Source organism: Eurytemora carolleeae, unplaced genomic scaffold (assembly GCF_000591075.1).
Source record: "Eurytemora carolleeae unplaced genomic scaffold, Eaff_2.0 scaffold391, whole genome shotgun sequence".
Taxonomy (NCBI): Eukaryota; Metazoa; Arthropoda; class Copepoda; order Calanoida; family Temoridae; genus Eurytemora; species Eurytemora carolleeae.
This window is the reverse complement of record NW_019396370.1, coordinates 89899-160026: the sequence shown is the minus strand read 5'-3', so window position 1 is coordinate 160026 and position 70128 is coordinate 89899. Positions and strand designations below refer to the sequence as shown.

Below are 70128 nucleotides of genomic sequence, written 5' to 3'. Positions count from 1 at the left end.
GAGGTTAAAAAGAAAAGGTTTATGATGGCTGGTTGAATAGTACATAAAATGAGTGTAGGTAAAAGATGACTAGAGAGATCTTTTGATTTTTTTATAACTTTTCGACTTTTTTCAAAGGAATGTCGATAACAGTTTACATTTTAATGTTCACATTGTACAATTTATATCATACGGTTTACATTTTAAAAATATACATTTTTTGTTAAACTTTTCAGTTCACATTGTACAATTTACATTGTACATTTTGACAATTTACATGTTACAGTTAATATTCTCAGTAGCTTATATTGTGTCTGTACAGTACATATTCTACTTGTTTATATTGTTTAGTGTACAGTACATATTCTATTTGTTTATATTGTTTATTGTACGGTTCATATTCTACTTGTTTATATTTTTTACTGTACAGTTTATATTCTACTGTTTATATTGTTTACTGTACAGTTCATATTCTACTGTTTATATTGTTTACTGTACAGTTTATATTCTACTGTTTATATTTTTTACTGTACAGTTCATATTCTACTGTCTATATTGTTTGCTGTACAGTTCATATTCTACTTGTTTATATTTTTTACTGTACAGTTTATATTCTACTGTTTATATTGTTTACTGTACAGTTCATATTCTACTGTTTATATTGTTTACTGTACAGTTTATATTCTACTGTTTATATTTTTTACTGTACAGTTCATATTCTACTGTTTATATTGTTTACTGTACAGTTCATAATCTACTTGTTTATATTGTTTACTGTACAGTTCCCATTCTACTGGATTATATTGTTTACTGTACAGTGTCTAAAGTGTACAGTGGTATAGTATAAAAAATACATGATCAGCTGTTACAGATATTGAGTAAGTATAGAAACTCAAGTAATTGATTGTAATTATGTTATTGCATGAGTCAGGTTCTTGTAAAAGATTCTATCAGGTGATAAACCTACAGTGTGATTGGAAACCACTGGATACCATTGTATTTCACTGGAAACTATTGGATACCTTTGCATATAATTGGAAACCATTGAATACCATTGGACACCATTGTATAAAATTGGAAACCATTGAATACCATTGGATACTATTGTATATCTTTGGAAACCATTGACTACCATTGGATACCATTGGATATCATTGGATTCCACAGGATATCATCCGAAACCAGGAGATATGATTGGACGATTCCAGAATATATGAATGGAAGGTTTCTAAGAGATATTAACGGTAGGTTAACGGGAGATAAGAACAGTAGGTTTCCAGAAAATAGAAACTATAGGTTTTCTCAGGAGATACGAACGGCAAGTTTTCAGAAAATATTAACTATTGGTTTCCAGGAGAATTGAACGGTAATTTTCCAGAATACATGAACGGTAGGTTTCCAAGAGATATGAAAGGTAGGTTTCAAGGAGATATGAACGGTAGGTTTCCAGGAGATATGAACGGTAGGTTTCCAAGATGATAATGATATTAAGACTGAATGAAAGAGAAGATCTAGATAATTTCTTGTTCCTTCACTTCACAGCCTGGCGTGAGGTATTATTCAGAACAATCTAGAAAGAGAAAGGTATTTCTTTTACCAACCAATAGAAAGAATTTGTGGGTGTACTTATCTAGGGGGGAAATGGTTGAAGGGGGAGGCAGAGGGGGGGAGGGGAATTGAATCAACCAGAAGTAAGTAAGATGGTGGGAAGGAAGGGTTAGACAATAGAAGTAGAATGAAGACTAAGGTTTTGGGTCGGGTCGGGGAAGGGGTATAAAAGGTAAAATTATAAAAATGGATTCCATGCTTTAATTACAACATTAATCAGCTCACTTTGTAAAGAGCGGCTGGAGTGGCCGACCTAGTATTCATTTTAAAAAAAGATGGAAAAAATTAAGTTTGATGAAAAAAGTTAATATATTTCTGAAATGAAGGGTCCAAAACATGAAATTTATTGGCAAATTTAACATGTGTTTTCACACTTTGTAACATCCATTGTATTGAATATGAAATATTAAAGTGTTTAATAACTCTTTTTTTTTGGCATGTGTAAGCTATAAGATGAATTTGTGTTATAGGCAAAGTTTGTTCAAGTATACATTAAATATCAATGTTTATAAATTTAAAAAAAAAACATTATGGATCAGATAAAGGTTTCAAGGGTACCGTTGTGAATATGGCATTCCCATCTTTGCATGAAGGATCACTTGAAACATCGCTTACAGTCCCTTTAAGTACTTTAAAATCTCTTATTTTTTATTCTCTGTATAAGCGGTGGGTCCGACACCTAACTACTTTGTATAAGCGGTGGGTCCGACACCTAACTACTCTGTATAAGCGGTGGGTCCGACACCTAACTACTCTGTATAAGCGGTGGGTCCGACACCTAACTACTCTGTATAAGCGGTGGGTCCGACACCTAACTTAGATTCCTTTCTTTATAAATACGTTTGACTAATCACCGACATTTATCAAGCGGCGGTGAGAAAAGTGTCTGTCTCTCTTATTATCTATCTTTTATCTTTGTTTTAATCTAGGTTTTTATTTATATTTCTACTCTATACTTCAGCTCTTCAGCAAACAACACATTAGCATAAAATAGTAAGGTATTTACGTTGGTTTCTGGGTTAGTTACTTTTTATCTTATACATACTAATATATGATATAATTGTATTACAATTAATCTTGCTAGATTTTTATTCGTTAACCCAACATTAAACACAGAAGGAGACTTTCAGACAAAAATTAATGGATTTAGATTAAAAATAAATACATTTCTAGATCTATTTAATCCCGTTCTTTCTCTAAACTTAGTTCTTGCTTAAGTTTTTAGCTCATTATATATAGGTTATTGCATTCCTTGCAAGAGAGTCAAATCATCGATTCTGTCTCTGTGAGTGTAGAGTGTAGAGTGTAGGTAGATATACCAAACACTAGCAAATATTATCATTGATTAAACCCCATTCAATCATTTTCATTGATAAAACCACATTCAAACATTGTTATTGATTAAACCACATTCAAAAATTATCATTGATTAAACCACATTCAAACATTATCATTGATTTAACCACATTCAAACATTATCATTGATTAAACCACATTCAAAAATTATCATTGATTAAACCACATTCAAGCATTATCATTGATTAAGCCACATTCAAACATTGTCATTGATTAAACCCCTTTCAAACATTATCATTGATTATGCCCAATTTAACGGCATTAAAACATTATCATTATCAATACAATCATGGAAAGACCTAAATATAACCTTTCTGTGAAATATTTGTATTTATCATTTGCCAAATTAAAGGTAAAAAAAGCTAAAAGTTACATAAAGCAAAATATTTAAACAATGGATTTTTTAATTTATTGTGCTAAAAGAAGAAAAGATCTGGTTTAACATGTTCAACAGTTCGATATTTATAAAAGGGGCATTTTATAAAACCCTGTAAATAGATAGAATTGTAAACAACCCAGTAAAATGAAGAGAGATTAGTCATAAATAAAAAACCTGGAAAAAGCAGTTTAATGAGGAAATTAGGCAATTTAGCCTTTTTTTACTTTTTATATATAGCATAGTTTATATTGTGGAAAATTATTTATTTAGCTCATTACTTTTTTATCATCAGTCCAGCTGTTTTTAGTCAATTTTTTTGTATTCTATCTGTTTGGGTGTCTGTTCGTTAGTCTGTCAGTCTGTCAGCCTGTAAGTCTGTCAATTGTACAAATACATTCACTGTACCCAGCCCTAATTGTAAGTTTTCATTATCTAAAACGATCGTTTCGATATGAAAACGACGAAAAAAAAACTAAACAATTGTTTTTAAAACGATCATTTTTCAGAAAGTTCGTTTTTAGTAAGTTGTTGCTTCGTTAACGATTGTTAACAACATCCCTTTGTTAACGATAATTAACAACAACCCATTGTTAACGATTGTTAACAACGACCCTCCTTAACGATCGTTAACCATGACCCTTCAGTAATGATCGTTTTCACAAACGATCTTTATTCAGTTTCTAAAATTTCAAAACGAGTGGGTCGTTTTTAAAAACTATCTTTTTTTCAAAACGATCGTTTTTGAAAACGATCGAAAAACGAAACAAAAAACAATCATTTAACGATCGTTTTAAAATTGATTAAAAACCCTAATTGTAACAATATATACTCCTTGCCCAGCCCTAATTGTACCCATATATACTCTGTGCCAGCCCTAATTGTACCCGTATACACTCCATGCCCAGTCCTAATTGTTCCATATGTACTCCTTGCCCAGCCCTAATTTTACCCTTATATACTTCATACCCAGCCCTAATTTTACCCTTATATACTCCGTGCTCATTCCTAATTGTAACAATATATACTCTGTGCCCAGTCCTAAAATTGTAACCATATTTACTCCGTGTACAGTCCTAATTGTAACATTATATACTCTGTGCCCAGCCCTAAAATTGTAACCATATATACTCTCCGATAATTGAATTCGTCCAGGAGGAACGATAAATCAATTCATTCAATACACCGCCCTGTAATCTATGTATATTGTATATACATAGATATTCACAGTATATGGAGGGAGNATAAAATATATCTTCAGATAAAAAGTCTGATTTGATTTATATGATTAGATTTCTATAAGAATGAAATATAGTGAGTGTTTTTCTTTATTAGACAAACTTTCAATCTTATTTAAAACTCTGAAATAATAAGACGACATTAAGAATCAAGTTATAACTTTAATAAGTCCAAGGAGCAATGAGGCAATTGTTTAATTAGCGTTTAGTAACATTATTTGATTTGTAACAATATAAAATACACTTAAGTATTTCTATAATGTCTTCTTCCTTTACCATTGTTTTCAATTTATCACTGTAGGAAAAAATTGTTTTCCCTTTTATAATAAAATGATTTGCTGTCGTCTTGCATTTGATTAATTTTTTCCCTATTCTTAGCTTGGAAGAGAATCGGATTCATGAGGTTGGAACCATATTATCTATTAATAGTAGAATTTTATGAATGAGGTTGGAGCCATATTATCTAGTTTAAAAAGCATTGGGTGAGTAAGGTTGGAACCATATTATATAATATTAGTAGAATTGGATAGCTGAGGTTGGAACCATATTATCTAATATTTGTAGAATTGGATAAGTGAGGTTGGAACCATATTATCCAGTATAAGGAGTATATTGGATAGGTGAGGTTGGAACCATATTATCTAGTATAAGTAGAATTGGATAAGTGAGGTTGGAACCATATTATCTAATATTTGTAGAATTGTATAAATGAGGTTGGAACCATATTATCTAATAATTGTAGAATTGGATAAGTGAGGTTGGAACCATATTATCCAGTATAAGTAGAATTGGATAGGTGAGATTGGAACCATATTATCTAATATTTGTAGAATTGGATAAGTGAGGTTGGAACCATATTATCTAATATTTGTAGAATTGGATAAGTGAGGTTGGAACTCATAATGAATTTAAAAACAACCTTTGATTGTTTAGATACTAATCAACGAAACTGGAGTTCGGTTTGTGAGCTAGATGAAAGCTAGGACGGATAAACCCTGAGCTAGATGAAAACTAGGACGGATAAACCCTGAGCTAGATGAAAGCTAGGACGGATAAAACCTAAGCTAGATGAAAGCTAGGACGGATAAAACTTAAGCTAGATGAAAGCTAGGACGGATAAACCCTGAGCTAGATGAAAGCTAGGACGGATATACCCTGAGCTAGATGAAAGCTAGGACAAATACACCCTGAGCTAGATGAAAGCTAGGACAAATACACCCTGATCTAGATTAAAGCTAGAACGAATACACCCTGAGCTAGATGAAAGCTAGGACGGATATACCCTAAGCTAGATGAAAGCTAGGACGGATATACCCTGAGCTAGATTAAAGCTAGAACGAATACACCCTGAGCTAGATTAAAGCTAGGACGGATATACCCTGAGCTAGATTTAAATATAGGATGGATATATCCTGAGTTAGTATAAAGTTAGAATAGATATACACTGAACTAAATTAAAGCTAGAACGGATGTACACTGAGCTATATTGAAAGCTAGGACGGATATACCCTGAGCTAGTTCAAACTTAGGACATATATACAGTAAGCTATATTAAAGCTAGGACGGATACACATTGAGCTATATTAAAGCTAGGGCGGATATACCTTGAGCTAGAATATAAACTAGGACGGATATACTCTTTAGTAAGAATTAAAGTCAGGACGAGTATACCCTGAGCTAGATTTAAAGTTTAGACGGATATACTCTGAGCTAGATTTAAAGTTTAGACGGATATACCCTAAGCTAGATTTAAAGTTTAGACGGATATAGCCTGAGCTAGATTTAAAGTTCAGTTGGATATACCCTGAGCTAGATTTAAAGTTCAGTCGGATTTACCCTGAGCTAGATTTTAAGTTCAGTCGTATTTACCCTGAGCTAGAATTAAAACTAGGACGGATATACTCTGAGTTAGAATTAAAGTTCGGACGGATATACCTTGAGTAAGAGTTAAACCTAACCTAACCCTGAGCTAGAATTGAAGCTATGTCGGATATACCTTGAGCTAGATTTAAAGTTTAGAGGATATACCCTGAGCTAGATTTAAAGCTAGGACGGATGCATAGACCTGGATTTAAACCGAAGTAAAATGGTGGACAACTAATAAACTTAACCCAGCATGAGGCTTCCTCTTTAACCCTATTAGTACTAGTGATTCATTGATTAATGAATTAATGGCTCCATCGTTAATTATGAAAACTAAACTACGGTTTGGGAGATATAATTTTAGTTGTCCATAAGGGATAAGTATGATCTAAAATTAAAATATAAGTTAGAAAATATCTCGATATTATTTGTTATTTTAAAAATTGTATTTTTCCCATTTAAGTGTGAACAGAACATCCCTGTTGGTTCTTTGAGAGTGGGGGGATTGAGGGTGTTTTTCTATAGACAGGATTGTTTAGCAAAAAACAGGAAAATTTATTGCTCCCCTGGTAACTACTTGCAGAGTGCTAGTCCAGGAAATTGCAGTATAATTTCTAAAGAGATTATTATCACAAGTGGACACGCTATAAAGATAGGTTACTTTTAGACTGCCTCACTCACCCCTTTCTAGTCTTAATTTTAAAAATTTTATAAGAAATCTAAATATATTTAGTATAGAGAAAATATTTTATGTTTTGGCCTATCAGAAACCTTTCTTTGGGTTATGTGAGTTATTAAGGTAGAAATAGTTATTATTAAGGTAGAAATATTGGAACTGCATGTGTTTGAGTATGTTAAGGAATCAAATTTTAAAAGATTTGAATGTATACTTTCTAAAATATATTCTGTGTATACTTTAGAATTGCTATGGCACAATCTGGTAAGCTTGGCACAATCTGATAAACTTGGCACAATCTGTTTAACTTGGCACAATCTGGTAAACTCGGCACAATCTGTTAAACTTGGCAAAATCTGTTAAATTTGGCACAATCTGTTAAATTTGGCACAATCTGTTAAACTTGGCACAATCTGTTAAGCTTGGCACAATCTGTTAATCTTGGCACAATCTGTTAAACTTGGAACAATCTGTTAAACTTGGCACAATCTGTTAAACTTGGCACAATCTGTTAAACTTGGCACAATCGGTTAAACTTGGCACAATCTGTTAAACTTGGCACAATCTGCTAAACTTGGTTCAATCTGTTAAACTTAGCACAATCTGTTAAACTTGGCACAATCTGTTAAACTTGGCTCAATCTGTTAAACTTGGCACAATCTGTTAAACTTGGCACAATCTGTTAAACTTGGCACAATCTGTTAAACTACAGTACCATTAAAACCATTAACTGCTCACGGATGATGAACTTATACTTATTTATCTAAAAAAAACTGTTGAGCACATATTGTTCGCAAGCTGTTTTACATTTATTTATAATATTTACTTTTAGATGTTGCAAAAAAATAGATTATAACCTTTAAAAACCGCGTGGGACAACGAATATTTGGGATTTTTGAGGAATATGTATATTTAGGGTTTGTAGGAATTCTACTGATTTTAAGAGTCGGGAAACTCTAGCTATATTCCTTTTTCTTTAATGTTTAAAACACTCAGATTTAATTTTTATAACCAAGGGTTTAGAGGTTTAAAGGACATCGTTGCAAATCATGAATTTTCTTCTGTGTATGTAGGGTCGATGGAAATTGCGAAAACAGTCCCTTATCCATAACCAGTTTTTGGGGAGGGGGAGTTTGGCGCCCTCCCCACCCTTCTAGTTGTTTTGCCCTAGCACTCTCATTTTTGATACAAGCAGCAACGTGAAAGGATTTGAGTTTTTCCCACAAACTCTGATTTTTTAATCTCTATATCTTTGTAACCCAATGTCGTAGACCTTAGATATTTCAAACTATTAATACTTATAGTTAAAATAATCTAAGTTTGAAATATCAAAGGTTTGCACCTTCAGGTTGCAAAGATATTGGGATCAGAAGATATGAGTTTGTGGCAAAAACTCAATTCCTTTTTTTACTCTTAATAAATAGAAGTTTAAAGGATTTTTTTTGGTAAATTTGTTTTTTTATGCATAGGGTATAGGGTACAGGGCAGTAAAAAGTCCGGTCTGTGTAGAAGAATTCTAAATGGCCTACAATTTTTTTATGAATAAAGTTACCGATACAAAAACTATATTTTTAAAAAAAAATGGAAGAAGTAACTATAAAAGTTATCGATCTATTTTTTATTGATGAGCTGGCCTTGTAAAATTGGGCTATACCTATTCTCTAATGCCTTTTTCTAGGGGAGGGGGGCGTGGGAAGCCCCCTACCCCCAATCTATACATTGAGTCAGACCCCACTAGCCTTTATAGGGTTAAAGGATCACTGATTGCCCTCTTGAACATAACTCGTGTGCAGCGTGTCTAGATTAAACCTTACGTGGAGTAACGATATATGACCCCTTTGAAAAATCAGTAAAGAGTTAATTTCAGATACAGGGTTTTCAAGTTATAGGAAGTCAAGACAGTAAAAGAAAAGCTTTCTGAATTCCATGAAGTCGTCTCTGAAGTCTCATCCGATTTGGGTAACCCTGTATACACAAATATATTTATTTTGAAAATACATGTAAACTGTACAAATCAAAAACTGATAAAAATTCCTAATAGGACGAAACACTTTGTCTATGGATAATATAAATGTAAATATATATATAAAGACATATAGATATATATATAAAGATAACAGTCACTTGCTGGGGAAGGGACAAAAACTTGAAATAAAAAGGTTAACCCTATCCCCACTGCATGGGGGGTACTTGCCCCCTCCCCATTATTTTAAACTAAAAAAATCTAGACTATTTAAGTTTTTTCCTCTCCCCTCTTCCTCACCCTCCACTCCCTTTCGGCCTTCCTCCCCCCTCCCTTTCTTCCTTCCTCTCCCTTCCCTCTCCCCTCCCCCTCCCCTACCTCCCCCTCAACTTGGTCCTTATCTATCCGAAGTGGGCTCCAACTGCTATTGTGCTAAATTTCAGTCACTTTTTTGCTAAGTTTTTGCCAGGCACAAATTTCTGTGATTTATTTCAGCGAGTGTTTCAAAGGAATTTGCAAATTGGCATGATTTATTAGCTGCTTAATTTTGCGCACCCGCGAAATTGTTGGCCCCCCACCTCAGGGTTTTATAGAGCAAAAAGTGTGTATCTGTGTTCGGGAAAAAACGAGCGTTAAATCTTGATCCGAGATGAAAGGAAGATTTTGAATATTGTCCCATTATTATCAATTTCACGCTTCACACACAACATTAATTTTACAACTTGAGATATTGTTTTAACTCTTTATACAGACTTCATGTTGTTGTTGTAGCTCATCCATAATATGGAAATGGATTCATGGTTATTCGAATATTTGGATATATAGATTTATGGATTTATGGATATTTAAGGATATATGGATATATGAAAACACTTGAATTTTTGAGAACATTGATCTTTATATATATATGGCTATTGGAGCATGGATATGGATGGAAACATAAATATTTGGGAACATTGGATATATATGTATATATGGCTTTTAGAGCAAGGATATAGAGATATTTGGATATATGGAATTATGGTTATATGGATGGTAATACGGGTATATGTTTATATGGATATATGGTTATATGGATATATAGTTATATGGTTATATAGTTAAATGGTTATATGGATATAAGCTATTGGAGCATGGATATGTGGATATATTGTTATATTAATATGTGGTTATATGGATAAGTGGTTTTATGAATATACGGTAATATGGATATACGGTTATATGGTTGTATGGATATATTATAATATGGATATAAGGTTATATGGATATAAGGTTATATGGATATAAGGTTATATGGATATACGGTTATATGGATATATGGTTATATGGATACATATCTAAACATGCTTTATGGATCTGTATAATCTCTACTATATGAATCTGTATAATATCTCTAATCTATGGATCTGTATAATCTCTACTCTATGGATCTGTATAATCTCTACTCTATGGATCTGTATAGTCTCTACTCTATGGATCTGTATAATCTCTACTCTATGGATCTGTATAGTCTCTACTCTAAGGATCTGTATAATCTCTTCTTTATGGATTGTATATTATGTTCTCTACTCTAAGGATCTGTATAATCTCTACTCTATGGATCTGTATAGTCTCTATCTACTCTATGGATCTGTACAATCTCTCTACTCTATGGATCTGTATAATCTCTACTCTATGGATCTGTATAATCTCTATTCTTGGATCTGTATAGTCTCTACTCTATGGATCTGTATAATCTCTATTCTATGGATCTCTGTACAATCTCTACTCTATGAATCTGTATAATCTCTATACTCTTTGGATCTGTATAATATCAATTCTATGGATCTGTATAATCTCTTCTTTATGGATTGTATATTATATTCTCTACTCTATGGATCTTTATAATCTCTACTCTATTAATCTGTATGATCTATACTCAATGGATCTGTACAATCTCTATTCTATGGATCTGTATAATCTCTATTCTATGGATCTGTATAGTCTCTACTCTATGGATCTGTATAATCTCTACTCTATGGATCTGTATAATCTCTACTCTATGGATCTGTATAGTCTCTACTCTATGGATCTGTATAATCTCTATTCTATGGATCTCTGTACAATCTCTACTCTATTAATTTGTATAATCTATACTCTATGGATCTGTATAATCTCTATTCTATGGATCTGTACAATCTCTATTCTATGGATCTGTATAATCTCTATTCTATGGATCTGTATAATCTCTACTCTATGGATCTGTATAATCTCTACTCTATGGGTCTGTATAATTTCTATTCTATGGATCTGTATAATCTCTATTCTATGGATCAGTATAATCTCTATTCTATGGATTTGTATAATCTCTACTCTATGGATCTGTTTAATCTCTACTCTATGGGTCTGTATAATTTCTATTCTATGGATCTGTATAATCTCTATTCTATGGATCTATATAATCTCTACTCTATGAATCTGTATAATATCTCTACACTATGAATCTGTACTATCTCTATTCTATGGATCTGTATAATCTCTACTCTATGAATCTGTATAATCTCTACTCATGGATCTGTATAATCTCTATTCTATGGATCAGTATAATCTCTATTCTATGGATCTATATAATCTAATCTATGGATCTGTATAATCTCTGCTCTATGAATCTGTATAATCTCTATTCTATGGATCTGTATAATCTCTACTCTATGGATCTGTATAATCTCTATTCTATGGATCTGTATAATCTCTANACTGTAACATCTAATATATATATAATCAAAGGGTGTAAACCCATTCTTGTTGACTGTAGTAGACTGTAACATAATACATGTATAATCAAAGGGTGTAAACCCATTCTTGTTGACTGTAGTAGACTGTAACATCTAATACATGTATAATCAAAGAATGTAAACCCATTCTTGTTGAGTGTAGTAGACTGTAAAATATAATACATGAATAATCAAAGGATGTAAACCTATTCCATTGACTGTAGTAGACTGTAACATCTAATATGTAAAGGGTGTAAACCAATTCTTGTTTTTTAGTACCTTTGACATCTACCTACCAAAAGGTGTAAACTCATCATAGGCTCAGTTACTCTTCAATACAAGATTTCAAATCCAACGCGAAAGCAATTGAGTTTTTGCAACAAATTCAAATTTTAAAATCCCTATATCTTTGCAACCTGACGGTGTAAATCTTTTACATTTCAAACTTAGATTATTTGATCTCACAGAATTCATAGTTTTAAATATCTCAGGTCTACCACATTAGGTTGCTAAGATATAGGAACTGAAAAATCAGAGTTTGTGGCAATAACTCAATTCCAATTTCACTTGACGTTGAAGTCATTCCAATGGATTCGACCTTATTTCTCAGAATATTTTACACAGAGAACATGTTGACTTCTTAATTGCTTTAGATTATATCATTTCAATATTTATAAATTTATCTTTTTTTTTAGAACAAATACTGATAGAATAGTACTTTCTTTTTGAAGTTTCATTGGTTGTTAATTATGTTTTTTTCTTCATTTCTATTAAACTTAATTCCTTTTTTCAAATGTGTTAATCTGAGATAAAAGATTGATATTTTATTAGAACTAATTAATATTATATTATTTTAAACATCTTTAGTATCTATCTATCTATTTATCTGCCCTTAATAAGACATTTTTATATTTGTATTTTAATTTGCAAACTTTTTCAAACGTTTAAAACGTTTGTAAAATTATGTATGTCCAGTCATCATCTTTTGGGCCTTTATTTTGTTTACATACATCTCATGAATATCTTATCCTCGTGAATAGTCCTGTATAAATCATATTTCATTATTGGATCAAACAAAGTGTCTCATTACAAAATACATTTTCAAATAATTGTATAGTTTAAATATATATTAAACATCAACTATCTATTGATTGATGAATTTTATCATAATTTAACGACAGATGAAGCACTTTTTGTAACACTATTATCTTGGGTGCCAGTGCTATAACGTGTTGGAAAAGAATTTTTCTCTTTATCAAGAAGTTTCAACCTTTTTATGTTTTGTCCTTTTCGTGATTTGATAAGTTTAAAATAATAAAAAATGCATGGCTTATTCATTATTGAAGAATGTTTAACTTAAAAATTTAACGATAGCGAGGAAAGTATCAGGGCAAAAAAGAAACAAAGAATTTAAAAAATACAACTTTAACATTTATATATTTGAGTCTCAAGATTTAACCTATAATCGTCGTCGTATATATCAGTACAATGAAGACAATTTATATTTTTTGTTTTGTAGCAAGCTTTAAAACAACATGGATACTTCTAAACTTATAATTCGAAAAAAAGGAGGTTAACAATCAAAACTTCACTAAAAACGTCGTCTTCATTGTATTGATGTAAACACCGACCACTGTATGTATGAATTTTAAAGTAGAACTTAGAAATTTTAACAACTGTCATAAATCTCAACAACTGTGTTCTTGTAAAAATAAATCAACTTGTCTGTTAAAAAAAGAAAAAATTTAAATCCTGTTTTAACAATTTATTTAACAATTTACCCTACATACTAAATACACATAAACTTCCCTTCCCAATCAACCAATCAATTAATCAAACAATCTATCGTCTTCGTTCAAACTTCTGTAGGTTTCCAGGGCGGTGGTAATCAGACCAAGCAGATTGAAATCTGTGTTATCAAAAAATCCTAAAATATTTGATATTACTATAACAGTGATATCCAGAAAACTTAAAAATTGGAAGACGACTTTATAGTAATAGTAAAGTGAGTATTTGATGTTTTTACAAAACAAATAGTTTTACTAGTAATATATTAAATCAATAATGCAGTAAAATGGATCTGTTTACACTGCACAATTACTGTGTCCCCTGCTTATCTCAACTTGACTCAAGTTCAAATAGTTCAATAAGCATGGGACATGTATGGAACACAGTAATTGTGCAGTGTAAACAGATAAATTTTACTGCATTATTATTTACTTCGTCCAAAGAAAACTATCCGCATAAAAAACTTATTAAAATTAATACAGTTTTGGTTGAGTTGGGATCAAAATTAATTGAACTATATGTAGATTAAGTTTGACCGCATCTCTTCAGCTTGACCCAATGATCAAGAGAAGTGATTTAAATAAATCTATTTATATTTGATAAATCTGGTCATTGGATTTGAGCACTGCATGAACAGATAATTATGCCTGGATATAAATTGAGAATTTCTTAAGTTTCTTACCCTCCGATATTCATACTTTAGATTCCTTCACTCCGATATTCTACTTTAGCTTTGTATCCTCCGATAGTCTACTTTAGATTCCTTCACTCCGATATTCTACTTTAGATTCCTTCACTCCGATATTCTACTTTATAACTTTGTATCCTCTGATAGTCTACTTTAGATTCCTTCACTTCGGTATTCTACTTTAGATTCCTTCACTCCGATATTCTACTTTAGCTTTGTATCCTCCGATAGTCTACTTTAGATTCCTTCACTCCTATTCTACTTTAGATTCCTTCACTCCGATATTCTACTTTAGCTTTGTATCCTCCGATAGTCTACTTTAGTTTGATAATCTTTAACATTCTTTACTTTAGTTTCTTACCCTCCAATATTCTTCTTTAGGTTCTTACCCTCCAACATTCTTTTTTTCTTACCCTCCGATACTCTTCCTTAGCTTATTTTTCCTTTGTTTCTTACCCTTCCATATATCCTCCGATATTCTTCTTTTGCTCCTTACCCTCTGACTTTCTTCTTTTGGTTCTTACCCTCCAATATTCTTCTTTAGTTTCTTACCCTCCAATATTCTTCTTTAGTTTCTTATCCTCCAATATTCGTTGATGAATAAAATGACTGTGCTAACAAAATGCTTATTTTAAGATCTAGCAAATGCATGTCAAGTACTTAACAGACCTTGATGTAGCGCAAGGTTACACTCAGTACAAACAAAATGAAGAAATAATTACTAATTTATCAAATATTCATGATTTCGCAATCATCAATTAACATGTGTTTAGAATGCGTATATGGATTTCATGCACGCATTGTTTATTGTTAATGTTAAACCCCAGGGCTGTAACTTTCTTGTCGAAAATTGTAAATGCATTTCACGCAAGTTTTCAGGAATTTTTAATATTGTACTAAAAAGGAGAAATCTTGAACGCTCTTTAGACAAAAAGTATGAATACGAATCGTAGAAGAGCTAAGTACTAAGGAATTAATGAAGACGGTCTTAAAAAGACTGGAGACGTTATTCCAAGGTTGTTAAGTATTTTCCCAAAAGACATTTTCCCCTTACGCGACATCCTAAGTGACAATTTTCCAAGTGGAAACTTCCCAAATGTGCAATTTCCCAAGCGCTAACTTCTCAAAAGTTAGGTTAGGCCTTCTCAGGTACCGCAAACTGCAATGGGGGGGGGCCGAGCGCTGCGGCTAAGATGGACTAGGGGCTGCGCGAGCACTGCAGCTAGGACAGACTTTGGAAGTTGCCGCGTGGGAAATTGCGCATTTGGGAAGTTGCCACAGAGGTAAATACCATTGGGAAGGTGCCGTTTGGGAAATGTCTTTGGGAAAGCACCTAACATCAATTCAAGGGACGCTTTATTTATAGATAAGCATGTCTGATTCACATGACGGTACCCTGACTAACCTCTGTAATCCGAGTATGCATCGGTCTCATCTCCGTAGTAGCTTCCGTAGTAGTTTCCGTTTCTCCGGGTAGATGAGGTAAACAGCAAATATGCTCCTAGTCCTACAAATATATTCTGATCAACTTCTTTATAGGAATCAGGTGAACAGCAAATAGGCTCCTAGTCCTACAAATATATTCTGATCAACTTCTTTATAGGAATCAGGTGAACAGCAGATATGCTCCTAGTCCTACAAATATATTCTCATCAACTTCTTTATAGGAATAAGATGAACAGCAAATATGCTCCTAGTCCTACAAATATATTCTCAGCTACTTCTTTCTAGGAATCAGGTGAACAGCAAATATACTCCTAGTCCTACAAATATATTCTCATCAACTTCTTTCTAGGAATCAGATGAACAGCAAATATGCTCCTAGTCCTACAAATATATTCTCATCAACTTCTTTATAGGAATAAGATGAACAGCAAATATGCTCCTAGTCCTACAAATATATTCTCAGCTACTTCTTTCTAGGAATCAGGTGAACAGCAAATATACTCCTAGTCCTACAAATATATTCTCATCAACTTCTTTCTAGGAATCAGGTGAACAGCAGATATGCTCCTAGTCCTACAAATATATTCTCATCAACTTCTTTATAGGAATAAGATGAACAGCAAATATGCTCCTCCTACAAATATATTCTTATCAACATCTTTATAGGAATCAGATGAACAGCAAATATGCTCCTAGTCCTACAAATATATTCTCATCAACTTCTTTATAGGAATCAGATGAACAGCAAATATGCTCCTAGTCCTACAAATATATTCTCATCTATTTCTTTCTAGGAATCAGGTGAACAGCAAATATGCTCCTAGTCCTGCAAATATATTCTTATCAACTTCTTTCTAGGAATCAGATGAACAGCAAATATGCTCCTAGTCCTACAAATATATTCTTATCAACTTCTTTATAGGAATCAGATGAACAGCAAATATGCTCCTAGTCCTACAAATATATTCTTATCAACTTCTTTCTAGGAATCAGATGAACAGCAAATATGCTCCTAGTCTTACAAATATATTCTTATCAACTTCTTTATAGGAATCAGATGAACAGCAAATATGTTGAGTTTCATTAACTTAAGTGTTTTAATTTTGTAAATTTATTTCAATTCGATAATTATGATTGTTCTTAGTCGACTAAACTATCAACCAAGATATCCTAAAATTATTTGACAAGAACATTGATTTATTCAATGATAAAATCCTTCAAATAAATATTCCATTGATTGGTTAACATCAGACCTGAAAGATTTGTTTGAAATAGATCGCCATCAAAAGAAATTAAATTTTTTTTTAAATTTCACATATAGCCAATACATATATTTTTGCAATCTGATGGTGAAAATTGTACTATCCGAATTAGTAGAATTTCTAGTTTAAAATATCAAAGGTATACGACATTAGGTAGAAAAAATTAGGTAGAAAAAAATAGAAAGCTAGTTTGGGATTGTGGCGAGTAATCAGTTTTTTATAAATAAATAAAGGTTTTTAAATTACCTATGGCTGCTCCGACAATAACAATAATTCCGCCGTAGAGTAATAAGGTTCCGTTTACTTGAACTAAAGCTAAACAATGAATTTTAATAGATATTTTACAATGTATGGAAGATAAGAGCGAACATACAGTCTTGAATAATAAAAAATGTGTAATTTTTAAAAAGTTGCCTTTTAAAAAAATTCTTGATTTATACTTTGTGTTCAAAATTTTATAAGCGTACATTAGAAGAAATTTCATAATACTTATAGTATCGTAAACTACATATATCAATTTCATAATACTTATAGTATCGTAAACTACATATATCAATTTCATAATACTTATAGTATCGTAAACTACATATAAGTATCGTAAACTACATATATCAATTTCATAATACTTATAGTATCGTAAACTACATATATCAATTTTGATAATTCATTTACTAATTATTTTGTATGTACATTAAATAAAATTTGATAATACTAGGTATCATGTACTTACATGATTATTACCTATTGGGGTGTTCGTACATTAAATGAATTTTATAGATGAATAATAAACTGATATTGCTGGATTTTATGTACGTACATGAAGTATAGTTTTATGTACGTACATGAAGTATAGTTTTATGTACGTACATGAAGTATAGTTTTATGTACGTACATGAAGTATAGTTTGTGTAGAACACTCTAGGGTCTGATTCCATCTCCTTCAAGTCTAGATCTGTACACCGTACGCCAGCAATTAATGCTGACGCAAACAAGACTGCATATGTAGGTGCGTACATGGCTAATCAAATCTTGAAACTGATCCGGATATTTGCGTAAAATAAGAAATTGAAAGTTACGTGATTAGCGTACGCTCATGCCTTGGAAAAATCGACGCATGAAATATTTCTGGACGAAAATATCTAAAAAATTCAAAACCGAATTCTTTATTTGTGGATAACTGAACATCTACATTTTTTTTTACTTTTAACAATTTCGGCCGCCGAACTGAAATATTTAAAATTGTTAAAACAATTCTCGTGACATCTGGTGCAACGTGAATATTGTAGGAGCTAACATAAATCTAAACAATTCTGTACTTTTAAAATATTTGGTAATACATTTGCAATAAGAATAATGCATTACAGGGAGTGTTTGCGAAAATTAAAAGGGGGGTATAGGCTCACGTCGAAAAATTTAAAATTCGGTGATGGTGACGGACCAAACCTCTGTAGAGTATAAAAAAAGTTAGTTCCACATTTATTGAAAATATATTTCGGTCTGGGTTGACCCTCGTCAGTTCTAACGATATAATAACCATAAAAATCAGTAAAAAAAATTAAAATTTTTTTTGTAAAAAATCACAAGAAGATAAACAAACAAAAAAGATTATTAAAAATGAAAATTTGGGTTGTCAAATGGACATAAGGGAAACGAACTCAGACTATGAGATGGAAAAAAGATAATTTGCAAATATTCACTTGTTAGATAAATGTTTTAAGACAATTATTATTCCTACTTCCTATAAGCTTGTTTCTGTCACAAAGAATAAAAACGAACTGTTCAGAGGTCGAAATATTGTCGATGGTGATCGCTACTAAGTCATTCATATATTACAACCTATAATCATTGATCATTTTTCGACGCATTCGGATATAGTTGATATTTCATCATATTCTTTACTTGTTTCATTTACGATGTACTTGTACGATGTTGTCGCGAGGTGTCGTTGGAAGTCTAAATTCCACATGGAACTACAGAAGCATCGAGACAGAGACACTTAGCGGCCAAATAAACTTCATAGAAAGTATATTTTATACGAAACAAGTAAAAAATATTATGAAATATCAAGTTTATACCAGTGCGTCGAAAAATTATCGATGATAATAGCTGTTGTAATTAAGTTGATTTTTTTTTCACGATCCAAGTCGTTAATGTTGCCAATTTCTGAATTTGTATGGTCGGTATGAGTCGTTTTTAACAATTTTCTCCTTAAAGACGCAACAGATAGACGTAAGATTAGTAGCAAGCACCATCGATAATATGCCCCCTTTCCCTTTTTCGCGAACACTCCCTTTAAGTTAAGATATATCTTTAGAAAATGCTTGTAATCATTATTGTGCACACTGTACACTTCCAGTCATCATTACTATCACATATGTTAAGTTTATCAAATGTAATTGTACAGGGACTACTTTATATTTCAGTTTATTACTGTACAGGAACTACTGTATACTTCAGTTTATTACTGTACAGGAACTACTTTATATTTCAGTTTATTACTGTACAGGGACTACTTAATATTTCAGTTTATTACTGTACAGGAACTACTGTATACTTCAGTTTATTACTGTACAGGGATTACTATATATTTCAGTTTATTACTGTACAGGGACTGCTGTATATTTCAGTTTATTACTGTACAGGAACTACTTTATATTTCAGTTTAATACTGTACAGGGACTGCTGTATATTTCAGTTTATTACTGTACAGGAACTACTTTATATTTCAGTTTAATACTGTACAGGGACTACTGTATACTTCAGTTTATTACTGTAAAGGGATTACTATATATGTCAGTTTATTACTGTACAGGGACTACTATATATTTCAGTTTATTACTGTACAGGGACTACTATATATTTCAGTTTATTACTGTAAAGGGACAACTTTATATTTCAGTTTATTACTGTACAGAAACTACTTTATATTTCAGTTTATTACTGTACAGGGACTACAGTACATTTTAGTTTATTACTGTACAGGGACTACTATATATTTCAGTTTATTACTGTACAGGGACTATTATATATTTCAGTTTATTACTGTACAGGGACTACTATATATTTCAGTTTATTACTGTACAGGGACTACTGTATATTTCGTTATTACTGTATAAAGGGACTGCTTTAATTGTTCAGTTTATTACTGTACATGGACTACTGTATATTTCAGTTTATTACTGTATAAAGGGACTGCTTTAATTTTCAGTTAATTACTGTACAGGGACTACTTTATATTTCAGTTTATTACTGTATAAAGGGATTGCTTTAATTTTCAGTTAATTACTGTACAGGGACTTCTGTATATTTCAGTTTATTACTGTATAAAGGGACTGCTTTAATTTTTTAGTTTATTACTGTACAGGGACTACTGTATACTTTCAGTTTATTACTGTATAAAGGGATTGCTTTAATTTTCAGTTTATTACTGTACAGGGACTTCTGTATATTTCAGTTTATTACTGTATAAAGGGACTGCTTTAATTTTTTAGTTTATTACTGTACAGGGACTACTGTATACTTCAGTTATTACTGTAAAAAGGGACTGCTTTTATTTTTAGTTTATTGCTGTACAGGGACTACTGTATATTTCAGTTTATTGATGTACATAGAGAATACTGTATATGTCAGCTTATTGCTCTATATGGACTACTGTATATATTAGCTGTTTATTGCTGTCAGAGGCGTATACAGAGTGGGGACAATAGTTTTCCCTCTAAAAAAGTAGTTGCCAAATTTTCTTTCCGCTTCGCGCCATTTATTTTCAAATTATACCTTAGTATTTAAACCTTNNNCCTCCCACTCTATACTACAGTGGACTTCAACGGGGAGTAGTCTTCAGAACTAAAGGGATACATTATAATATATAGGCCTTAAAAGGGGACTACAATAGGCTACATAGGGGACATGGTGTAGACTTAACAAAAAATAACAGCATTATTAAGGCTATGGAGAAAAAAAAATCAGACGATAACTTGCTAACTTGTACAGGGAGTACTTTAAGTCTGTATCAATCTAGATACAACTCTCTCTTTCTGTATTCTTGAGTATGTATCAATCCAGATATAATTCTCTCATAGGTATTCTTAATTATGTATTTTCGACACACAAAGCAATAGAACACTATAGTCTCTACTGAGAGCGATATTACTCTGACCGTAATCAAACAGGGTTCATATTCAACTACCTATATTTTGGGTTTAATGATACAGGTAAAATGTAATTGACCGATAGGTCTATTAACTAACATAGTTAAATATACAAGACATGTTAATTAGGGTTATTACTAAATATATATATATATAGGTAGGTTCAGATTTCCTAGATATGGGGGGTTATTACTATATTTCTTGCATATATATATACAAAACAACAGATTTATTCATATATAAAGTAGTATTCGCAACTTGTTTTAGTTTAATTGTTTGTCCGATCTTTGTCCGATATAAACTATATTATGAATATAAACTATATCGTGAATATAAACTATATCGTAAATATAAACTATATCATGAATATAAACTATGAATATAAACTATATCATAAATATAAACTATATCATGAATATAAACTATATCATGAATATAAACTATATATCATGAATATAAACAATATCATAAATACAAACTATATCATGAATATAAACTATATCATGAATATAAACTATATCATGAATACAAACTATATCATGAATATGAACTATATCATGAATATAAACTATATCATGAATATAAACTATATTATGAGTATAAACAATATCATAAATGTAAACTATATCATAAATATAAACTATATCATAAATATAAACTATATCATGAATATAAACCACATCATGAATATTAATTATTTGTAATTACTTTACAGAAAAGAAGGAAATTTTACTTTTCCAAGGGTTTCCAAGACCAATTGTGTCTACAAAACATCTAGAGTGCAGCAAGGGATGTTTTTAGACAAATTGATCGTGAAAATTGTGGCTAACATTTTTAATTTCTTGAAAAAGTAATTGTTCACAATTTTATCGTCTTTTGAGATGAAAATGTGACATTTTTTCCGAAAACTACAGAGAGTGGGTGGTTAATTCACATAACGGTATAAAGGGACGTTAAGTACTTAACCTTCCTCTTCCGTCGGTAATAAGGTTTCCAGCGAACGAAAACCTTCGAAAAAATTCAAAAATTTTTGTTCGTATTTTACAAAGTTTTTAGCGAGATTTTGCGTTTGTTCAGGAAAATGAACTAAGCCAAAAAAAAATTTCTACACGAAACGATTAGCCATTTTCGCAGTATAAAATTATAGCATGATCAAACTATAAACATAATATTCATCATAAACATTGATTGAAAGTCTTTTTTATACTGTATATACATAAATTGGATTTAAGCATCAAGAAATAAACAAAATATAAATTAGCAGAATGGACAACACAAAATTTGATGTTGTCTGTTTTATATTTTGATCTGTAGAAATTTTGCACGTCAAGATTATTAGATAAAATAGTGAAACTGAATATCTAGCCTGATAATACATACCAGAGCAAACCAGGTTAAACATAAACATTAAACATACACTATCATCTTCAAGATTATCATTATAAGAATTTCTTTTTTGTTAGTCTTCGTTTTTTGCAGCAATATTGTTGCGGCAACATTGTTTGCAGCAATATTTTTGCACAAGCTTTTTTTTCAAACCGTACGCTTTTTAGTTTTTTAATCAATCACCTGTTAACGTAATAGAAATAGATTTGAATATTATTTTGTAGGTTTAAATATGGTCGTTTAGGGTTCAAGACTGTCTTCTACATTTTGAAGCATGCTTTCCTTGTTTAAAACCTACTTAGCACCCTTAAAATTGCAACAACTTTTAAGGGAAAGCTGGGCCCAAGATGTTTAACAAGACAAGAATTGCATCCCAATACCTAGACTTTCATTCTTTAAAGGGGGGGGGGAGGGTATTATTTAATTTACATAATCTCTTTAAATCATTTTGGGTTGGTTTGGTTCAAGTTTGTTAAGGTTTGGGTTTGTATCTTGATGTTTGGTTTTGTCAAGTTTGGTTTGATTTTCTCCAACACATTAAATTTCAAAGCAAGCACGACATAGGGACCCTGTCAAAAATACGGAAATTAAATTAAATTTAAAATATACTAAATTAACTAAAAGTCCATAAAATTAATCTAATCTTAAAAGTAAATTTTTTTTTAACATTTTTTCATGTTTGAAATATTGTTTTGTTCTTGTTTTTGTGAAAGGTTTGGTTAGAAAAGATTTCATTGTCTTGATTATGATACAAGATCTAGTAACGGTGCACTGCCCATCATACAAGGGGTTACAAGGGGCCACACGGGACTTTAGGGACCAGTGTGGGCTTTCAAGGGAACAGGAACATTAAGGGCTTTTTGGAGAACAAAGAAGGGAGCTTTTAGGGCTCTTTATTACAAAAATGGAAATGAGTTGTCACAGGAATTAAATTATTTTTATTTATTTATTTAAATTATTTATGTTTATACCCAGTTAAAAAAAACTACCGAATGTTTAAAAAAAAACTATCAGGATAACAGAACAGGGTAGAGAAAAAGTAAACTGTTATGAAGAAGAAAGAAGATTTAACCCTGGATATATCGTGTTAAGAACTCATAACTTGTTAAAATTATTGCAAGATTTTAAGATCATACTTTTGTAAATATTTCACAAGGAACACAATTCAAAGAATGAATAGATGAAATAAGGTTAGATGAAGAGAATGTAGAATACTGGAAGGAAGGATGGTGAGAAAAATATATGATAGAATGAATGAGGATGGAAATGATGAATGATTAATGAAACCCATTTTAATTTGGTGACCTATTTCAAAGATTATGTTGAGGACCATATATACCGATATTCCGGGGACCTAGAAGCTAGTTAATGATATACTTAATTCTTCTAAAAGTTCAATATTCTTCTTAAATGTTAAAGATATGTCCCCTGTTAAAAATGCTCAGTATTTGATCAAGGTGATAAATCAAGATTTTGGATATTGATATATTATATAGGTAGATATATATATAACTGTAAATATATAGATATATAATGATTATCATTTATCAGCACTACCATCAGTAGTTTAAACCTACATCAATATACAGGGTTTAAACCCAAAAGATGATAGAAACGACTGTACGGAAATAATTCAGTTATTTTTTAAGTTCTCTACACAGCTGTAAAGGAATTATGTCTTCGCCACAAACTCTGATTTTCTGATCCCTATATCTTTGCTACCAAATGTCGTAGACCTCAGATTGGTAAGATATAACGATAAGACAATTTGATTGTGTTGCCGAGACTCAATTCCATTCTTTTTAACCCTAAACAGGCTGGGGGGGGGGGGGGGGTGCCCGCCCCCTCTAGTTTTTTTGCCCTAGCACTCTCATGTTAATACTATATCACATTTTTTTAACTTTAAATGAATAAAAATTTAAAGGATTTCTTTTAATGCTTAGGGTAGTGTACAGTGCGTAAAAAGTCCGGTCCGTGTAAAAAAAAACCTAAATTAGCTCATATCATATATGTAAAACAAATAAATTATTTTTTACATTTTTTTTAAAAACTATTAAAGTTATCGGTTCAATTCTTTCAATGAGCTGGCCTTGAAAAATTGGTCTATGAACATGTATTTCAACCCTATATCTAGACTCAAAGCCCTTTTTCTAGAGTGGGGAGGTCGTGGGACGCCCGCCCCCAGGTTATACATAGATTTAGAAGCCCCAGCCTTCATAGGGTTAAAGACTTCATTTAAAGATAAAGATCAAATTAAAGCCTATTTATTATATTTAAAGATTTTTTGGTAATCTTTAAAGCCTAATCTGTATGGATATTCCTATACCTCTGTAAATATTTTACCATTTAAACAATTTCAATATCTTTATTTAAATCATAAAAAAGCAATTATAACTAATATATTAAATAGAAATTATTCAGAACTAGAACTAGTCAGAGCCAATCATAGATTAATTAACAATAACAGATAGAACACTTGATGTCGTCTTTTCGAGATTTAGGGGTTTTTAGTTCACAATAACCCCCTATGTCAGAAGTCTGAAGGAGTTCCACGCAGCGTTGAATTACAAGATGCAAAGAGATTACCTGAATCTAGTGTCCTATCTGTTATTGTTAATTAATCTATGAGGCCAATCTCGATCTTGCAATTATAAAAGTTTATTTACTGATTAGTATTAAAAACTATAATTTAGCAAAGATTGATTTTGTTTTAAATAAGAATAGTGATACACATTACAATTTACAAATTGACCCCCCCCCCCCAAAAAAAAATGTTTTTTATATATCTTTTCCTAAACCGGGACTTTTTTGTTTAAAGATTTACTGATAGAGGTTGTTATACACACACAAACATAGACAAACCCACACTAGGACGTATTTGATTGACAGGTATCTAAAAATCCCTGGAATTATATAAATACACAAAAAAACAAATTATTCACCCCTTTCAATCATATATTACAGGGAGATACATTTCATGTTTTTAATTAATATAAAAATCGAAAATTTTACAAGATTTTCCTGATCTTCATTTATAACCTTAGAATGATGATTTGAGGGGGTTAAAGGAAGGTAGTTAATCCCTTGAAATCAATTATATTCTAGGTGTCGGATCCCAGTGTCGGGTCGTTAAAGGCATAGATAGATAGAGATTAGGGAAAATAAATTAATATTTTACATTGAAATTTTTTTTGAAAATCATAAATAGTTGTTAAATCTGAGAAGGTTATCATCATTCAATCCTTCTCCTCATCCTTTCATTCTCATTCAATCCTCTCCTCATCCTTTCATTCATCATTCAATCCTTCTCCTCATCCTTTCATTCATCATTCAATCCTCTCCTCATCCTTTCATTCACCATTCAATTCTTCTTTTCATCCTTTCATTTATCATTCAATCCTTCTCCTCATCTTTTTATTCATCATTCAATCCTCTAATCCTGTCATTCATCATTCAATCCTTCTTCTCATCCTTATATACATCATTCAATCCTTCTTCTCATGCTTTCATTCATGTATATATTTTTCTCACCATCCTTCATTCCAGTATTCTTTATTCTCTTCATCTAACCTTATTTCATCCATTCATTCTTTGAAATGTGTTCCTTGTAAATAAAACTAGTTATAGTATAATGTATTTTCCTTGTACATTCAACTGTAATCAGTGTGATTTATGTTCCTTGTACATACAACTGTGTATAGTGTGAAGTATGTTTCTTGTACATACAACTGTGTTTAGTGTGAAGTATATTCCTTGTACATACAACTGTGTTTAGTGTGAAGTATATTCCTTGTACATAAAACTGTGTTTAGTGTGAAGTATGTTCCTTGTACATACAACTGTGTTCAGTGTGAAGTATATTCTTTGTACATACAACTGTATTTAGTGTGAAGTATATTTCTTGTACATAAAACTGTGTTTAGTGTGAAGTATATTTCTTGTGCATAAATCTGTGTTTAGTGTGAAGTATATTCCTTGTGGATAAAACTGTGCTTATTGTGAAATATGTTCCTTGTACATAAAACTGTGTTTAGTGTGAAGTGTATTCCTTGTACATAAAACTGTGTTTAGTGTGAAGTATATTTTTTGTACATACAACTGTGCTTAGTGTGAAGTATATACTTGTACATAAAACTGTGTTAAGTGTGAAATATGTTTCTTGTACATAAAACTGTGTTTAGTGTGAAGTGTATTCCTTGTGCATAAATCTGTGTTTAGTGTGAAGTACCTTCCTTGTACATAAAACTGTGTTTGCATATATTTCAAAAATGAATTTATATTTTTACAAATATTATTCGCTAAATTAGATATTTTTTAAAGATCCCCAAGCGAAACAGGTATTAAAGAATATACCTTTATTGTAGTCCATAAAATATATGATGTTTATTGTTTATACAAAACCTATATAAAGAAAGAATTAGCTAGCAATGGACCCAACTGACTGTGCTATTGTAAGTGAAGAATGCTGTGAGCCAGACCCATCATTAGTTGTTGTTGTTGTTGATGGGTTAGCTGTTGGTCTGAACACTACAGCTGGGGTTTGTGGTTCTGGAGTTTCACCGATGCAATCACTAAAGTAATAAAGGAACTAAATACGATGCAATCACTAAAGTAATAAAGGAACTAAATACGATGCAATCACTAAAGTAATAAAGGAACTAAATACGTATTTTCAATCTTGTTAAAGAGCGGCATGTTCTATTCACAGAAGTATTGATCAAATTGTTTTTTGCTAAATAATAATTAATTTGATAAAGGGGACTTGTTAGTTTATGAGGACAAGAAAAGAATGAAAATTGTCTGAATTAACCCCTTTTTTTAATGTTTTTTTTTAATTAATAATCAGATGAACCGGACATGATGCTTTAGAAATGAAGGGTCATATGGAATAACGACTAAATTCCTCGTAAATGTGTTTTTTAAAGGGAATGTTCGCGAAAAATGAAAGGGATCTAGGCTTACGTCGAAAAAAATTCGATGGTGATCGAGACTTTTCTTACTCCTATATAGTTTGCCTCTATAAGGAGAAAATTGTTAAAAACGACTCATAACGAAAAACATGTTGCGTCCATACAAAACCAGAAAGTTGTAATATTATACTCAGATAGTAAAAAAAAAACAATTTAATTTTTAATAAATCATTATAGATATTACAACCTATAAACATCGATTTTTATTCGACGCTTTCGTATGTAGTTGATATTGCATAATATTCTTTGTTTGTTTTATATATGATCCAATTCAATTAGTTGGCCGCCAGGTGTCTTTGCTTTTGATGTTCCATGTAGGAGAGACAAAAAATCGTAGTTTTAAGCGCATTGTACATAAAACCAATAAAACATATTTTGAAGTATACTTTATACAACTTTATACAAATGTGTTGAATAAAATTCGATGATTATAGGTTTTAATATCTAAATGATTTGTTTGGAATTAAATACATATTTTTTTACGATCTGAGTCGCAACAGATAGAAGTAAAATTAGTAGCGATCACTATTGAATACTTTTCCACATAAGCCATAAGCGTTTTTCCCTTTAATAAACAAAAATATGTATTACCTTGTGAGTTGACCACATGTGTATGTGCACGAATAAAAAAGATATGAAACTAAAAAATAGAAAAATTTATCTGTTCAGAGCTGGAAACTTTAGACTGAAGGATATCGAGAGTAATGCTTTATCCTATCTTTTTTCTTAATTTCGAGACTAACTTAATCATGTATATGTGTATAAAATTCAAGCAATCATGAGTCGCGTATCAGAAGCCGATAAATTTGAAATTTTGCGCGCCATTTAACTAATATACAAAAACGGGAAGGACTCGTAATTTAAAAAACCCCGTTTTTTTATTTTTCTCTACTTTATCCAAAAAAGAGTGGATTAAGCAAGCAATCAAAAGTGTCCACATTGGATAGTCGGATTAAGCAGTCGGGATTAATGGTATCCTATTCTAACGTTCCCAGCTCAGACGATTTTCATATTCATATGTTTATAAAGTTCTCACAGATCGTCTTTGATCTTTGAAAAAATTTGCAGCATTAATTATTTAGTAAAATTTTAGGAGTAAAATTCTTGAAATACTAATCACAAAAAAACATATTCCTGGCATTTCCTAAAAACCAGCAGGAATAGGGTTAAAAAGGTGGGTTAATTAAAAATCCGCCATATCCAATTCTAGACTTTTAGGCTGCTTCAAGACCATATTCTTTTTGCCATTTTCTCTTTTAATACATTGTAAAACAAAAAAACAAAAAAGGTTCGCGGATTTTATCAAAAAAATTGTGGATTTTCAAAATTTCATTAATCATCCACAAACTTCCCTGGGGTCATGTGAGGTCCCACACAAAATTTGGGCCTGATCGGTTTAGTCTTTTTGACGTTTATTGGATGTAAACAATCACTCAAAGAAATTTCAAATTTTTAGTAAAAAAAATTTGTTGGAACACCGGCATCAAATTCAACTTACCAGAATCATATTTGCCAAATTTTGTTGATTGATTCTGATTGATGCCACTGCTCCAACAGATTTTGTTAGATGAAATTTGAAATTTCTTAGAGTGAAACATATAATATAAAATATGTACCTGTGCATATCTGTGAGCAAGGTTGATTAAAGCATGATATCCTGCACTCATATTCTTCTATCCTAAACATGATATCCTGCACTCATGTTCTTATATCCTAAACATAATATCCTGCACTCATATTCTTCTATCCTAAACATGATATCCTGTACTCATATTCTTATATCCTAAACATGATATCCTGTACTCATATTCTTATATCCTAAACATGATATCCTACACTCATATTCTTATATCCTAAACATGATTTACTGCACTTATAACACAAGGATATTGGAAGCATAAATTCATATAGAAAGTTTTAGAACCTGATGTTGATTTTCATATTCTTGAAACAATCCAAAACTATTTTTAAATTGCGAATTTTTCATAGAGCGCTAAAATATTAATATCGGATTTTGAAGGTGTGCTGAAATTATTTACACAAATCTACAAAATTTACCTAGATCCCGGATATTCTTACTGCATCAAAACATGTCATTTATTTTCCATGGGATAATTTTTTATGTTTTAACAATTTATTTTTAAATTAAAATTTTTTAAAAACAAAATTTAAAAAGAGCAGTAATTTTTTTCTCTAACCCTTGTATCTTTTTTTATTCTATTAGTCTCTTGTAGAAAAGGCATTCCTGTATGCCAAGTCCATTAGCGCTTGATCCAATCAGGGTTCAGTCATGTGTTTGTTGTCCATTCTGAACCAAAAGAAATAGCATGGCGGTATCATTTTTCTTTCTATCTATCTCATTTTCCAATTAGAGATATGAATCCTTCAATCGGCGATTTCAGTTAATGAAAATATTTACTTCTACTGAAACTTTAATGAAGGGAAAAATGGAGGTTAGCTTCAAGCACAGTTTTCTCAATCTTCTTACGGGTTTAAAAGATCATTTTTTTATGTAAGTTAGAAAAATCTCCCTTTCACAAATCTGCGAAATTTAATTAGCATTATTATTTCAATAACGGCTGGACCAATTGGACTGACTTTTTTGTGGACACTCATGGGTGGCCGGGGGGTGATATAGGCTTTAAAAAAAGTTCAACATTTTTATTTCAAATTTTTTTTTCAATTTTTTTCTACGGGTAACGCCGGGCCGTTCAGCTAGTTAAATATAAAGAGTCAAGTAGATAAAACATTAAAACTAAATGATTATACTTACATACAGAAGAAGAATCTGTCTCCTAGTCCTGAATTGAGTTCTGCGGAAATGATGTTTGTAAACAAGAAGAAGGAGATTGCAAGAAAACTAAATAATGTCATTTTATTTGTTTAGTACTGGAATACTGTTTTATATACTACTAATTACAAATTGTCCAGGTGTGTATTACTCGGGTTAAAAATATGGAATTTAAACCGTATTATTACTCATCAAACCCCCAACAAATAATCGATAAATTTTACATTCTTAACCCTTATGCAAGTGCCACCTAAACATAACTTAGGAGGAGGGAGCTAGAGAGGGAAGGTTTTTGGAAATTTTTATTTTTATTTTGTAATCCTTTTCTAAAACATCTAGTTTATTTCTAGAAATAAAACAATTGGGGAGAAAACCTCCAAAAAAATCTAATATTAATTTTCAAAGTTTTCTTTGACAAATCCAGTTATGTATTATTGCAAAAAAATGCACAATACATAAGTAATTGTTTATTTTAAAATACCTTTGACATTGCAGTTTCCAACTTGCAAAATGTTTGCAGAAATCAGGTAAAATGAGAAAATACTGAAAAAATGCTACCTATAGGCTTCTAATTTTTCCAAAATGCTAAACATTATAAAATTCTAACAACCGGACGTGAATCAGAGATTTCGTCAGGCATCGTGAGGCATCTACCAAAGAGATCAAGCGAGCTATTAGTGCTAAATACGCTTACATAAAGTAAAATTACAAAGATGGGGGGAAAGCATGATCGCTACCCAAAGAAAGACCACAGGGGAAACTGAACACCCCCCCCCCCCGTTTTCATTAATTCTATTCAGTTTGCAAATAGTTGTGCTTCTAGGGTTTCCACAAAATAACCATATTTTTGCACATAATTTGCGTAATTTTCGCGCAAATATTTTTTTGCGAACTTTTAAGCATATTGTACGCATAAGTATTGCGCGAAAATTACGCGAATTTTTTGTGGTAATTTGCGCAAAACCGGGATATTGCGCAAAACGTTAATTTGTACGCAAAACATGTTATTGCAAATTGACCAAAATCGACGGTTTCAGCACAGAATCAAACAACTGAAGGTTATTCAAAAATTTACATTCAAATAAATTATGATTAAGCTACTCTCAATTGGTTTCTTTTAGTTACAAAATTTTCAAACTGAGGGACAAAAATTAATCAAACAGAAATTATAAATTTGAAAATTAATACATAGTTTTTAAAGATATCTGAATCTTTGTGTGGTGCTATATTTCAAATGTTGACTACTTCTAGTCGAATGCATATATATGAAATATAAAAAGTATATGTCCGGCCACTGAGATAAAGACAAGAGTGAAACTTATAAGTCATCATATATTTAGACAGCCTCGACTTTGAAGTGTTGCAACGCCTTGACCTTTGGTTTTACCTCACCAACTCACTGAAACTTTTTTTGTGTTCCTAGACATATTCGTTTTAAAAATGCTGCATGTGTGTTTATATCTTAAGTTCAAAATGAGTAATTGGCACTATAATGCTCGACTTTTCTGTGAGATCGTTCCCATCTTGATTTGCAGTGTGCCATCATGTATTAGGTTGCAAAATAGAGTTTTAGGCAAGTAATCATTTCTTTTCTAAGCATTACTATTATTTACAAAAAAAATGCAATTTCTTAGAAAACTAATTTATACAGTTTACACCTTTAAATAACGTCAAAGTGGAATAGCGCACCGAAAGCAAAAATTTGCCCTTTCTTTCGCAAAAATTGAACAAAAGTTTTGCAAAGTTTTCCAAAGTGAAGAATTTTGGTTTTCTTTAGTAAATTGAAATCTTGATATCTCCGGTAATATTTAAAGCACAAATAAGCAAGTCACATTTTGGAAATACCAGAACAGGGGAATTTTATGATTATTATTTCAAAAATCATACATGTAAAGTAAGGTGTAAAAACAGTGCCGCAAATTATTAAAGTGAGACAAAGACTACCTTCATGGCTTCTTTCAACTCTTATGTTTGGTGGGTCACCTTGTATAATAATTCAGTTTTTATAGATTTCGAATCATTGTAAAAAGATATCTAATTTTACAGGCAAGAAAATGAAAACAATTTAACTAATTAGGATCATCTATAAAAACTATAAATACTGAAAGCAAATATTCACTTAAGTTGTTACTGACATAATTTGAAATAATAACAATGCGGAGCACTGCGGTTAGCAAAAAGGTTTGGGGCCGAGTCAAGTGGCTGGTTTGGGGAAATTAAATGAGTAAGAAAGAGATTAAAATCAAAAATGATTGTTACTAATTTTTTCAGGCACTGCCTGTTTTAAATTTGTTTTCCGAAAATGTTTTGTGAAAGATTGCGTCTTTCCGTAATTTACTTCTGCTTTCCATAACGTGCTTCTCATAGGTATGCTTTTTCGTTACACGTCTTTGCTTTTCGTAACGTGCCTCTCTAAAGTTTTCCCCTCCGTAACGTGTCCCTTCAGATTTTTGTTTTCATACACATGTGTCTGTTTTTCAATACAGTCTTCTCAGTATACGCTAAAAGAAGAATGGTGGTTTATCAGAAGACAAATTTTATGAATTTAAACCCCGTCGCTGATCCGCCAAAAACCGATTCCAATTCAGCGCCGGCTCAATTCTCGAATCACTGAATACAATTTGAAGTGAAACCAACCATGTTTGAACTGCGTCCCCAATTTAAGCCGAGGCTTAAATTCTTTAAATTCTAGTTCTAGCCTAATCTGTTTTTTTTCATAATATGCTATACTTTGGAAACTTCAGGTGTTTACGTGCAAGAGATTTAAAATGCATTGAATTGATTTATGAAAAAAACGTAAAAGTAATTTTTTAGCTTAGCCAAGGTGCTTGTAGTTTCCAGACACCAGAGGAGGCTTATCAGAATACACTATTCTGAGGAGGGTGATTTATCAGAATACTCTATTCTAAGGAGGGGGGTTTATCAGAATACTCTATTCTAAGATGGGGGGTTTATCAGAATATACTATTCTAAAGAAGGGGGTTTATCAGAATACACTATTCTAAGGAGGTGGGTTTATCAGAATACAATATTCTAAGGAGGGGGGTTTATCAGAATACTCTATTCTAAGGAGGGTGGTTTATCAGAATACTCTATTCTAAGATGGGGGTTTATCAGAATACACTATCTAAGGAAGATGGGTTTATCAGAATACAATATTCTAAAGAAGGGGGTTTATCAGAATACACTATTCTAAGGAGGGGGGTTTATCAGAATACAATATTCTAAGGAGGGTGGTTTATCAGAATACACTATTCTAAGGAGGGTGGTTTATCAGAATACAATATTCTAAGGAGGGTGGTTTATCAAAATATGATGGGGGGTTTATCAGAATATACTATTCTAAAGAAGGGGGTTTATCAGAATACACTATTCTAAGGAGGGGGGTTTATCAGAATACAATATTCTAAGGAGGGGGGTTTATCAGAATACAATATTCTAAGGAGGGGGGTTTATCAGAATACACTATTCTAAGGAGGGGGGTTTATCAGATTACACTATTCTAAGGAGGGTGGTTTATCAGACTACACTATTCTAAGGAGGGTGGTTTATCAGAATACACCATTCTAAGGAGGGGGGTTTATCAGATTACACTATTCTAAGGAGGGTGGTTTATCAGAATACACTATTCTAAGGAGGGGGTTTGATCAGAATACACATTCTAAGGAGGGGGTTTATCAGAATACAATATTCTAAGGAAGGGGGTTTATCAGAATACAATATTCTAAGGAAGGTGGTTTATCAGAATACACTATTCTAAGGAGGGTGGTTTATCAGAATACAATATTCTAAGGAGGGGGGTTTATCAGAATTCACTATTCTAAGGAGGGTTGTTTATCAGAATACAATATTGTAAGGAGGGTGGTTTATCAAAATACACTATTCTAAGGAGGAGGCTTATCAGAATACAATATTCTAAGGAGGGTGGTTTATCAGAATACAATATTGTAAGGAGGGTGGTTTATCAAAATACACTTTTCTAAGGAGGGGGTTTATCAGAATACACTATTCTAAGGAAGGGGCCGTTTATTAAAATACTCAAAATATGTTATAAAATGAATAGATAAAGAACTAATGATTTATTTTAATATTATCTTACCTTATTGTTTATTATTATATCATTCATTGAAGTGAGTGCACTCTTCTAATTATAAGTAATTCTTTTAATTTGATTTTAAATAATTTGCTTCTTATATTACACTTCAGTTCTGTCAGATGCTTCCAATAATAGCATTAAAACTATTTCTTCTAGGTAAGCTGATTCTTAATTTTTATACAGTTAAACCTAGCACTTCGGAAACATCAAATGAATTCATTAAATGCCATTTTCTAAAACCTTACTGATCATGCAATGCTGCAGATATTTAGTTTTTAATCAAATAATAATATGGAGCTCTTTAAAACTGTTCCCGCATATTTTTTGTATATTTATTTTTTACTTTTACTAAGAATTAGGTAAAATAGTGTAAAACCCATTGAACAACATAAGACGACATTTTATAATTATTTGGATTGCTCCGAAGTTCTAAGTGAAGTTCGATTTAATATAATAAAACAATTTGCCGAAATGAAAAAAATCAGCGAATGGATGCAAGAATTATTGAGTTTGTTTCCTGATATAATCCGTTAATAAAGTGCGTAAACAAAAGTTTCCAGCATAGAACCTGATAATAAACAGGGTGTCAAATTAAACATGACAGTTCAGAGACAACTTGATGGTCGTCTTTTATCTTTGAAACAAGTATTAAAACAATAATATTAGTTCTTGCTAGTCTAGTCTGCCATATTTTATTTATTCATAAATACGGGAAATATTAAAAAATCAATTAAGATTTTATATATTAAACAATCCCAAAATTTGTCGTTACTGTATTTCCATGTTTATTGGGAGTTGGGACATCATGTAGTTAGTCCGGAGGTCAAAACCTTTGTTTAAAGCATTGTTAATATTAAGCGCTATCGATATCTAATGTGGACACTTTTAATTCTTAGGATAAATTCTAGATTCTTCAATTAAAGTTATCCCTGTAGGGTATAACCACTACGGGATATCCCTGTAGGGTATAACCAATACGGGATATCCCTGTAGGGTATAGCCACTACGGGATATCCTTGTAGGGTATAACCACTACGGATATCCCTGTAGGGTATAACCACTACGGGATATCCCTGTAGGGTATAACCACTACGTGATATCCCTGTAGGGTTTAACCACTACGTGATATCCCTGTAGGGTTTAACCACTACGGGATATCCCTGTAGGGTATTGTTATATTTGAAAGGATACCCACAAAGGTGGGTAACAATACTCTAGTAGTCTTCAAGTCACACACCAATAATAGAACAAAGTAGTTGAACATTTATATTAAAGAGAAACAAAATGAAGGAATAAATAACTAAAGTCAAAAGACACAGATTTGGCACTCAGTGATGGGTTACTCCTTTGGCCGGATACTCCTTGGCTGGATACTCCTTTGGCTAGATACCTCCTTTGGCTAGATACCTCCTTTGGCTAGATACTCCTTGGCTAGATACATTCAACATGGTATCTCCTCAGGGCTGCATATCTCCTCAGGCAACATATCTCCTCAGGTCAATTATCCCCTCAGGTCAATTATCCCCTCAGGCAACATATCTCTTCTGGCACCATCTTTGTTTGGGTAACAAATCTCCTTCAGCATGTTGTTTTCCCACAGCTCCAATCTGTCCAAGCAGTTTCTGTTCCATTGGACTGAATGCTTCTTACCACTGTGGGGAGTTGGCGAATGTCTTCATCCTCTCTTTGTGAGAGCTGGTTCACAACTAAACTTATTCTTTGTTAGGTCTCCTTTTATATCCTGTGATCCTGTCTTATCAACACATCCTTATCGTGTTTGGAAAGCTAGAGTATCTAGATAAGGTGGTTGGAGCAGGGGGAGGAAGTTGGGGATGGTTACCTACCCCCTTGGTTTTAATTCTGGTTGTATATGGCAAACCAGACTTAAAACCACATAATACAATATGTTATTGATGTAAAACTTGAATCATACTAGAATATTGGCGTACCAAATCAAAATGCATTTACTTAAGCAATATTGATTAAATTAAAGCTGTCACCATGTTAGTGATATCCCTGTAGGGTATAAACACTACTTGATATCCCTGTAGGGTATAACCACTACGGGATATCCCTGTAGGGTTTAACCACTACGTGATATCCCTGTAGGGTATAACCACTACGGGTTATCCCTGTAGGGTAAAACCACTACGTGATATCCCTGTAGGGTATAACCACTACGTGATATCCCTGTAGGGTATAACCACTACGTGATATCCCTGTAGGGTATAACCACTACGGGATATCCCTGTAGGGTATAAACAATACGTGATATTTAAGAGAAATTAGATTAATCCGTAGGTCGTGGCATAAAACAAAGCTAGATCAACGCCTAAGCCCGAGATTAACATTAAATTAGTTTTGAATTCAGAGCTGAAAACTTTAGAATGGGATTTCCTTAATCCCGATCGGTTATTTAATCTTGCGATTAAAAAAAGAGGAGAGAACCATTATTTAATCTTGCGATTAAAAAAGAGGAGATCAAGCATTGATCTCGATATTCACCATTCTAAAGTTTTCAGCTCAGTCCATATAATTGCACTTTAACGTGTTTTTAAATGTTCTTTAGAATTTTAAAAAAATTGCATTTCAAAATAATTCTAACAGAATACATTGGAACATTTATCATTCTATTATATTATTTTCAGGGCTAAGTCTTCCCTCTGTTAGATTAGAAAATAGAACAGAAACCAGGTGAATACAAATTGAAAGCATTTCCTTTTTTCTGACACATATTTTAACCCTATTACGGTTGAGAGGGGTCCCCCCCCCCGTGGTTTATTCTGAATAACTTAAAAATGGTTTACATTTGAACGCTAAAAACTTCTTCATTTTTTAAGCATCATAGTTGCAAACTTCTTTATGCATGGGGTAGGGTGGAGAATGGTCCAACTGTGGGTTGGTGTTTAAAAAAATCAGAAATGGTTTATAACTATTTGTAAACTAAGCTACAGGCTAAACATATATATATTTGAAAAGGCCTTGAAAAATGGATATAAAAACAAGTGTAATATCTTAATATTTGCTAAAAGTAAAAATGATTATTTTGGAAAACTTTTTTGACATACTTTTAAAACCTTTAAAAAACTCCTCTCCTGCACCCTAACAATTAAAGTTAGAGGTCTATTTTTTTTACTGAGCAGGCCTTGAAAAGTTGGTCTCACACTTCCCTATCTCAACTCTAAGGGCAAAATCATAAGTGTCACGTGGATTTAACGCTTCTGTCAATATATCAGAAAGCTTTGGCTTTCTATAACAATTTGAACCATTATACATAATATTTTAGCCTTTTTTCTTCAATACTTTTTTGTCGGCATATAGATTTTGAATAAAAAGTATAAAATAAACAAATCCGTAAGTTTAAAGATTGTTGAATTATAGACTAAAAGACGTTTTATTTCAAATAAATTAAACCGAATGCTTCTCACTCTGGTATATATTAGACAAAAATAGTCCTATTGGAATAGGGTTAAGTGAAAAAATGATTTTAATCACAATTCTATTTTACCCTTTATTTAGGAAAAACGTGACCAAATCGGAAAAAAGGTGAAATTAAAACTACCAACAAAATTTTTTTTAATAGTCTTTTTTTTATTAGTGAGAGTAACAAAACAGAAGACAGGTAAATTATATATTTTTAAACGAATTCATCTCTTTAAAATATTTATTTTAGATAAAATACAATTTTTATTCAGGACTGAGGGCCCACCATTACCAACAGAGGAAAGGTAAAATAAAGTAAAACTTATTAAAATAAATTTTCAATTGAAGTTTTGTAAACAAATTTTCACACATGTATTTCTAGGATTTTTTTTCAAATACAGGGGGGGGTGCAAAAATAATAATTATATATTTCTAAACATTTTATTCTAGGGAAAATGTAACCGACATTTTGCTAATAGATCTTCCAGTAAGTATGCATTATCATTCTAGAACTTTTTACAAGAAGTGACAAAATGAGGGGGGGGGAAGGATTTTCTTCAAGCGTAGAAAATCCTTACCCCCTCTCACCAGCAACGTTGACACTTCATCTTCCCCGAAAATTAGTTACGTTATATAAGGATTTTGAGTTTCCGTTAAGCTATGATGACGACATTTCTAGTACATTGGAGCGCATCAAGAGTATCTAACTTTACTTATAGCTAGCTTGACCTTACTACTGTTATATTTCAATCTGAGACATTAATATAACAAAATTCATAGTTTGAAAAATCAAAGGTCTAAGACATAAGATTGCAAAGGGATAAGAATTGAAAAATTAGAGTTTGTGGCAAAACCTCAATTCCTTTGAACAAATATAAAATTGTTTTTAATATTTTACCCTAAACAAGGTTTCTCTACTCTATAGTAAATGCAGGTGTTCACTTGAGATATAATCTTAAGATTGAAAAACAACAATATCTTTTACATCGTCTCTTAAATAAAAGGAAGGAAACCATTGTGAATCGGAGATGGCACTCTTCAAAGTGAGGATCACTTGAAGGCTGCATTCCCTTTACCAAATATATTCAATACTAGCTGAAGAACCCGGCGTTGCCCGTGGGGAAAAAAATATTTTAGAAAAAAAGTTGGATTTTTTTAGCCATGTCCCTCCAGACCCCGCGATTTAAAAAATTTGGGGAAATACGGCTCGGGTCTAAGCTGTCGTTGGACCTTATTCACGGCTTGAGTTTTCGGATTAAAGCTGCATCTATTTTTCCACAGAGTTGAATTTAAAAAACCGGTTTAATATTCTATTTGGCGGATTTTCATGGTAGGAATTGGCGCATTCCCAGTTTTTATTAGAACAAGACGCAACATTGAGTCTTATTCTCCACTAAAAACCAATCAAGGTCGGTTTTATTTTCTTTGGGCTTAACTCCTTAAGTCGAGCCGAATATCTTGCAGCTATCAATCACGTGACACAAGCTTTCGTTAGAGTTGGGTCTAAGATTGGGTCTTAAAGTTGGGTTTAACCCTATCTCCGCTGGGGTACTTGAAAACCAGGATACGCTGGGGGGGGGTCAATTTGACCCCCCCCCTCTAAATCCCATGTTTTATGTCCAAATATGACAAATGATACATCATTAGAAAGCTCTTGTGCTCTACTTTTAGAATCTGCAAACAAATTTGCAAATTTGCGAAAATTGAATTTTTTAATCGCAAAATCCAGTTTTATAGTAAAAATGTTTGCAAAAAAAAATTTGTCCAAAAAATGACAAATTATACATTTTTGAAAAGCCCTTGACCATGCCATTTCAAATATGCAAAAATTTTTGCAAAATTTTAAATAACCAGATTTTTAATCAAGAAAAACTAAAAATGTGCAAATTTCCTTTGACAGAATTTTTGCAAAAAATTTGCAATTTTTATTTCGCAAAACTTGTGCAATCCGTTTCCTTATGTCATAGGCTTTCCAAAAAGCTAAATTTTATCAAAATCTGACAAGTGAAAGTGGGTCAAAACAAAGATTTAGTTTGCTACAGGCAAAAGCAGTCATTCAGGCAGTGTGCCTGAGGACTCAGGCAGTTAGTATTAAAGCCCGGTTTTAGGCCTAAAGGGAGGGCTTTGGGTATGTAAGAAAAGTCAGAAAATTTCAACAGCCTCAGACCAATACTTTTTGAGTTATGTAAAAAAAACTACAGGGGGGGGGGTCAAATTGACCCCCCCCCAGCGGGAATAGGGTTAAGGAATTACGACTCGAGCCGAAGCTTTTAAATCGCGGGCTCAGGTTACACATGAGTGTCCACAACAAAATTCAGTCCATTTGGTCCAGCTGTCTGGCTGGCCAGAGGGAACATATATCTTGTTTTATTATATAGATATGTATTTAATATGTTGAACTGTAGGCTGGTAGCGATTATGGATTCGGTGAAGAGGACGGTGGAAAAGAAGTTTTAATAAAAACTAAGAACAGCGAAACTAAAGGAGTAGTTCACAAGAAGAATTCACTCTTTAGTAAAGATCTAGAGGTATATTCATTCATTTATATTCAAACATTTATATGCAAACATTAATATTCAAACAATTTTATTTAAACGTTAATATTCAATCATAAATATTTAAACATTAGTAATTAAACATAAATATTTGAATATCAATATCAATATTAATATTCAAAAAGTTCTGATATTTTTGATGAAATGGAGACAAATATCTGAAATTTTGATTATTCATAAAGCTTCCCTTGGGTCACGTGGTGATATCCCCCAAACAAAGTGTGGGCCCGATCGGATCAGTCTTTTTAACGTTTATTGTATACACACAGACAGACCAGACAGACCAGACAGACAGACAAGCCAAATTTATTGATAGATAAAGTTCTGATATTCAAGTTCTGATATTCAAGTTCTGATATTCAGTTCTGATATTAAAGTTCTGATATTTAAGTTCTGATATTCAGTTCTGATATTAAAGTTCTGATATTCAAGTTATTATATTCAAGTTCTGATATTCAAGCTCTGATATTCGAGTTCTGATATTCAAGTTTTAATATTCAAGTTCTGATATTCAAGTTCTGATGTTTAGTTATGATATTCAAGTTCTGATATTCAAATTCTGATATTTAAGTTCTAATATTCAAATTCTGATATTCAAGTTCTGATATTCAAATTCTGATATTCAAGTTCTGATATTCAAGTTCTGATATTTAGTTCTGATATTTAGTTCTGATATTTAGTTTGGATATTAAAGTTCTTATATTCAAGTTCTAATATTCAAGTTCTGATTTTCAAGTGCCAAAGATAATTGAATTTCCTCTATATTTGCGGCTTTATAAAGGAAAATAATTAACTAAAATATTGAAGTATTTACATAAAGGGAGATTGACAGAAATTGAAATTGAAATTAAAATATATTCTAATCCGGTTTATAGTTCCTAGCTTATACAGAGTTACCCACAAAAAATTAGACGTCAGAAACGATTGTACGTAATTTTTTTAATTCGTTTTCTTGCCTTTAGGGTTCCTCGTAGGCCAAAACAGACTTATTTATGTTCTGAATTATTTAGTAAAGCATTAAAATACTTAATAGTTTGTGGGTAACCCTTTAGTTCCTAGTTCCTAGTTTATAGGTTAACTGGTTATTAGTTCCTAATTTATAGTTCCTGGTTTATAGTTCCGCTATTAAAGTTCCTAGTTTATAGTTCATAGTTTATAGTTCCTAGATTAAAGTTCATAGTTTATAGTTCATAGTTTAAAGTTCATAGATTAAAGTTCATAGTTTATAGTTCATAGTTTATAGTTCCTAGATTAAAGTTCATAGTTTATAGTTCATAGTTTATAGTTCATAGATTAAAGTTCATAGTTTATAGTTCCTAGTTTATAGTTTATAGATTAAAGTTCCTAGTTTATAGTTCATAGTTTATAAATCCTAGATTAAAGTTCATAGTTTATAGTACATACTTTATAGTTCCTAGATTAAAGTTCATAGTTTATAGTTCATAGTTTATAGTTCATAGTTTATAGTTCATAGTTTAAAGTTCCTAGATTAAAGTTCACAGTTTATAGTTCATAGTTATAGTTTATAGTTCCTAGCTTATAGTTCCTAGATTATAGTTCCTAGATTATAGTTCCTAGTTTATAGTTCCTAGATAAAAGTTCCTAGATAAAAGTTCCTAGATTAAAGTTCCTAGTTTATATTTCCTAGATTATAGTTCCTAGATTATAGTTCCTAGATTAAAGTTCCTGGTTTAAAGGTCCTAGTTCTGGTTTATAGTTCCCTGGTTTTAAACAAACTACAAATGACTGGAGAAAATATCAGAAAACATGAACCCCGAACGAGAAGTAAATCTGTATTATAATAATATTAAATTAAAAATTATTTAACTAAGGTAGAAGAATGTGAGAAAGGAGAATGTAAAAAGTCAGCGATTGATAGCAAGGTAAGTTTAATATAATTTAGTTAACCAATGTTTTCACATTTTGATTAAGGGGGGGGGGGCATATATATTCCATCATATCTAAACAATATATTCCATCAAATCTAAACTATATATTTCATCAGATCTAAACATCTAAACTATATATTCCATCAGATCTAAACTATATATTCCATCAGATCTAAAGTATCAGATCAAAACTATGTTTTTCATGAGATCTAAACGAAAAATTCTATTAGATCTAAACTTTATATTTCATCGTACCTAAACTATATATTCCATCAGATACAAACTTTATATTCTTTCAGATCTAAACTAAAAATTCCATCAGATCTAAACTATATATTTCATCAGATATAAACTATATATTCCATCAGACCTAAGCTATATATTCCAACAGATCTAAATTATATATTCCATCAGATCTAAACTGAATTCCATCAGATCTAACTTATATATTCCATAAGATCTAAACTATATATTCCATCAGATCTAAACTATATATTCCATCAGATCTAAACTAAAAATTCCATCAGATCTAACCTATATCTTTCATCAGATATAATCTAATATACGTCTGTATAGTTTAAGAAGAAACTAGAAGATTGTACGTATACAGGAAAATTAGTAGATGACCCGGACTCTACTCTCTCTGTTACTAATTGTGCGGTAAGCTATGAATATGGTAACCAAGGTTCTAATGCAAGGAAAGTTATTTCAGAGGTGTACGCATTTTTTGTACTGCAGTGTACTATCTCTGGCCGGTGATGTAAACACAAGACAGATGTCACAGCCTGACATGGAATCAATTTTCATAAAAATAATCAATGAAATATTCTGGTCATAGGAAACTATTATGTAAATTTTCAAAATTATCAAAATTCAATGCTTTTTTCCTTCTCTGATACTAAAGGAATAGTGATGCATTTATTCTTGTTTACAATTTCGCCCAGAGAGAACTGGTTTCAATATGTACGCAGAGTATACGCAACTGCAATTAACTTTCCTTGCATTATAACCTTGATAGAAACCAACTACTCGGAGATTAGTCCTTATTCTCTCTAAATCTCCTGCTTCAAAGAAAGTTTCAGTTTCAGGATGTGTTATTATTTTTTTATTTTTTTATTTTTAAATTAAATTAAAGCTAACGATCTTTATTTAAAAAGTGTCAGTAAAAAAATAAACCGCTTATCTTTACATTATTTAAATTCAATTATTCAGCCAAAACTATCAACTTATTTAAAGTCCTAGTGCCTTCAATAATTCACAACACAGTTTTACGTTTAGATGGGGAATTGATAATTTGATCCAGCCTCTTTTTTACAAATATTAGTACATTTGTCTAATCTGGGAATATCTATTATCAGTACATTTGTCTAATCTGTGAATATCTATTATCAATGTATTTGTCTAACCTTTGAATATATATTATCTATATATTTGTCTATCCTGTGAATATCTATTTTCTATATTTTTGTCTAATCTATGAATATCTATTATCAGTATATTTGTCTAATCTGTGAATATCTATTATCAGTACATTTGTCTAATCTTTGAATATCTTTTATCTCTATATTTGTCTAATCTATGAATATCTATTATCAATATATTTGTCTAACCTATGAATATCTATTATCTATATATTTGTCTAATCTGTGAATATCTATTATCTATATATTTGTCTGATCTGTGAATATCTATTATCAGTATATTTGTCTAATCTATGAATATCTATTATCAGTATATTTGTCTAATCTATGAATATCTATTATCAATATATTTGTCTAATCTATGAATATCTATATATTAACTTTATATTTTTCTAATCCATGAATTTCTATTATCAATATATTTGTCTAATCCGTAAATATCTATTAATTATAAATTAGTCTAATATGTGAATATCTATACATTAAATATATGTTTGTCTAATCTGTGAATATCTTTTATCTATATATTGGTCTAATCTATGAATATCTATTATCTATATATTGGTCTAATCTATGAATATCTATTATCAATATATTTGTCGAACCTGTGAATATCTATTATCTATATATTTGTCTAATCTATGAATATCTATTATCTATTTATTTGTCTAATCTATGAATATCTATTATCTATATATTTGTCTAATCTATGAATATCTAGGGTGTGATGCAAATGACATACATGTCCTCGAAAGCAAATCTGAGTTCGAACTCATTTCGAAAAGAAAATGGAAAAACATATCAAAACGAAGGCATAATAAGGCGAGATCAGAAAATTTCCCAAAAAGGTAAAAACTATTAGAGTTGATGGATTTCAAGAGAAATCACTGTGAAGTTAAAAGGAAAGGGGGTAAAAGCTAAAGCCTTCGAATTTTTTGCGTTGATCGCGACACAAAAATTCCAAGTTATACAAAAACATTAATATTCGTAATATGGTCGACGGAGCTACATGACCAGATATTGCTGTAAATTCTGGTCACGTGATACAGACGTAACAAAATTATAACTTATTATATCTCTAAAAGATTAATAAATATTATATTAAAATTATAGTATGAGCCTACCTAATATTTCTGAGCACATCTGGGTTATTTCAATTTTTAGATTTTAAAGTTTGATTCCAATACCATGTCAAATATATATAATGAATTTTTGTATAACTCATTTTCATATATCATTTTAAAAGCTTCGACTCGAGTCGTAATTCCTTAAACCTGACCTCGACTCCACTCTAACAACAGCTTATGTCACGTGATTGACAACTGCAAGATCTTCGGCTCGACTTAAGGGGTTAGGTCCAATTAAAATAAAACCGACTTGGTTGGTTTTAGTGGAGGAATAAGGCTCAATGTTGCGTCTTGTTCTCATCAAAACTGGGAATGCGCCAATTCCTACCATGAAAATCCGCCAAATAGAATATTAAACCGGTTTTTTGAATTCAACTCGGTGGAAAATAAGATGCAGCTTGAATCCGAAAGCTGAAGCCATAAATAAGGTCCAACGACAGCTTATTCTCGAGCCGTATTTCCCCGAATTTTTTAAATCGCCGGCTCAGATAGAACAAAAATTAGTCACAATCAACTCCTAAAGTGTTTAGGCTTTAACTCAGTACCCCTTTCCATTTTACCTTTAGTCCCTTTAATACCATTTAAGTGGGAAGTCTCATGAAAAGGGGGGGGGGGGAAGGGAATAAATAATACAGCTTTTTGAGTGCAGTGAAAGAAATTAAAATTAAACTACAGTGATAACCAGAAAACTGTGGAATAGGAAGACGACATTAAATCAATACTGAAGTGCAATAGATGTTGTTACAAAACAAATAGTTTTATTGGTAAGTTATTAAATCACTCATTTAGTGAAATGGGTCTGTTTACACTGCACAATTGCTGTGCCTTATGTTCATTGGACTATTTAAAGTCATAACTTGAGTCAACTTCCTTTCTCCGAGTTTTCTGGTTATCCCTGTATATAAGAAAAGCATATTTGGTACATATATAAAAAAAGAGATGGCGTATAGTTTAGATTATATTGAAAAAAACCTTTTTAATTTTGTCTCAGTTAATAATTAATGTTTCAAACTGCACTGTGAAAACATTTTGTCAAAATAAGTAGAAGTGAAAAGCATCATATCCTATCCAGTCAACAGCCTAGACAGCTGTCCTATCCAGTCAACAGCCTAGACAGCTGTCCTATCCAGTCAACAGCCTAGACAGCTGTCCTATACAGTCAACTGCCTAGACAGCTGTCCAATCCAGTCAACAGCCTGGACAGCTGTCCTATACAGTCAACTGCCTAGACAGCTGTCCAATCCGGTCAACAGCCTAGACTGCTGTCCTATCCAGTCAACAGCCTAGACAGCTGTTCTATCCAGTCAACAGCCTAGACAGCTGTCCTATATAGTCAACTGCAGCCTAGACATTTGTCCTATCCAGTCAACTGCCTAGACAGCTGTCCTATCCAGTCAACAGCCTAGACAGCTGTCCTATGCAGTCATTTGCCTAGACAGCTGTCCTATCCAGTCAACAGCCTAGACAGCTGTCCTATCCAGTCAACAGCCTAGACAGCTGTCCTATCCGGTCAACACCCTAGACAGCTGTCCTATCCAGTCAATAGCCTAGACAGCTGTCCTATCCAGTCAACAGCCTAGACAGCTGTCCTATCCAGTCAACTGCCTAGACAGCTGTCCTATCCAGGCAACTGCCTAGACAGCTGTCATATCCATTCAACAGCCTAGACAGTTGTCCTATCCAGTCAACAGCCTAGACAGCTGTCCTATCCAGTCAACAGCCTAGACAGCTGTCCTATCCGGTCAACAGCCTAGACAGATGTCCTATCCAGTCAATAGCCCAGACAGCTGTCAATTTTGTCAAAATAAGCAGAAGTGAAAAGTATTATTTCCTATCCAGTCAACAGCCTATACAGCTGTCAATTTTGTCAAAATAAGCAGAAGTGAAAAGTATCATATCCGGTCCAGTCAACAGCCTAGACAGCTGTCAATTTTGTCAAAATAAGCAGAAGTGAAAAGTATCATATTTGGTCCAGTCAACAGCCCAGACAGCTGTCAATTTTGTACTTTAAATTCTTTCTAAGAGTTTGAGGTCAAATTTATTTATCAGTCTATAAGTCAAATACTTGCTCTATAAATTATGGTTCTTTAGTGCAGGCAGAATTATTTTTCAGAAATAACATAATTAGTTGATTGAAGAACTAACAATTTCCTCATATCTATATTTCCATAAAATATCTTCTTATTTCCAAATAAAAAATGTTTTAATTTGAAGCAACCTTTAAACTTTGAAAGAGAAGTCACCATAATAAAAATTAATTAATTTTTGAAAATTAAAAATTAACATTTCAATCTTTATTACCCAGACAAAGTTTTTAACGGAACTGTTTTCTGAATCGGACTGTAGGACACACTTTAAAAATTGCAAGTCACTTCAAATTAAGTTTACACAGTCACGTTAACTATTTATGTCAGGAGTTGAGGAAACTTTAGCAGAAGAAACTGCTCGAAAGGTTAAGAATGGGGACGCATATCTTACTCCTGATGGAGAAACTGTAGAATTGGAGGAGGTATTATTCTTATTAAACCTGATTATGCGGAGGGGGGGGTGATGGAGAAACTTTCTTAAAGTTAACATGCTTCTTCGATTTTAACTTTATTAATTGTTGCTCCTTCTGCGGCATTTTCTGTTCTACACTTACCTCTGCCCCTTTAGAAAAATTTACTGGCTCTTTAACAATGAATTAATTAATTAATTGTTCTATGCCTAGATGGACAGTAGAGATTATTCAGATGATAAGTGTTGCAGAGTAAAGAAAAAAATCTGTAAGAAGGATAAAGTTACAAAGAAAACAAATCTGCTCAGCTGTCGTACAAGGTGTTTATATTCAATCCTTTAAAACTAATTGGATAGTTAAACTAAACATTTTAAATTAGAATGTGTCAACTTTATATATCATTTTAAATGGCTTAAATTAGATTTAATTGACGGGATTTAGTTTCCAAAATTGTCAACTTTTAATAAATGTACTTTCAGCAATATGTTTTTTTGCTTTTTATGACGTTTTCTAACATAACTATACAATATACATACATGCAAGTGACATCTTTTAATTGAACTAAAACTATCTTAGAACTTTATTGTTTTTAATCTCTTCATCTTTGCAACATCAAACATTATCATATCGCAGAATTCTTAGTTTGAAAAAGTTTACGATTTTAGTTTGCAAAAATATGCAATGAGACCCCTATAATTATGGAATATTTAAATCATAACATATAGCAGAATTCTTAGTTTGAAAAAGTTTACGATTTTAGTTTGCAAAAATATACAATGAGACCACTATAATTATGGAATATTTAAATCATAACATATAGCAGAATTCTTAGTTTGAAAAAGTTTACGATTTTAGTTTGCAAAAATATGCAATGAGACCCCTATAATTATGGAATATTTAAATCATAACGGTCTAAAAGTTGTCTTCCAAAAACCAAGAATTATGTTAGATTTAATAATCAAAAGGAAATGAGTTTTTGCCACCAACTCTAACTTACTCCTTTACCCGATATCTTAGCAACCCGATGTTTTAGACCTTTGATATTTCAAACTATGAATTCTATTAGTTCAAATAGTACAAGTATGAAATATCATCAGTTGCAAAAATATAAAGATCAGGAATTTTTGAGTTTGTGGCAAAAACAAAATTCCTTTGAAAAATCACATGTGAACAATATTAGATTGCAAATAAATATGTATCTGAAAATAAAAATATAATGATAGTAGTTTTAGTCTTACTAAATCTTGTCTTTTTTTAGTTACTCGGACACTAAATGTGGAGTTGATTGCGAAAAATACAAAGAAAGAATTCAAAAAAATTCCAAAAAAAATATAGAAAATATCATGAAAAAGAACCAAACAGCAACAGAGGTAAATAACTTTAAATCTTTTGCCATCATCGATAGATTTTAGTTCGCTAAAGTCAACGACTTCCGAGTCGTTAAAAAGTTCTGAAGATATAATTGCTTGAAATAGGATTGCCAAAAATGCGGGTACTACAAAAAATATCAAAATAACATTTTCACTTATGTTAGTTTTACATCCGAACATCTTCTTTCCCTGACATTAATGATAAAGTCCTTTCTAATCTTTTCAAAACTCCATTTTTTAATGTTTAGAGCATTTACAAAATCCTTGAAACATTCCTACCGGGTAATGGGGAGGGGGGTAAAATCAAAAAGTATTTGTCTGAGGCAGGTCAAAATCTTACAAACCAACACATGCCCCTCACTTTAGCTTAAAAGTTGATCTTTTATACCTACTGCCTGAGTTATAAATGCCTAAGTTTACCTTTACCAGATATATATCTCCGGGATTCCCTATTTTGAGTAGAGGAGACGTCATAAGGAATAGATTTAAATAAAATGATGAAGAGTTATCTAGCTCTGCAATGTATAGTGTATTAATTATATCACATTATGTTTATCTAAGGAAACGAAAAGTTCCGCGGGAAAAGATGAAACAACAACATCTAAATCTGAAACCTCTAAGGAAGAAACACCTGAAGAATCCACAACTGAAGCATCCAACAACGAGGAAACTACTGAAAGTAATGCTGATAAAGATAAGAAGGATAAGAAAGATGTGATAAAGGACAGCTTTTACAATGAACTATTCGGTGACGACGATGAAGATGAAAAAAAAGATGGCGATGATAAAGAAGAAGACGCCTACGAAAAAGAAGAAAACAAGGTATTAACAAGGCTTAAGCACAAAAAATACATAGCTATGAATACTTAATACATAATATAGATTTGCATGCGTTACAGCTTGGAGATAATCTAAATATAATATGGGACGCTCTGTAGAAGCATTGACAAATATAGATTCACTTATTTGATAATTGTCAATCTCAGACATGCTTATTGCTTAATTGTGGGGAAGACACAAAACACTTTTCTAGGGGTTTATTTATTATAAACAAAGTCTTCATTTTGTTTGCAAATATTGCTGAATATTTTATATGCAAATTACACGATACAGCCATATCTTGCAAAATCTTTAAATCGGATTTTGCAAATAAACCTTTATGAAAGTTCGTGAAATTGACCGTAAACAATATCATGCACACCGTTTAAACACGCGNGAAATTATTATTTGTGAAGAAGAAGACTACTGGTGGTTCAGGGGATAAGGATGAAAAAAGTAAAGATCTAAGAGATCTAGTGACTGATGAACTAGTAAAAATAAACGAGGATGCTGAAACTTCTAAAAAAAGAGATGCACCAAAATCTAACTCGATGTTCAGGTTTGAACCCAAATTTATGTTAAAAAGGGTTATAGCCGGTCAAAAGTGAAAAACGTTTGCTCAGAAAAAATGATTATTTTAATATTTTTTTGGTAATCCATGAAAAAAATCGGAAAAATCGGCGAAATTTTAAATTTTGAATTTATTTTGGGCAAAAAATGGCGTCTTGAAAGTCAAAGTTTAAAGCAGAAACTTAAAAAAGGGACCAAATTAAATCGAACTAAAAGCCTGATGGGAAGGGGAGCACCTTGCTTTATATAATATAATATCACATGTTTAGAATAACGTAAATTATGTAAGCCAAAAAATAAACTTATTATTATCATTTTTAGGAGTAAAGCTGTAAAATTAATTTGCGCGGGGGGTTGTGCAGAGAAAGCTGATAATCCAACTGAGAAAATCTACGATGAGCGAACTATTGAACTTGGTATTTTTGTTGACAAATATCTTTGGAATGATATGAAAGTAAGGATAAAAATAGTTTCAACCATTTTTATCAAGAAAACGAAATGTGTGTTCTTAAAGGGAATGTACACGTAATTTCAAGTGACCCTCCATTTTTGAGTGCTGAGTCCGATTCACAAGAAACCCCCTTAGCCTTAGACTGAACAAAATTGCGGACTTTTCCTTATTCATCAACAGAAGCACAATTATGATATTTTTGCAAGCTGATTCATATTCCAGGAATGTTAATATCTACTAAACAGGGTGTCCCACATCAAATTAGACCGCTTCAATGGGTCTAAACTACGATTTGGGACAAATCAGAAAATTTAAGAAGAATGAATCATTTGAAAAATTTAATAAGGCTATTAGAACATTTTTCTGTAGAAATTGCTAGATTTTTTCGAGTGTTATGTGCGTATTTTTTCGTTAAAGATTGGAGATAATCTAATATGATATGGGACGCTCTGTATAAAATTCTAGATATTTGTAAGACAAGTTAGCTGCCTTGAGTTCACACTTTACGCTAGCGTACATTTTCAGGCAATTAGAACGCCATTTTTGAGATAAAAACAGAGAGTTCTCTGCCGTCAATGATTAAGGTCCAGAGTACCATTGTAAATTTTGCATTCCCCTCTTTTTAACAAAGGTCACTTGAAATAGTGCTTATAGTCCATATCAGAAAATAAATATACATTAGGGTTTAAGTTCATTATTATTTCCTATGCATTATCTATATTCAGAAAAAGCTGCCCTATTAAACATAATAGGTATTTGAGATAAAAGCATGTCGTCTTCTAAAGAAGTATTGCGGCATTTTTCCATTCTGAAATTCATTATTTATGGTAGTTTTGTTTTTTGTGTTGACCATTGTCACTGTTAAGTCTGGCTTATTTCAAAAAATGGGCTGATATCTAACCAGCTAGAGCTAGCTGTACACTGTACATTTCACATACAGATTATACCAGGCAAAACGGGACGGTACGCCAAATGAACCAGCCCCTTCTAGAGAAATACTATTGTTGTCTGAATTAACTGTGTACATAATGATTTAAAAGAGAAAGAAACAGTGCATAGTCCCCGAAGAATAAGGGATATACGAAAAAGGGCTGACTATATTTTTACAGTCGTCCCTGAAGTCTCATTGATTTTAGTAGCCTTTTAACCCAACTTTTTCACGACGCGGCACTGCACCTTACCACTGTAACTCGGGTTGATTTTACCGGGCCAACCTTTATCAGGGAAACAAAGCTGTTCAGTACAAATTCAGGCATAAGGCAAGCCATGGTAGTACGCCAAATAAATGGTCCCCTTCCAGTGAAAGTCATGTGTGGCATTTGGTCATTTTTATTTCTTAGCATATTTTTTAGGAACAAGTAAAAGGTGGAGAAGATGATGTAAAGCTTGCTATGCTAGATATGATTCACAGCCTTGTCGTTAGCACTGAAACACTTTATCAGCATCCAACCGTATCTGCAAAAGGTAAATGTATTAAAGTCCGATTCACAAGGGCACCCTTTAAACCTTTATCTGATCAAGAAAGAATAAAATATCCTTCTTTTTCTCTCACAAAAAATGATTGTTTGAAATTGTGGTTTCTCTCTAAAAAAACGACTTGCGGATTTCAGCTGAAGGATATAATAGATCAAAAAATCAGTAGTATAGGATCGGAAAAGAAAATATTTTCAAAATATATGAGTAACAACTGATACGTCTCACGGCGCTGAATACTGTCCACATTTTTTATTTTTTATTTATATATTAAATTGTTTACTTTAGAACCAAAAAAAAGCTTTATGGGACTCTGCCAAATACAAAAGCCAGTTTTTTGTCTTCAATTGGTTTAATAATTAACAAATCTGTTTTAAATCAACTTTTTTGGATTCATTGTTTTAAGACGGATCTTTTGATACCCTTCTTGATATTTTTGATTTTTTGTTCGGTCTTACTAGCAACTTTTTTAATCAATTTTTTGCGAAATTTGCCAAAATTGTACGTCAGTGAAATAAAAATCTAAAAATTACCAGAGGGATTAACAAAGTTTTGACAAACGTTGTTAACTGCACCTCTAGGTTGAAAATTAAAAAGTAGGTAAGTTGACTAACCCTATTAAATCTTTGTTTTTGATTCTCCTGCATGCATGATCTATGTGTCTGTTAGATTTTCTAAATTTGTAAAAAAAATTATCAAATTAAACAAATTGGTTAATTTATTAAGCTGAAAGAGAACCATGACCGATTTACTGCAATGATATCCCTAATCTTCTCTTTGAGGAAAGCCAGAAACGACGATATCCTTCCAATAATTTATCGGATAAAACTTTGAAGTAAACCGTATTGAATCATTCATAATTTCAGGAGGTTTTAAGCTGGCTATTAATGGTATAGTAATCTGGAAGGTAAATTTACCTAAATGAAAAATTATAATTATGTTTCTTTAGGATAATAATAAGGTTTCTAAAGGAAAATAATTAGGTTATATTTAAGAAAATTAGGTTTCTTTATGATAATAATTAGATTTCTCTAGGATAATAATTATATTTCTCTAGGATAATAATTATATTTCTCTAGGATGATAATTAGATTTCTCTAGGATAACAATTAAATTTCTCTAGGATAATACTTAGATTTCTCTAGGATAATAATTAGATTTCTCTAGGATAACAATTAGATTTCTCTAGGATAATAATTATATTTCTCTAGGATAAAAATTAGATTTCTCTAGGATAATAATTAGATTTCTCTAGGATAATACTTATATTTCTCTAGGATAATAATTAGATTTCTCTAGGATAATAATTACTAGGATAATAATTAGATTTCTCTAGGATAATAATTAGATTTCTCTAGGATAATAATTAGATTTCTCTAGGATAATAATTAGATTTCTCTAGGATCATAATTAGATTTCTCTAGGATAATAATAAGATTTCTCGAGGATCATAATTAGATTTCTCTAGGATAATAATTAGATTTCTATAGGATAATAATTAGATTTATCTAGGATAATAATTAGATTTCTCTAGGATAATAATTAGGTTTCTGTAGGATAATAATTAGATTGTATCAAAGATAATAATTAGGTGTCTCTAGGATAATAATTAGGTTGTATCAAGGGTAATAATTAGGTTGATCTAGGATAATAATTAGGTTTCTCTAAGATAATGATTAATATGCAACTAGGATAACAGTTAGGTTGTATCTAGGATAATGATTAATATGTATCTAGGAAAACAGTTAGGTTGTATCTAGGATGATAACTAGGTTGATCCAGGGTAATAATAAGGTTGTATCTAGGAAAATAATTAGGTTGTATCTAGGAAAATAATTAGATTGTATCTAGGATGATAATTAAGTTGTATCTAGAATAATATTTAGGTTGTATCTAGGATAATAATTAGGTTTCTCTAAGATAATGATTAATATGTATCTAGGATAATGATTGGGTTGTATCTAGGATAATAATTAGGTTTCTCTAAGATAATGATTAATATGTATCTAGGATAATAATTAGGTTACATCCAGGATAATAATTAGGTTGTATCTGGGATAATAATTAGGTTTCTCTAGGCTAATAATTAGATTGTATCTAGGATAATAATTAGATTGTATCAAGGATAATAATTAGATTGTATCTAGGATAATAATTAGATTGTATCTAGGATAATAATTAGGTTGTATCTAGGATAATAATTAGGTTGTATCTAGGATAATAATTAGGTTGTATCTAGGATAATAATTAGGTTGTATCTAGGATAATAATTAGGTTGTATCTAGGATAATAATTAGGTTGTATCTAGGATAATAATTAGGTTGTATCTAGGATAATAATTAGGTTGTATCTAGGATAATAATTAGGTTGTATCTAGGATAATAATTAGGTTGTATCTAGGATAATAATTAGGTTGGATCTAAGATAATAATTAGGTTGTATCTAGGTTAATAATTAGGTTGTATCTAGGATAATAATTAGGTTGTATCTAGGATATTAATTAGATTGTATCTAGGATAATAATTATATTGTATCTAGGATTATAATTAGATTGTATCTAGGATGATAATGATCCTCTAGTCAAGGCTATTCATGATGCTGGAGACCAGTTGGAACAGCTTGATGCCTTTCAGGTCATTCTTTATCCTGGTTGGGATTAATCCTGGGAAGGAAAATTTCTGTTTAGGATTATTCCTTTTTGGGATTAATCCTGGTTGGAATAATAATGAACTTAGTGGGAATATATGAAAATAATAATGAATTGTTCAGGAATATATAAATGATAATAATGAACTTGTTCAGGAATAAATGAAGCTAATATTGAACTGTTCAGCAGTGTATGAAGAATAATAATGAACTTTTTCAGGAAAATATGAAGCTAATATTATGAACTGTTCAGCAGTGTATGAAGAATAATAATGAACTTTTTCAGGAATATATGAAGAATAATAATAAAACTGTTCAGGAATAAATGAAGAATAATAATCAAACTGTTCATGAATATATGAAGAATAATAATAATGAACTTGTTCAGGAATATGCGAAGAATAATAATGAACTTGTTTAGGAATAAATGAAGAATAATAATAAAACTGTTCAGGAATATATGAAGAATAATAATAAAACTGTTTATGAATATATGAAGAATAATAATAATGAACTTGTTCATGAATATATGAAGAATAATAATGAACTTGTTCAGGAATATGCGAAGAATAATAATGGACTTGTTTAGGAATAAATGAAGAATAATAATAAAACTGTTCAGGAACATATGAAGAATAATAATAAAACTGTTCAGGAAAATATGAAGAATAATAATAATGAACTTGTTCAGGAATATATGAAGAATAATAATAAAACTGTTCAGGAATATATGAAGAATAATAATAAAACTGTTCAGGAAAATATGAAGAATAATAATAATGAACTTGTTCAGGAATATATGAAGAATAATAATAAAACTGTTCAGGAATATATGAAGAATAATAATGAACTTGTTCAGGAATATAGGAAGAATAATAATAAAACTGTTTAGGAATATATGAATAATAATAATAAAACTGTTCAGGAAATTATGAAGAATAATAATGAACTTGTTCAGGAATATAGGAAGAATAATAATAAAACTGTTTAGGAATATATGAAGAATAATAATGAACTTGTTTAGGAATATATGAAGAATAAAAATGAACTTGTTTAGGAATATATGAAGAATAATAATAAAACTGTTCAGGAATATATTCACTTTAAATATTTAGATTGAATACTTACTTGTTCATGGGTCAAGTTTAAAATACTAGAAACGCAGCTTAACTTATCATCGACAGGCAAACTTTTATTTTGAACTGAAATGAAGTTTAAAAGTTATCAAAATTAAAACGGTTATTCGCAACAACCAGTCGTTTTAGGGTTAAAAATATTCAGCTGTGTAGAACTTGGACATGTGATAATATGCATTATAATTGTCGGAGGTCTACATGAAAAGAAAGTATTTAAGAAGTGAAAGTTTTGCGAAAGTAAATCATATATAAACTAGACTGAACCAATCCTCTCTTTTAACTTTTATTGTGATAATCTTCTCTTTGTAGTTTGTACAGTAAAAAAAAGCAATAACAAAAAAAAATCGCTGATTTTCAAATCTTATTAGCGTATTGTTAAATTTCACAAACATCAAAAGCTTTTAAAGACAACTTTTTGTAACTCTGAGCATCCATAAACCTTCCTTTGGGGTCATGTAAGGTTCCACACAAAATTTGGGCCCAATCGGTTCAGCCGATTTGACGTTTTTTGGAAACAGGCAGACAGACAAGCAAAGCAAATCATACATAAAAGTTATAAAAAGACAAGGATGAATATATCAAGGTGGTGATGCTGGAGTTGCTTACAGTGGTGTTGTTTGTAAAGTGTAAGTATTTTCAAGGGCGGGGGTGGGGTCTCTTTAAAAACGGACGGTAGTTGGGGTAGTTGCCATACAGATTCACCTTCAAGGGCGGGGGTGGGGTCTCTCTAAAAACGGACGGTAGTAGGGGTAGTTGCCAATGAAAAACTTTTCTATTTTAGTTTTGATTTCCAACAAGCTTTTTATATAAGTTCAAAAGTAAGGAATGAGAAGCTGTTAATTGACAGGGTCTCTTTGCTTCCTTGTTATGTGTCTCCATGCTGTTTGGAAGCTTAGTGGAAATCAAAAATTGAAAGTCGTCTGCATTGTATTGATATATACGAAAACTGTTATATATAATATTGATATAAGAGAGGCAGTGGGACTAACAACTGTAACTCTAAGAGAAGGAAAACACCTGGATAATATGCCGGCCCTAATGGCTCACGAGATGGGACATATTTTGGGATCTCCGCACGATGGAACAGGCGTAGGAACCTATCCTCCTGATACAACTTCGTATAATATACCTGGAACGTGTCCGGAAAACTTGTATATCATGACTCCGTCACAATCTGGCACTATTGTGGAGTGGAGTGAATGCTCAAGGTAACATAAATGCACGTTGAACTAGAGGTCCTGATTCTGAATTTAATGAATTTGAGCTGCGTCTCAAATCCGCCAAAAAAACGGATTTAATTGGGTCCCGACTTAAATCTTAAAACATTGAATACAGTTTTAAGTAGAACCAGCAATATTTGAGCCGCGGCTCAAATTCTTAAAATTAGGCCTCCGGTTTAAAATCCACTGAGTTTAACTTTAGAACCCATTTTCACCAATTAAATATATATTTTTCGTATATTTTGTTGTATTTCAAGAAGACTCTGTCCCAATAAAACAGTATAGAATTACCCACAAAATATGAGACTTCAAGGACGACTGTCCGTAATTTTTACTATGTGTTTCCTTACATTTATAGAACTATGCAACTATATAAACTTTTTTCTTTCTTTGTCAGAGATCATAAAAAACGATTAAATTATTTTGAATTGTAAAGTTGAAATTCGGTAGGTCGTCTTTACAGTCTCGTCCTTTTTGGGCAACCCTATATCCACCACACAATAAAACAACTATTTTTTAGGAGAAGCATTGACTTCCTTTATGACCTTCGAGAAAAGGAAAACCCCAAAAATGGAAACTGTTTTTATACATAATTTATATTTTAATTTATTGAACTAATGAAACAAATATAATCAACTTCAAGTACTCTTTTCAACACTTGTATACTAGATATATGATATATCTTGTATACTAGATATATGATATATCTTGTTTACTAGATATATGATATATCTTGTTTACTAGATATATGATATGATATTCTTGTATACTAGATATATGATATATCTTGTTTACTAGATATATGATATATCTTGTTTACTAGATATATGATATATCTTGTTTACTAGATATATGATATGATATAACTTGTTTACTAGATATATGATATATCTTGTTTACTAGATTATATGATATATCTTTTCAAAACTTGTATATTAGATATATGATATATCTTTGTAATTCTAAATATATTATCTACATTTAAAATAATAGGTTTTAAGGGCGCTACAAATCCATTTTCTATTCTAATTGTGAACAATTTCTTATTGGAAAACAATAACAAAAAAAGTTTGCGGATTTTATAAAAAATTTCGTGGGTTTTCTAAATTGAATAGATAGATAGATAGATAGATAGATATATATATGACTAAATATTTAATTAAAAACAATTTAAATTGCACAATTTTTACATTTTAATTTAGTCAGGGTCTCTCTAACCATTGTTGGTTGTTTTGAATGAGAGGCCCTTCTGCAGCGATACATACAAGTTCAATTCAAATAATACAAAATAAAACAAAAACAATTTAGAACTAAAGGAAAAGGAGGAAAGGGAAAAGTAGTAGATAGAGGAAAGGTATTGAAGAATAGAGAGGAAAAGAAGAAGAAAGAATCGAAGGGGGGGGGTGTACAACCCTGCACACGAAGTTTATAATGTTTATGTTTTATTTTGTTTTGTTATAATAACAGGGGAAAGGGGATAGAATCAACATTTAGAAAGATTTATACAACGAAAATTATTATATTCTTCAAGAAAACTTTTTTTAAGACTTATTTTAAAATTTGCTAAGGATGCCTAAAGATTTTATTTCCAATGGAATAGAGTTCCAGGTCCTTTGAAGAAAACCCGTAGGAAAACTTTCTAGATATTTATTGTTAACTAATTCTAATTTATAACTGTTTGTTCTATTTGGTTCTGCTAACGCTTTAAACATTCCATTAAAAGATAATGAAAGTTTGTCAATCATATATTTAAACATAAAAACAGCAGAATTAAATTTGATCATGTCTTTTATTTTTAGAATTTCAAGTTTCAGAAAAAGTGGATCTGTGTGTGCAGCATAACCATTATCTGCTAGAACTCGTAGAGCTTTTTTCTGAAGAGTAGATAATTTACCTAATTTACTATTTACTGACGGACCCCAAGATAAAATACCATACTCTAGTTGACTTTTAATAAGACTATCATATATTAATTTTCTAATTTTCAAAGGAAGGATATGTTTTACATTTCTTAGTGCAAATATCGCACTTGAAATTTTAGCACATTTGTGGTCTAATTGAAAATTCCATTATAGAAACTCATCAAATCTAACTCCTATAAATTTAAAATGTTTTTCTTTACAACCTAACCCTATTCTTTCTCGTCCCCAATCATTAATTTGTATTGTTGATCATCGAAAGGCATATTTTTTTTTTCTAAACAAAATAAATTTAGTTTTAGAAACATTAAGAGTAAGTTTGTTTGCTTGAAACCAACATGCTGCTTTACAGAGCTCTACATTAGCAGACGAAAAAAGTTGATGAAGATTACTGGAGGATTTAAGGAAACCTGTATCATCAGCAAAAAGAGAAGTAAAAAAAGATGTACAATTAGGAATGTTATTTATATACAGTAAAAAGAGTATTGGTTCTAAAACAGATCCTTGAGGTACACCACATAAAATCTTTTTAAGAGATGACTCAAATTCTCCTAAATTTACATATTGCGTTCTGTTTGTTAAATAATTTCTAAACCATTCGTTGGTGATACCTCTAAAACCATAATGCTTCAGCTTTCCTAAAAGTATATCAAAGTCAACAGTATCAAAAGCTTTTTTTAGATCTAAGAATACTCCCAACGTATATTCAGATTCATCCTTTTTCAGACTTTGGTAAATTTTATTTAAGAATTGTAAAAGTGGATGTGAGGTGTCATGTTTGGGTCTAAATCTATATTGATGAGAATATAAGATACAATATTTATCTATAATTCTGAACATTTGACGAGAAACCAGATTTTCCAACAACTTCGAAAATGAAGAAAGTAAACTGATAGGTCGATATTTGTGAAATCACATGTGGCACCTGATTTAAAGATTGGTATTACTTTTGCACACTTGAAGCTATCCGGTAAAAATCCTGTTTTTAAAGATAAATTTAATAAATAAACAACTGGAGAAATTACATTTGGCATGATATCCTTCAATAACTTCGTAGAAATATTATCTTTACCACAGCTTACTTTACCTTTAAGCAATGAAAGTGTTTCGAATATAGTTTCTGGAGTCACATTTGCAAAAATGAAGTTTTGCTCAATAGGATTAGATAGATATTCTGAAAAAAATTTATTTGTAGAAGGAATAGATGATGCAAGTTTAGGAACAACATTTACAAAAAAAATCATTAAAACCTTCAGTTATTTCATTTACTCCAGAAAATGCCTTACCGTCACTCACAAAAAAAATCAGGTATTTCTGTCTTTGAGATGAAAATCGAATTTTGCTGGAGGCTAACTTTTGAAATTGTGATCATCCATAAACCTTCCCCGGGGTCATGTGAGGCCCCCACACAAAATTTGGGCCCGCACTGTTAGAAAAACATTTCTTCCAAATCTGGTAAAATGCTGTCGAAGAACAAATAGGTTCCATGAAAACCACTAAAAAAACCTCCCATTACTTATATTTATTGTCACACTTCTTATAATTAACTTGACCAGAAAATGTTACTGTCACAGGAAATATATTGATTAAAACAAGAAAAAACTTCTGTTCCAGTATTTATAATGAGTGCTAGATAACATGCAAATTTGAAAATTCTATCGCAATAAATATGAGTTCTGTCACATTATTCTCCGAGTTAGCAATCTTTTGTCACACCATTTAATAATGCTTTGACAAGCGATATATCTCCTATCTCCTAGGTAACAGTGTACACAGTACACACAGTGTACACTTTTCAGCAGTTTACATGGGTACTGGAATAGGGTAAGGTAGTCATACGATTTGAAATTCCGTGCCCTCTTACGTCACAACTGCATTAATTGATTGTAAAAATTAGGATAGAGGACGACTTACAAAGACGACAACGAATACAGTAAATCAATCAATAATGATAATTCATTTTGCCAATTTAAGGCGTAAGAAATCGGTAAATTTCAATAAAAACCAGCCAGTACCTTCTAAATTTAGATACATGTAAAGTACTTCTTTAAGATTTAGTGGGATAATAAAAAATACACGATGATATAAAGATTACATTGAATTACATCCAAGATTCAACGATGAAATATGTACGTAATACTCGCAACCCCTAATGTTTTATGTATGCAAATGATGCATTCTTTTCGAATTTTTCTGATTAGGCCCAAAAATCGCCATTTAGAGGCATACACAATCGGAAATGATAATTGGGATTTTTAGAAATTCCATTTAAGTCCATAAAGCAACTCAAGTGAAGTTTTACAACCCTTGTATCTTTCTTGTTCAAAATTGTTTCTAACTTTCAGTTCAAAACTCTACTCATTGTAAAAAAAATAATAATGTTAAAGTTTAATTTTGAAAATGTTTCCATACAATATTTTTCTCCTTGAAAAAAAATAAAATGTAAAAATTTAAATTTATTGTTACAAGTGAAAAAACATTCGATATTAAATAAGGACTTCCACAATATCTATCCTCATCCTTGTCCTCTTGCTGTATCCATCCTCATCCTTGTCCTTTAGCTATATTCATCCTCATCATTGTCCTCCAGCTGTCTCCATCCTCATCCTTGTCCTCCACCTGTATCCATCCTCATCATTGTTCTTCAGCTGTATTCATCCTCATCCTTGTCCTTTAGCTAAATCCAACCTCATCCTTGTCCTCTATCTATATCCAGCCTCATCCTTGTTCTTTAGCTAAATCCATCCTCATCCTTGTCCTCTATCTATATCCATCCTCAACTTTGTCCTTTAGCTATATCCATCCTTGTCCTCTAGCTATATCCATCCTCCTTCTTGTCCTCTAGCTGAATCCATCATCATCAATGTCCTTTAGCTATATCCATCCACATCCTTGTCCTCTAGCTGTATCACTCCTTATCCTTGTCCTTTAGCTGTATTATTTGTATTTATTCACATGGTTAGCATGTCTCATCTGATTGTGCTTCTCTTGTACGTTCAGGTTATTGTTTAGAGTCTTCAGTCTGAGAAAAAATCTTGTTCTGCTGTATAAACTGATCATCTCAGGGGGATACTCTGGAAATTTCAACTCAAGGATTGAAGAAACCCGGGTGATTGGTTTTTTTTCAAGAGATAGCGTATTAGCGTGAAATCTGGTGAATATCAGTTCAGCACTTCTTAGAAAATCTTGAAGTTTTTGCGAAGGCATGTACAAATCTCCCGTACTTTTTAAACTCATCCATTTGGAGCAATTTGATGAATTCTTTGTTTTCTCACCCAACCAGTTAAATTTCTCCGCCAGCTTGAAGCAGATGTAACCCCTTACAAAGTTCATCCCCTCCTTCTCACACTGAGAAATGTTGTCTTCTTCTAGGGATTCTGAATCATCAGAATTCCTAAACAAAAAAGTGAAATAAAAAGTTATTACAGGCCTTTTGAGGTATTCTTACATAATTAATTAGTTTATATGTAATTTTTTATGTAAATTACCTTGAAGAAGACTACATCTTTTCCTGCTCTTCAAACTCTTCAAACTCAGTCAGTAAATCTTCATTTCCTGTAGCCATTCCGGTTGTAACAAAATCTTGATCTATAGGTACATACTTGTCCAGGCTCTCCTCCCCCACACTAGGTTTAGAAACCGGCACAACATGGTCTGTCTCAGTGCAGAGAAGTTTCACTTTTGCACGCTGTAGAGCTTGAAGGTGGTCAGGGTGAATGTCAGGTCCACCCCCCAGACCCCTAATGCAGGAAAAAAAATTCTCAACCACATCTTGGTTTAATCTACTGGTCAGAACATATTTATAACCACGATTTCTCAAATCATCACAGAGCTGACGGACAGAACGGGAGCCTGATATTATACCCTTTTCAAAGGGAAGAGCAGCTCCTTTTCCTTCCCAGTACACATTTCTTATCAGCTGCTCCATTTTGGATAGAGCAGCCTCCTGGTCTGCTAGAAAACATCCATATCCTGATCTCAGCTTACATCCATCATAGGGTCTTCTAGAATTTCCAGCATCAAACCACTAAAAAATCGTTTATTCATTCACATTTTCAAAAAGAATTATAATTAAAACCAAAAATGAAATGTAATTCTTAAAAACTTTGAAATATATTATTCTCATATTATGTATGTCTGTGAACCTTAAATTTCTTAAATACACATTACTTTAAATTATGATTTAAACTTACGTTGTTTACTGCATCAATAATATCTGCCTGTGGGGAGAGGTTTGGATCTAAAAATCTCAAAGCTGCTGCGGAAGATGCAGATAATGTTTGAGCAGCTATGCGTACATTAGTTTTGGCTCCTGCCTCTAACTTAATATGCAGTGGTTTGAGTTTCCAATGCACTTTGTACTCTCCCTTATCTTCTTGTAGGATTTGCTCAAAATGCGATTTGTTAAGAGGAATCCAATCTCCGCATGATTTCAAAGCATCAAAATTTCTCTTGGTTGGTTTACCAAAGGTTTCATCAAAGGGGTTTTTGGGGAACCAAAACCCCTTGTCAAACATGTGGTTCCGGAAAAGCTTCAACATGTGTGGGAAATCTGCCACAAAATAAAATGACCTTGCCGGGTCTGCAGGATTTCCAATTTTGTGGGTTCCATTCTTGAAGTCTATGTCCGACAAGAACTCCTTATTTCCCAAGTCAAAACTTGCTCCCCAGACTCGAAATCCCTTTTCCTCCATCTTCAACACAACTTCTTTCAGTAGATCGAGTCTCATAGAAGTATCGCTACCAAAATAAACAGGCATTTTCCATCCACTTACAATCCCCCTGGCGATGATAACCTGCAACAATAGTTTAATTGGTTTAAGCCTTAATTCTTAAATTTTTAAAAAAATATTTTTTTACACTTACAACTATTTTTGTGCAATTTTTACCTGCAGTTTTTTGCCGGCTCCAGTACAACCTTGTTTCTCTAAATAAGAAAAAAATTTTAACATACTGAACAACCTAGTGTGGGGAGTCATGTGGCCAAAGCTTAGTTTAAGTATTAAAGTTACTTTTATTTTCAGGCCAAAAAATGATTTACTTAAGCATAATTATAATTAAAGTTGTTGCCGTTGGTCACATGAAAGTACCTGAATGTGTTAAGATTATTTTATGTGTAATTGTTCAGGGGTATGTATTTCCAAGAATATTACATATCCCTGAATCGTTAAAAAGTAAGAATAAGTAAATTAAAAACTGAGGCAACAAACTTATGATCAAATTCTGATAGTTTTTACTGAATGAACAATTTTACTGAACGATCATTTTTCTTACTACAGAGCGTCCCATATCATATTAAATTATCTCCAAGCTTAAGCGCCAAAATAAACACATAATACTAGACAATCTAATCTAATTTGATATGGGACACCCTGTATATACCCATTTTAGACAAAATATTTGTTATTTTCTACCTTATCATAAACCCAACGCTCCTTCAGTGCCATCTCATCAAAGGCCAGGAAACACTCCATATCTTTGGGCTCTTTGTGCTTGGTGGTGATAACGTCCATGAGAAAGGTTTGTACACCGTCGCTGAGGGTGAACATTTTCAGCCATGATCTGATGACCGACTCACACGGTAGGTTCATCCATTTTCTTTTCCGTATCAACCGGAATGCCTTTGGAGAAATGGCTTTCAGCACGCCTGCAGCTGCAACATCTTTTCTGTCATATTTTCTAGGTCGAGATACTCCCCTGGCTACACAAACTCTGGCTCCAGGCAAAACAATTCTTCTAGAAATAACCTCCTTGAGTTTTACTTGAAGATATTTGTTACTCTTCAAGTACTTGATAGTTTTTTTAGCTTCTTTCAGCTTCTCCTTAACGTCATGATATTTAAGATAAATTTTGCCTTCATTTGAAATATCACACTGATTTCCTACATGATGGCAAACAGGCTCACTCTCCTCCAACTTCCTTTTCTTCGATGAATCAAGATAAAACTGAAAAATGAGCAAACTCATTGACATGCAAAAATTCTTGGGGGGAGGGGAAGAAAAATGATATTAAGAGAAACCACAGCTCTGTTTATTGATTCCCCCCCCCCCACTTACACCTATTAATATTGTACAATGTACATAATACAATAATAAATATTTAACACTTTAATCATAAAAATAGATTTTGAAGATATAAATATAAAAGAAATCATTTTGGAAAGCTCATATCACGTACAATCTTCATTTTGCTAAACTCTTCATCTTTTAAATATATCAGAAGGCAAAGAATATTTTCAAATTGTTTGTTATATTCCAAGTTTCATGGGGCATTGTGAAAACATTCTGGGGAAAAAAAGATTTCAAAGGTGAAACAGACATGCTTATATATAAATTTTGTAATTCTTACCCCTGAATCTGGTAAAATAAGTTCTGGCGTTGTAGTTAGAAGATTATTGTTCTCTGCTATGTGTACATATTTGTCAGGAAGAGCATTCGGGAGCAAAATGTGTCGAACTGGAAGGCCAAGCAACTCATTTTGGAAATCACGCTGGGTGTGGTTTTCCGAAAAATGTTTACTGCAAATTCTAAAATATTTCTTGGAAGCTTTCCCAGTATAGTTAATTGTTTGTTTCCATAGCATGAACTGTTCGTCACTTTTACAACAATGTAATACACAGAGATTCGTGCAACCTTTGACTGCACACTTCAATGGCATTGTGTAGTCTGAAAAATTGAACATTTAAATTTTAACCAAAAAGAGCATTCAACCGATTAGACTAATGATTGATGGACAAATGCTTTTTTTGGCGTCCACATCCACATAGTGAAGTAGGGTATCTCTGAAAAGTATTTTACATGAAGATCAGTAATTCTTAATTCTAAATGACTTAAAGGATTTGGATTTTTCTAAATGACCAAAAATATAGGTGGATCAAAATCATTTAATCCAGAAAAGATACAATTTGAGGTTGAATTATAATATCAACTATTTAGGGGGGTTGGCGATGCAATCCGATAATGTTCGGCAACGTGACAGCCCAAAAAAACATTGATTTCATACGAGAATGACGAGTTTGACCATAACGGACTTTTAAAAAGGTTATTTTCCTAGAGAACAATTTTTGGACCCCCCCTGTTTTGTACACGGATCTTACAGAAAGTGTCTCAACTTCACCTAACCCGTGGCCGCAGCGCTCGGCCCCCTAGCCTATTCAAGAAACATCTTATAATTATAAACTTTAACTGAACGTAGGTATATCAAACAAATGCATGGGTACTATATTAATAAACAAATGAGAACTATGCCGCAATATGTTTCGATATTGCGCATAATACCGCAAACCTATTTTAAAAGTATGACGTCAGAGCATTACAGATCTTCCCCGTACCGTATCGACCTTTCATTCGTGCGCAAGCCTCGTTGGGATACCCTATTCCAGTACCCATGGTAAAAACATTGTAATAAGTGTCTAAATTTTCAGTCATGTAAATGTTTATGTTGTTTACTTCAGTGAAGCCCTTCAGCTTTCCTAAATAAAGTTCAGTGCATATTGCGGACTTACAAACGGTAAGATTAATTAAGAACATAATTTATATAATTTATATAAAAATGCTTCAAACGTAAAACGGTATTTAACCAAATTGTAAAAGTTTATTAGAATAAAATATAAATATTTAAATTTAAAATGAATTAAACTTATACGATTTTTAATAATAAGGAACCAAGGATGATGTCGTGTGTTTTCAATGTTTGGAAAATTTTCATTCGAGACCTCTAGCGGCGAAATTTTGAACCTTCAGGTAGATTTATCCCCCCCACCGGCCACCCCTTCCACACGCACAGTAGCTCCCATTCCTACTAAATATTTAAGGATAATTTTCCAAGAGAATATACAGATTTCTTACAGTATTTTGACGGAAACTGAGGAAATAACAAGATCCGGGGCGCTCCATGCACTTGTCGTCCTAACAATTATAGTTATTACCCGTAATTATTCGGACTTGTTCGGTCTTGTCCCACCTAAGCTTGCCTGCGCGGTCTACAGTATTACGGCAGGGGCCAACTTCAAACAAGAAAGGAAAAGGGCATTATACAGGGAGGGGAAGGGGGAGAGGTGGCCGACATGTATGTGAATCAAAATTATAAATTTTAATTTGGCAAAACATTTTCATCTTTTAATCACGTGATGTCATGTCATTTTATTGTGAAAACCCCCATATATATTTATTATTTATATTCATTTGTTTTTCGCTAGTTTCAAATTTGATCCATGCGTGATCCCAGTTATAAATACAATTGTATTGTATCCATTAATGGATCACATCAAATTTGATCCCCGGACCGAGCCGCCAGTTTCAAGTTGACACCAGCGAATCAAATTTAAAACAAGCGCACGCCCAAAACTGGTTCAAAACCGGTTTGAAATTTTTATTCGGGCTTTTAGACTTTTAGCTCAAGACTTGAAGACAGATTATTGATTTTACAAAAGAAACAGGTATGTTCAAATGTCAGTATAGTTATATGATAGGCACTGTATTTATTACATATGAACTAAATATAATTATCGTCACAGAAGAAATAATTGGTGCGCAAGCATATATGAAAGATTAAAGTGTACGGATTAGAATACGCACAAAATCATTTAATTCACGGGAGAAATCGCTACTGAGACGTAATAATAATTTTGTGTCGCGTAACTTATATTAGCTGGAGAAAGTTTGCAAGTTCCGTGACAGCAGATATATTGCACGGGAAATCAATTATTCTGCACGGGACAACACTTAAATAGGCTGGGAGAACAATTTCCGAGATAAACGTCGCAACTAATATAATTGTTGAACCATGCAATATATTGCAGTGTAACCTCACAAATTGTATATATTGCACGGGACAGAAGAAGTTTTTCTAACAGTGCGATCAATTCAGCCGTTTAGAACTTTATAGGATACAAACAAAGAAACACCAAAATAGACACTCAGACAGACAAGCAAAGTATATATGGATATTATAATAAAACTCGCTATTATAAAAAATCTCGAGACCGGATAATTCTGAGGGTCATGCTCATGCACAAGATTCAATTTTTTTAAATTATTACCCGTACGAAAAACGTAAAAATAATTTTTCTATAACATATGTCAAGTGTAAGAACAGGGTAAGTTAACGAAAAGGTTTCAAGGGTTTCCAATTTAGTCTACTAATAGGGTTTAAGAAATATACAAAATATACATTATATACAAAATATTACATGATATAAATGATAAACATGATATACATGATATACATAACAACATGATATACATGATATACATGATATACATGATAAACATGATATACATGATATACATGATATACATGATATATATAATATACATGATATACATGGTAAACATGATGTACAAAATATACATGATATAAAAAATATTACATGATATATATGATATACATGATATACATGATGTACAAAATATACATGATATACAAAATAAACATGATATACATGATATACAGGATATACATGATATACATGATATACATGGTATACATGATATACATGATAAACATGATATACATGATATACATGATATATATGATGACATCGAGCTTAAGAAAAGGAAGTCACATAATTCCCGGCTGCTATGTAAAGTTTTATAAATTTTTAAGACTGGGTCTGCTTTGAAGTGTCGCAACGTCTTAGCCTTTGGTTTACCGCACGAATTGTTAGCGAATAAGTTGGAATTGGGTTGGGACACATTTTTGGTATTTTGTTATTACTATCACTAGCATTATTATCTTATTTTTTAGATTCTATCATCATTATATTCATTATTATCATTTTTTTATGTATTGATATAAAAAGATAAGAAGGTTAGTAGGGGAACAGACACGACCCATAAAACATTAAAAACTTTTTTTTTTCGGAAAAAAAAGCTTATAAAGAGCCTGAAAACGCATTTTCACAGAAAGGGAAATGTGTTTACACTGACTTGATGGTAATTAAACATAGTTAATTGTAATTAAATTTAAATAAAATATCAATTGCTGAAAATTGAACAATATTTATGAAATGAAGAGATGTTTTTAGAAATACAATTAAATGCCTGCAATCCAATTTCAATCAATCTTGATGTTATGGGGAAGGGGGGGGGGGGAGTTCAAAAATTACATTGGAAGAATGTTGCAAAATATAAATGTTTACTTTTGGTAGATGTTAACATGTGACACATGTTAATTATTACATCCAAACAGCGATCATCGGTTTTGTCATCCTCCATCCTACCCTATGCATCAAAAAGAAAAGTTTCTGTTTGGAAAATTTGTTCAGGAAGTGAAGAATTCTAGGTGTAAGCTGTTTTTAAGGTATGAAGAAAAAACATAGGGGTCGGGGTTTAAAGGGTCAAAACATTTTTTAATTTTCCTTGCTAAAGCCTTAAATCTATGAAATCATAAAATTCTCTCTGGCTTCTCTGTATCCCCTGTATCCCCGCTAGAAAAAGGTACGTTGGATTTTTTTTTCATTTCGTTTGTTCATCGTTCAAAAAATAAATATATATTCCGTTCGTTCTTAAAATTATAGTTCATTTTCTATCTATTTCGTTCGTTTTTTCACTGAGCGATTGTTAACTAAGATCGTTTGTTCAGTAATAATGTTCATTTCATAAAATTTTACGTTCAGGAAAAAAAAACAATGGTTTTTTTTAAATATTTGTTTTATAAAGTTGTTAGTTTAGTAAAAACTATTGTTTTTTAAAAAGTTTGTTTGAAACAATTGTTCGTTAAAAAAATAGTTTTTAAAAAATCTTTTGGAAAATTCATTCGTTTTTTCAAGTTCGTTCAAACAATTTTAAATCATTTGTTTTTAAAAAACGATATTTTTTATTTCTCTGAACGATCCCTTTCATTCGTCCAATCTTCGTTTTTTCTGAACAATACCCTTTTTCATGAGAAAATTTTTTTGTTCTGAAAATTTTTGTTCTCTGCATATCCCTGTGTCGATCTAGGGCTGGGCAAAGTTCCGTTAACGAAACGGAAGTTTTCAAAAATGAACGGAAGATTCCGTTAAAGAACGACAAAAACCGTTGATTTTTAAATCATAAACGAAACGAAATAGCCGTTTTTGAAAAAAAAATTAATGGTCAAAAACGTTAACTTAAAAGCTAAAAACGGTAAATTTCGTTATTTTCTGATTAAAATTGCTTGGAGTTTTATTTTAAAAGGAAAATTTTTCACGCGTTTTGATGTTTTTAAATGTCGTCTTCTGTGTTTATATAACGATTTTTTTC

General features: G+C 31.8%; 4 protein-coding genes across 4 annotated transcripts; 2 read left to right on the top strand and 2 right to left on the bottom strand.

Annotated features, from left to right (window-relative positions):
• Positions 1-13562: 13562 nt before the first annotated feature.
• LOC111701878 (uncharacterized) lies at positions 13563-18152 on the bottom strand. The gene is made up of 4 exons (XM_023473359.1): positions 17889-18152; positions 17243-17311; positions 15694-15795; positions 13563-13739 (listed from the first exon to the last, which is right to left on the bottom strand). Exons 1-4 carry the CDS (start codon positions 18010-18012, stop codon positions 13642-13644), a joined length of 393 nt encoding a protein of 130 aa, XP_023329127.1. The 5' UTR covers positions 18013-18152; the 3' UTR covers positions 13563-13641.
• An 8748-nt stretch (positions 18153-26900) lies between these two features.
• On the bottom strand, positions 26901-30400 carry LOC111701886 (uncharacterized). Its single transcript, XM_023473366.1, has 4 exons — positions 30274-30400; positions 29117-29178; positions 28092-28140; positions 26901-27101 (listed from the first exon to the last, which is right to left on the bottom strand). The coding sequence occupies exons 1-4, from the start codon at positions 30372-30374 to the stop codon at positions 26948-26950; spliced, it is 366 nt and encodes a 121-aa protein (XP_023329134.1). The 5' UTR covers positions 30375-30400; the 3' UTR covers positions 26901-26947.
• A 4081-nt stretch (positions 30401-34481) lies between these two features.
• LOC111701880 (glutamic acid-rich protein) lies at positions 34482-55049 on the top strand. Its single transcript, XM_023473361.1, has 20 exons — positions 34482-34543; positions 37036-37081; positions 37907-37933; positions 37986-38009; positions 38083-38115; positions 38261-38297; positions 40216-40338; positions 42198-42248; positions 42831-42914; positions 44397-44523; positions 47217-47311; positions 47513-47619; positions 48558-48669; positions 49231-49491; positions 49905-50047; positions 50380-50512; positions 51862-51973; positions 52849-52889; positions 54544-54615; positions 55017-55049. Exons 1-20 carry the CDS (start codon positions 34507-34509, stop codon positions 55047-55049), a joined length of 1698 nt encoding a protein of 565 aa, XP_023329129.1. The 5' UTR covers positions 34482-34506.
• A 1292-nt stretch (positions 55050-56341) lies between these two features.
• On the top strand, positions 56342-57629 carry LOC111701884 (venom metalloproteinase antarease-like TpachMP_B). Its single transcript, XM_023473363.1, has 3 exons — positions 56342-56390; positions 56736-56972; positions 57505-57629. The coding sequence occupies exons 2-3, from the start codon at positions 56791-56793 to the stop codon at positions 57575-57577; spliced, it is 255 nt and encodes an 84-aa protein (XP_023329131.1). The 5' UTR covers positions 56342-56390; positions 56736-56790; the 3' UTR covers positions 57578-57629.
• Positions 57630-70128: the final 12499 nt, after the last annotated feature.

Bases quoted from the DNA above. Each gene is read 5' to 3' on its own strand.
- LOC111701886 (XM_023473366.1), bottom strand. From the start codon at position 30,374: ATGACATTATTTAGTTTTCTTGCAATCTCCTTCTTCTTGTTTACAAAC. The intron at 28,141-29,116 runs GTACATATTTTA...TCTATTTTTTAG, and splicing joins TTGCTCACAGATATGCACAG to TTTCATATCTTTTTTATTCG. The intron at 27,102-28,091 runs GTAATACATATT...TTATTACTTTAG, and splicing joins ACATGTGGTCAACTCACAAG to TGATTGCATCGGTGAAACTC.
- LOC111701884 (XM_023473363.1), top strand. From the start codon at position 56,791: ATGCCGGCCCTAATGGCTCACGAGATGGGACATATTTTGGGATCTCCG. The intron at 56,973-57,504 runs GTAACATAAATG...ACTATTTTTTAG, and splicing joins GAGTGGAGTGAATGCTCAAG to GAGAAGCATTGACTTCCTTT.
- LOC111701880 (XM_023473361.1), top strand. From the start codon at position 34,507: ATGCTTCCAATAATAGCATTAAAACTATTTCTTCTAG. The intron at 40,339-42,197 runs GTATATTCATTC...TATTTAACTAAG, and splicing joins TCTTTAGTAAAGATCTAGAG to GTAGAAGAATGTGAGAAAGG. The intron at 42,915-44,396 runs GTAAGCTATGAA...ATGAATATCTAG, and splicing joins TCTCTGTTACTAATTGTGCG to GGTGTGATGCAAATGACATA.
- LOC111701878 (XM_023473359.1), bottom strand. From the start codon at position 18,012: ATGTACGCACCTACATATGCAGTCTTGTTTGCGTCAGCATTAATTGCT. The intron at 17,312-17,888 runs GTACGTACATAA...TTCATTGTTTAG, and splicing joins CTACACAAACTATACTTCAT to CTTTAGTTCAAGTAAACGGA. The intron at 15,796-17,242 runs GTAATTTAAAAA...ATATATTTGTAG, and splicing joins TATTGTCGGAGCAGCCATAG to GACTAGGAGCATATTTGCTG.